The sequence below is a fragment of the Dendrobates tinctorius genome, unplaced genomic scaffold (genome assembly GCF_039654945.1).
Source record: "Dendrobates tinctorius isolate UK_male_01 unplaced genomic scaffold, ASM3965494v1 ptg000017l, whole genome shotgun sequence".
Lineage (NCBI taxonomy): Eukaryota > Metazoa > Chordata > Amphibia > Anura > Dendrobatidae > Dendrobates > Dendrobates tinctorius.
Genome location: NW_027361685.1, coordinates 17009984 through 17082072, shown reverse-complemented (window position 1 = coordinate 17082072; position 72089 = coordinate 17009984). Strand labels below are relative to the sequence as shown.

General features: G+C 46.0%; 2 protein-coding genes and 2 long non-coding RNA genes across 4 annotated transcripts; all 4 read right to left on the bottom strand.

Annotated features, from left to right (window-relative positions):
- Positions 1–23232: 23232 nt before the first annotated feature.
- LOC141082228 (uncharacterized) lies at positions 23233–24341 on the bottom strand. Its single transcript, XR_012230475.1, has 3 exons — positions 24246–24341; positions 23809–23885; positions 23233–23326 (listed from the first exon to the last, which is right to left on the bottom strand). It is a non-coding gene; the product is annotated as an uncharacterized lncRNA (long non-coding RNA).
- Positions 24342–24466: 125 nt separating this feature from the next.
- Positions 24467–30618, bottom strand: LOC141082462 (microtubule-associated serine/threonine-protein kinase 3-like). Its single transcript, XM_073566402.1, has 11 exons — positions 30432–30618; positions 29338–29546; positions 28803–28941; positions 28580–28712; positions 28226–28388; positions 27936–28106; positions 27587–27700; positions 27333–27445; positions 27148–27239; positions 25218–25291; positions 24467–24498 (listed from the first exon to the last, which is right to left on the bottom strand). Exons 1-11 carry the CDS (start codon positions 30476–30478, stop codon positions 24467–24469), a joined length of 1287 nt encoding a protein of 428 aa, XP_073422503.1. The 5' UTR covers positions 30479–30618.
- Positions 30619–32972: 2354 nt separating this feature from the next.
- On the bottom strand, positions 32973–35796 carry LOC141082227 (uncharacterized). Its single transcript, XR_012230474.1, has 3 exons — positions 34670–35796; positions 33325–33426; positions 32973–33066 (listed from the first exon to the last, which is right to left on the bottom strand). It is a non-coding gene; the product is annotated as an uncharacterized lncRNA (long non-coding RNA).
- A 1267-nt stretch (positions 35797–37063) lies between these two features.
- LOC141082461 (gastrula zinc finger protein XlCGF66.1-like) lies at positions 37064–61100 on the bottom strand. The gene is made up of 6 exons (XM_073566401.1): positions 60746–61100; positions 60440–60619; positions 60234–60357; positions 60053–60150; positions 59764–59854; positions 37064–37086 (listed from the first exon to the last, which is right to left on the bottom strand). Exons 1-6 carry the CDS (start codon positions 60821–60823, stop codon positions 37064–37066), a joined length of 594 nt encoding a protein of 197 aa, XP_073422502.1. The 5' UTR covers positions 60824–61100.
- Between the last annotated feature and the right edge of the window lie 10989 nt (positions 61101–72089).

Here is a 72089-nt window from a genome sequence, read left to right as displayed (position 1 = left end):
GCCATGTCACTTCTTGGCGGTACCCCTGGGGTCCTTACATCTTGGTATGAAGGCGGCCGCCACCTGGTATTCCGCACTTCTTTATTAATCCGCTGGCGGTCCAGCTTCAACTGTTCAATCTCTTGCAGGTACCCCACTCTATACTCCAAGAGCAATTGAAAGTTCCTCAGGCTTTCCATGGAGCCAACCACCATCATGGGAATCCTTCCCACTTCACCAGACACCTGGTCTTCATCATCAGGAGGGATCCTCACCCTCACCACACCGGAGACATTCACAAGGTCCTGCATCACCTTCCCGGACCTTCCAATGATTCTCCCAATCAGAGCTTTGGGTACCGGAACCACATCTTTCCTCAAACCCAACCGATCCATAGCCTCTCTTGCTATCTCTAGGCGTCGAGCAGCCTTCATATTACTCCGCCTAACCAATTGTTTGACACGTAGACACTGCAAATGCATCTCTTTCAGGACAGCTACTCGGTTTGATGTGTTTTCCCTAGCTGATACTATCACCAACTGCCGAGTCTCAGGTGCCCAGTGCACCTTACATGCTTTGACCGCCTCTTTGAAAGCCTCATGCACACCTTCCTCAGCACAGGCTTCTTGCATGTCTTCTGGTACATCAATTACAACCTTGAAGGTCGTGGACTTGCTCTCATCCTGGACAGATGGCTCTGGGTTCCCCACGGACACTTCCCTCAAGATATCTGTCATGACCGGATGACTGTCTTGTGCAGCTCTTGGCTCACCATCTTCCTGAAATTTACAGTCTTCAGGACCCTTTTCCAAGATGGGCTTTGTCAGTTCTGCCTTGCTATCAGTCAGGGACGGCAGCTGTACGTCTTCGCCCATCCACTTCTTCTCCCACAGAAGACCTTTTACTACTCCACTGAGTTCTTGCAGAACTTTATCTCGCTCCTCTGCCAGGTAGCGACGCTCATCCTCTCTCCTGAGAATCTCCTGTTGATGCTTCTCTTGGGCCTCTCTGAGCACCTCCATATCCTTCACTATAGCTTTGTTCATAGTTTGACACGCTGACAGGTGACCCCTGAGCTCAGAGACTTCCTTCTCCAGCTCATCCACTCTGTGCTCAGCTGTTTGTCTCAGGCCTCTTTCTTGTTTGACACATTCATCCACCTCCTCTCTGAGGGCCTTATTCAGTCCTTGCCACGTTACCATGTGGCCTTTGAGCTCAGAGACTTCTTTCTCTAGCCCTTCTATTCTGTGCTCCCTTTCTTTCTCAGAGCCACAGTCACCCCCAGAGATTAAGTCATCCCTCCAGTTACTCACTAACCGTGTGACTACTTCCGCCGTCTTACCCACCAGGTCAGCGTCAGTTTTGTCACGAGATGTCAGGTCCGTCCGTTGGGCTGACATACCCCTTTTCCCAGTCACTTCCACCTCTGACCTCTCCCCGTCAGGAACCATCACCGTCTTAATATCTGTTAGCCCAACTATAGGAACGTCTCCCTCCTCGTACCATAGGTCATCCAACATGACAAAGTCCCGGCCGCCCTCCAAGGTATACACCAAGTCTGGTGGTATCCCGCCACCTTGGCACTCACTGCCTCCAGGCCCCTCAAACACCACTCTGTCTAGCATATAGTTCACCGTGACCCCATGTTTACAGCGAACCTGGGCCATTTTCTCGGTCAGACAGAAAGTGAGAGGAGTTCCTATCAGAGTCACCTGACTCTTGGAGTCCAACCGTCCCGAGATTCCTTCCCGATGCAGCATCACTGTACACACTTGCGGCCCGTCATGCTCTGGAAAGTATATCCCACATTCTGGAAACGACATACACGTACACTGCAGTTTCCCAGACATACCCACTGAGTCACCCAGTGCTGTCACTTCTTCAAACTTGGCCCCTTTCTGGACCACCACCCCACTTTGGGTTGCCACCCCAATTTGGGTCACCGCCCCCTTTTGGAACTCCACCCCTTTTTGGGTCACCACTCCAACTCGGGTCACCGCCCCCTTTTGGGACTCTACCCCTTTTTGGGTCACCACCCCCTTTTGGGTCACCGCCCCCTTTTGGGTCACCGCCCCCTTTTGGGATTTCCCCATGTCCGTCCTGCAGAACCTCTTAGGCCACAGTTCACACAGTACAGTTTGTCTTTTAACGATACCACACAAGTCTTTGCTGGCACCACCACAGCTCCTGCTGTCACTGATCACCGGCACCTCCGGCTGCTGTTCACACACACACACAGCGGCTGGTGTCACTGCAGCTCCTGCTGCGCCATCTTCGTGGACCCGACGATCCACCGGAAGCCGCTTGTCACCTTCGTAACCCCGCCGGGTTACTGGAAGCCGCTTGTCACCCTCAAAGATAAAAAAGCCACAAAAGTGCACCCATAGGGCCTTACCAGTGCAGGTATAATGGGTTATGCAGCAATAATACAGGGTACTCACCCTTAATAGTTGTGTAAAGCCACAACTACTGTATCCACTTAGTCACATGCCATAAAGCTGCAGCAGGATGGCGTAGACAGACAGCGTCTGCTACCAATGCTCCCAGGGCAGATCCCTTAAAGAAAACACCAGGTCCCTGTGCTGCGAGACCTTCGTGACCCCACTGAGCCACAGCAAGCACCTTCAGGTTTTGCAGAGGAAAAAAAGAAAAAACACATGCACGAAAAACTCCAAAAAACTCGCGTATCCTGTCTGTGCGCTATTCAGGACGTACCGTCTCCGCCCGAGACCGTCCAACACACAGGGCACACCGGGTGCTATTCAGGGAGCAGACCCTCCTCCCAGGGTCTCCCAACACTCCGGCTTCACCAGGTCCAAGGTCATATCACGTGTTCCAGGGATCCGATTCCTCTCCCAGAACCTCCCAACACTGACCCTCCAGGACCTTGCTCACTGACCCAGGTCAGTACAACAACGAACACCTGTCGTTACCTGTGTCAGCCACACAGGTCCTCGGGTACCTCTTATCCGCAGAGGCACCCTAGCAATCACCAGTCTCTTTCACTGAGCTGCTGTCAGTATACGGCTTCCACAACCGTCAGCCCTCCTGGCTCAGCGTTGCCAGCACTGCAACATGTGCTGTTGGAACCGCAGCCCTTAGCAACAAAGTTTTTTTTTTTTTCTTTTTTTTTTGGCAGTCCTTTTCCGTTGCCCCCAGCAACAAGGCTACTATATTGCCCTTAGCAATTCTCCACCATATGTGAGGTAGCGCTGTCATGTAAGTAAGGGGTTCTCGCTTGCAGCGATCGAAAAACACATCCGGCACAGGATTTTCCAATAAATCATAGTGTATGAGGTTTATTCATCCTTCATAAACCTCCAGCAGCAATATACACAGCATTACAGGAGAGCGTCCATTATACAGGCTATTTAGCCCCAGGGTTATCTCACCCACGTCAGGGTTCCCATATGGCTGTTTCTCCAGGCCGCAGAAGTCCACTCACTCCTCAGGGACTCTCAGATACTGGCCGCCATTACACACACAGCCGCTCCACAGGCTGCTGTTAGTGAGGAGATCCTTCTCACGGGACCTTCCAAACTGGACCAATCAGGTCTCAGCATTCACTTCATGTGACCTAACCTGGCCACATTATATGGTCCATAGCCACGCCCACAGGGTCACATGACTATGACCTCACCACAGGTCCTTCACACAGACATATATACTTTACAATAGCATTCATAAACATACATATGTCTCTATCTCAAGGTCACCCACCTTGAGATACATAATGGCTCTTCAACCACTCACACTCTTGAGACATCCACACAGCGCCCCCTCGTGGACACAGTGGTCATTACACCACAATACCCACACCCAGGTAAGTGTCAGGCTGGTTTCACATTTGCGTTTTTTTTCGCGGTAATTTAGCGCTAAATAGCGCATGCGTTTTTTTTCCCTATACTTTGCATGGGATGCGCTTATGTGTGCATACACATGCGTTTGTACGCGTTTTACCGCGCATGCGTTTTTTTGCGGTATGCGCTCGGGCGCACAAAATGAAACTTGTTGCATTTTTTGTGCGTCCGATTTGCCTCAAAAAAACGCATGCGCGCAATGCGTTTTTTTACAGCAAGACACCCATTATAAGTCTATGGTGAGCATATGTGCGCATTGGCATGCTTATGTATGCGTTTTTTTGCACATGCGTTTTTTTTTTTACCATTAGTTTAGACAATGGAATTTAGGGGTTTGGGTAAAGTTAGGGTTAGTTAAGGGGGTTTAGGGTTAGGGTTAGGGTCAGGGTTAGGGTGAGGGTTAGGGTTAGGGTCAGGGTTAGGGTTAAGTATGGTTTGGTTAAGGGTTAGGGTCAGGGTTAGGGTTAGGGTCAGGGTTAGGGTTAAGTATGGTTTGGTTAAGGGTTAGGGTCAGGGTCAGGGTTAGGGTTAGGGTCAGGGTTAGGGTTAAGTATGGTTTGGTTAAGGGTTAGGGTCAGGGTTAGGGTTAGGGTTAGGGTTAGGGTCAGGGTTAGGGTCAGGGTTAGGGTTAAGTATGGTTTGGTTAAGGGTTAGGGTCAGGGTTAGGGTTAGGGTTAGGGTCAGGGTTAGGGTTAGGGTTAGGGTTAAGTATGGTTTGGTTAAGGGTTAGGGTCAGGGTTAGGGTTAGGGTCAGGGTTAGGGTCAGGGTTAGGGTTAAGTATGGTTTGGTTAAGGGTTAGGGTCAGGGTTAGGGTTAGGGTTAGGGTTAGGGTTAGGGTTAAGTATGGTTTGGTTAAGGGTTAGGGTCAGGGTTAGGGTTAAGTATGGTTTGGTTAAGGGTTAGGGTCAGGGTTAGGGTTAGGGTCAGGGTTAGGGTCAGGGTTAGGGTTAAGTATGGTTTGGTTAAGGGTTAGGGTCAGGGTTAGGGTTAGGGTCAGGGTTAGGGTTAAGTATGGTTTGGTTAAGGGTTAGGGTCAGGGTTAGGGTTAGGGTTAGGGTCAGGGTTAGGGTTAAGTATGGTTTGGTTAAGGGTTAGGGTCAGGGTTAGGGTTAGGGTTAGGGTTAGGGTCAGGGTTAGGGTTAGGGTTAGGGTCAGGGTTAGGGTTAAGTATGGTTTGGTTAAGGGTTAGGGTCAGGGTTAGGGTTAAGTATGGTTTGGTTAAGGGTTAGGGTTAGGGTCAGGGTTAGGGTTAGGGTCAGGGTTAGGGTTAGTAAAGTCATGGTTTGGGTTAGTGTGAGGGGCCACCTAATGTTGGTAAAAAACGCAAACGCGGTAAAAACGCACTAAAAACGCATACAAACGCATAAAAACGCTGCGTTTTTTTCATGCATGCTCATAAAAATGCTTGAAAAAAACGCAGCAGTTGTATGCTTTTGTATGCGTTTTTCAATGCGTTTTTTTGCGGGAAAAACGCGCTGCAAAAAAAAGCAAGTGTGAAACAGGCCTCACTGTCTTATATACCCACACCCAGGTAAGTGTTACCTGCCTTAAATACCCACACCCAGGTAAGTGTCACTGTCTTATATACCCACACCCAGGTAAGTGTTACTGTCTTATATACCCACACCCAGGTAAGTGTCACTCTCTTATATACCCACACCCAGGTAAGTGTTACTGTCTTATATACCCACACCCAGGTAAGTGTCACTGTCCTATATACCCACACCCAGGTAAGTGTTACTGTCTTATATACCCACACCCAGGTAACTGTTACTGTCTTATATACCCACACCCAGGTAAGTGTTACTGTCTTATATACCCACACCCAGGTAAGTGTTACCTGCCTTATATACCCACACCCAGGTAAGTGTTACTGTCTTATATACCCACACCCAGGTAAGTGTCACTGTCTTATATACCCACATCCAGGTAAGTCACTGTCTTATATTCCCACACCCAGGTAAGTGTTACTGTCTTATATACCCACACCCAGGTAAGTGTTACCTGCCTTAAATACCCACACCCAGGTAAGTGTCACTATCTTATATACCCACACCCAGGTAAGTGTTACTGTCTTTTATATCCACACCCAGGTAAGTGACACTGTCTTATATACCCACACCCAGGTAAGTGTCACTGTCTTATATACCCACACCCATGTAAGTGTTACTGTCTTATAAACCCACACCCAGGTAAGTGTTACTGTCTTATATACTCACACCCAGGTAAGTGTCACTGTCTTATATACCCACACCCAGGTAAGTGTCACTGTCTTATATACCCACACCCAGGTAAGTGTCACTGTCTTATATACCCACACCCAGGTAAGTGTTACCTGCCTTAAATACCCACACCCAGGTAAGTGTCACTGTCTTATATACCCACACCCAGGTAAGTGTTACTGTCTTATATACCCACACCCAGGTAAGTGTCACTGTCTTATATACCCACACCCAGGTAAGTGTTACTGTCTTATATACCCACACTCAGGTAAGTGTCACTGTCTTATATACCCACACCCAGGTAAGTGTCACTGTCTTATATACCCACACCCAGGTAAGTGTCACTGTCTTATATATCCACATCCAGGTAAGTGTTACTGTCCTATATACCCACAACCAGGTAAGTGTCACTGTCTTATATACCCACACCCAGGTAAGTGTCACTGTCTTATATGCCCACACCCAGGTGTTACTGTCTTATATGCCCACACCCAGGTAAGTGTTACCTGCCTTATATACCCACACCCAGGTAAGTGTTACTGTCTTATATACCCACAACCAGGTAAGTGTCACTGTCTTATATACCCACACCCAGGTAAGTGTTACCTGCCTTAAATACCCACACCCAGGTAAGTGTTACTGTCTTATATACCCACACCCAGGTAAGTGTCACTGTCTTATATACCCACACCCAGGTAAGTGGTACCTGTTTTATATACCCACACCCACCATGACATCGTTGTAACAGGTGCCAGGACATATCTAGCTTAGGAAATATATTTTTCATTCTAATATATGGTATTTTTCAGACTATAAAACACAACTAACCATAAGATGCATCCAAGGTTTAGACAGCAGAAAAAACAAAACTTTTTTCTACTAATCAAATGTTCCCTAATGGTGTAAAGTGGAGGGGTGAATATTAAAAATTTCCACGCACTAGGTTAGAATATGGAAGTAATAAATCTATTGTGAGTGCTTCTCTGCTGAAATTGTTTTATTCACATATAGTTTCACAGCACGAACATTAATGATCACTCTACAGTTCATATATATGCATACATACAACATCTCTGCTACATACAGTGGGGCAAAAAAGTATTTAGTCAGTCAGCAATAGTGCAAGTTCCACCACTTAAAAAGATGAGAGGCGTCTGTAATTTACATCATAGGTAGACCTCAACTATGGGAGACAAACTGAGAAAAAAAAATCCAGAAAATCACATTGTCTGTTTTTTTTTCATTTTATTTGCATATTATGGTGGAAAATAAGTATTTGGTCAGAAACAAGCAATCAAGATTTCTGGCTCTCACAGACCTGTAACTTCTTCTTTAAGAGTCTCCTCTTTCCTCCACTCATTACCTGTAGTAATGGCACCTGTTTAAACTTGTTATCAGTATAAAAAGTCACCTGTGCACACCCTCAAACAGTCTGACTCCAAACTCCAATATGGTGAAGACCAAAGAGCTGTCAAAGGACACCAGAAACAAAATTGTAGCCCTGCACCAGGCTGGGAAGACTGAATCTGCAATAGCCAACCAGCTTGGAGTGAAGAAATCAACTGTGGGAGCAATAATTAGAAAATGGAAGACATACAAGACCACTGATAATCTCCCTCGATCTGGTGCTCCACGCAAAATCCCACCCCGTGGGGTCAGAATGATCACAAGAACGGTGAGCAAAAATCCCAGAACCACGCGGGGGGACCTAGTGAATGAACTGCAAGAAGCTGGGACCAATGTAACAAGGCCTACCATAAGTAACACACTACGCCACCATGGACTCAGATCCTGCAGTGCCAGACGTGTCCCACTGCTTAAGCCTGTACATGTCCGGGCCCGTCTGAAGTTTGCTAGAGAGCATTTGGATGATCCAGAGGAGTTTTGGGAGAATGTCCTATGGTCTGATGAAACCAAACTGGAACTGTTTGGTAGAAACACAACTTGTCGTGTTTGGAGGAAAAAGAATACTGAGTTGCATCCATCAAACACCATACCTACTGTAAAGCATGGTGGTGGAAACATCATGCTTTGGGACTGTTTCTCTGCAAAGGGGCCAGGACGACTGATCCGGGTACATGAAAGAATGAATGGGGCCATGTATCGTGAGATTTTGAGTGAAAACCTCCTTCCATCAGCAAGGGCATTGAAGATGAAACGTGGCTGGGTCTTTCAACATGACAATGATCCAAAGCACACCGCCAGGGCAACGAAGGAGTGGCTTCGTAAGAAGCATTTCAAGGTCCTGGAGTGGCCTAGCCAGTCTCCAGATCTCAACCCTATAGAAAACCTTTGGAGGGAGTTGAAAGTCCGTGTTGCCAAGCGAAAAGCCAAAAACATCACTGCTCTAGAGGAGATCTGCATGGAGGAATGGGCCAACATACCAACAACAGTGTGTGGCAACCTTGTGAAGACTTACAGAAAACGTTTGACCTCTGTCATTGCCAACAAAGTATTGAGATGAAATTTTGTTTCTGACCAAATACTTATTTTCCACCATAATATGCAAATAAAATGAAAAAAAAACAGACAATGTGATTTTCTGGATTTTTTTTTCTCAGTTTGTCTCCCATAGTTGAGGTCTACCTATGATGTAAATTACAGACGCCTCTCATCTTTTTAAGTGGTGGAACTTGCACTATTGCTGACTGAATAAATACTTTTTTGCCCCACTGTATATTGGAGGAGTGGTACTGTCCAGTGTATATATATATATTGGAGGAGTGGTACTGTGCGGTGTATATACACTACCCTGTAAAAATTTAGTGTGACTTAGAAGTTTCCTTATTTTTGATAGAAAAGCACAGTTTTTTCCAATAAAGCTAACATGAAATGATGCAGAAATACTCTCTATACATTGATAATGTGGTAAATGTCTATTCTAGCTGCACATCTGGTGTGTAATACAATATCTTCATAGATGTATAGAGGCCCATTTCCAACAACCATCACTCCAGTGTTCTTATGGTACTTTGTGCAAGTATATTAGCACAGCTGAAAACAGTTTGGCTGCTTAGTGAAGCTAAAAACACAAAAATTGAGCTTGGTTTGAGTTGGTACACATGCAGCATATAAATGTATGTTCACATGGCCAAAAAGCATACAAAACCTACAAAAGACAAAATGAAAAAAACCCTGCTGTAATTAAATAAGTAAAAAGCAAAAGTGCATGTAAATCCTACAGAGTTCTTAGTAATACTGTATTTGATCTAACACAGCATGAAAGCCGTCCCACCATCGACAAGGTGACTCTGTGGTCGGGGCGGTCCTACAATGACTAATATTAACAACCTTATCATGTGTCAAAGTTGACGTCTGTGTGAATAAGGGCAGACAAGGACCGGGTGCCAACCACTGGACACCAGTCAGGGGAAGCCTTTAAATCCAATTTCCAGCTCAGGAGAGGGAGGCCACACCCCAGCTTGCACAGTCACCTTGTCGATGGTGGGACGGCTTTTATGCCATTAAACAAATACTGGATGAAAATTCACTGCGCTTATACTCTAAAAACCTGAAAACAGTGCGAAAATAATTGTACCGTGGTGATGCACTAATACTGGTCTCTCACCGCTAATGATGGATAGCGGTATGCTGGGCACTTACTTGTATGTAGTTGCTGAATAAAATACCTTGTTCAGTTACCCGACAATGGTCCAACATATAACACCAAGGAGTGCGCTCCCCCGTACCGCTGATTGCTGACGGCAGTTTAGTATGCAGGGAGTAAGGTGCAAGGGCGTAGAAAAGCAGAAGTTGGCGGCGGGCTCCGGCCGAAGCACTGCCGCTAGCAAACTGCAGGAAGCTGGGGGCGTTACGTAGCTGGCTGCTATGCTGGACGGATAGTGGCACGGGTCAGTGCTGAACGACGCGTTTCGAGCGACGCGGTCCCTCTTCTTCAAAGTGACAGGCATTGGCCCTAATCCGTCCTTATAACCCCCTGCCTCCCGGTTTGGATCCGCCCACACCATTCACGTAATGATACGCCTACTCTATGGAGGCAATTACAGGACCTCAAGGCTACAACATGAATGTCATGGAGAAAATAGGATTGAATATCGTGTGCATACCACATATTGGGAAGACTGAGCGGATATGAAAATAAAAAATAATCTAAAACTATATGTATACTTTATTACAATTGTGTTCAAAAGGGAAATAATTAAAAAATTGAGTATAAATGTAAGTATAAAATGAAACACCTAGTAAGCAATAAAATAGGTGTTTGTTAGGAGATATAAAAGGCAATATTGGAGAAGCTCTCTTTAAAAACGGGGATTTTATTAAGTAGTGACTAATAGTAGGGTAAATAGAGGACCCCTATGCATTCCCTGCACCAATTCTACCATTTTCACCAGATTAAAATTGAATTTGTCCTTAATTAGAAATATCTAATAGAGAATAGTGTCAAAGGCATAAAGTTCAATTTCATAGTTTAGGCCCTTGGGGGCCATACTGTCCAGAGGAAAAATCCTTCTGGATTCAATTCTAGACATCTGTTATAGAAAATCCCCACCTCTTGGACTGGGGCGAACTAGGCTTTTATGCCGTGTTAGATCAAATACAGTATTACTAAGAACTCTGCAGCATTTACACGCACTTTTGCTTTTTACTTCTTTAATTCCAGCAGGGTTTTTTTCATTTTGTCTTTTGTAGGTTTTGTATGATTAGTGAAGCGAGTAGTTAACAGTCTTTGTACATAACATTACAACTCTTGAATAAAAGTAAAGAGTTTTTTTAATCTTTTTATTATGATGTCCCATTTATTAGGAGTTGTCCGAGTTTCACTCTTGTGGTAAAACCTGCTGCTCCTGAAGAACTGTTATCCATCCGCAGCGTTGTCATCATTGCACCACGTCACTTGGGAGCCATGTTCCTGAAAGTAGAAAGTTTGAAACTTATTCCCATACAGGGGAAAAAAAGTCCAGTCGTCAGTAAAACATCTCATGCATCATATGAAGGATCCAGAGAGGGAAGGAAGCAGGTAGAAGTAGGACTGGTGCAGCCGCTCCGACAGGTTGTTCAGTTTGCGGAACATCCCTTCAATAGTCCTGGGAATAAAAAGGAAACAGTTTAGGTCCAGGATTGTTCAGCTCCCCCTAGTGGACAGTTGATGGAGTGCACTGTCATCGCTGCAGTACTAGAAGCGTCACGTTACTGACCCCCCATGCAGTACTAGAAGCGTCACATTACAGACCCCCCACCCCACCCTGTGCAGTACTAGAAGCGTGACGTTACTGACCCCCCCGTGTGCAGTACTAGAAACGTGACGTTACTGACCCCCCACCCCACCCTGTGCAGTAATAGAAGCGTGGCGTTACTGACCCCCCCGTGTGCAGTACTAGAAGCGTCATGTTACTGACCCCTCCGCGTGCAGTTCTAGAAGCGTGACGTTAGTGACCCGCCCCGCGTGCAGTACTAGAAGCGTGACGTTAGTGACCCGCCCCGCGTGCAGTACTAGAAGCGTGGCGTTAGTGACCCGCCCCGTGTGCAGTACTAGAAGCGTGGCGTTAGTGATATACTTTGCCCCCGCCAGCCGGTCTAACAACTCATCCACACGCGGCATGGGATACGCATCCGTCACCGTTTTCTCATTTAGCTTGCGATAGTCTACACAAAACCGGGTAGTCCCATCCTTCTTGGGCACTAACACTACGGGTTATGCCCAGGGACTATCTGACTCTTCAATGACCCCTAAACGCAACATCTCTTGTATCTCTTGTCGCATCCCTTCTCGTACAGACTCGGACGCTGAAGGGGGGTTGTCTCAGGGGGGTCTGATCCTGGGTCTCAACCTTGTGTTGTGCCAGGCGGGTGTACCCCGGTCTCTCTGAAAACATCCTCTGTCGCTGCCTCAACAATGCCTCTGCCTGCTGTCTCTCCCGGGGCCCTAGGTTTTCTCCCAAGTGTACCTGGACCCATGTTTTAGACTGAGTCTTCTCCCCTAAGACATCAGTCAAGGGGAGTCCTGCTAAATCCTCTGCTTTGGATGCAGAGATGGCCACTACCTCTTCAGGGCGCTCCCGGTAGGATTTCAGCATATTCACGTGGAATATGCGGATAACCCTGGGGTCGTCACAATCGGCGACATTGTAGGTGGTGTCGGCTATTTTCCCCACTACCTGGTAGGGCCCCTGCCATGCAGCTTTGAACTTGTTCTGCCTTGTTGGTTCTAACACCAGGACCTTCTGTCCTATCTCAAAGGTGCGTTCTCTGGCCCTCCGATCGTACCATACACGCTGGCGCTGTTGGGCCGCCTGCATGTTCCCACGTTCAGCCTGAGTCAGCTCCTTTAGGCGGTCCCGGAATTCCAGCACATAGGGAACGATAGGTATCCCTTCTATGGTTCCCTCCCCTTCCCAGTGTTCTCGCACTAAGTCTAGGGGTCCCCTTACCCGCCTCCTGTATAACAGTTCGAATGGGGAGAACCCCATAGATTCTTGGGGCACCCCCCGATAGGCAAACAGGAGGTGTGGCAAGAATTTCTCCCAGTCCCTGTAGGTCCTGGTAAAAGTCCCAATGAGTTGTTTTAATCTTCCGTTAAAACGTTCACACAACCCATTGGTTTGCGGGTGATACGGGGCGCTTCTAATGGACTTTACGCCGCACAGCTTCCATAGTTGGTTGGTCACCTCTGCTGTAAACTGGGTACCCTGGTCCGAGATAACCTCCCGGGGAAATCCAACCCGTGAGAAAACCTGGAGCAGGGCAGCCGCCACTGTCTCTGCCAGTATGTTAGGTAATGCAACCGCCTCTGGATACCGTGTGGCATAATCTACCACTGTCAATATATACTTTTTCCCTGACAGACTGGGTTTGGCTAACGGCCCTATCAGATTGACCGCTACTCAGCAAAAATGGCTCCTCCACAATGGGGAGGGGGTGTAGTGTGGCCTTGCAGTGATCTCCCCTTTTGCCAATGCGCTGGCAACTGTCACAGGTCTGGCAGTACTGACGAACATCATAGGTTACCCACGGCCACAAGAAGTTTTGTGTCAGACGATGCCTGGTGTGACTAACGCCGAGGTTCCCAGCCAAGGGTATGTCATGAGAGATTCGCAGTAGCTCCTGCCTATACTTCTTGGGAACTACCAGCTGTCGTTTTATAGTGGGGCTCGTCCCTGTGTGGCACTGCTCTGTAACCCGGTAGAGGAGTCCCTGATGCCATATAAACTGTTTCACTTCCAGTACTCCTCTCCCCTCCTGTGCCTTCCCACGATACCCCTGTAATGAGGGATCCTCAAGTACCTCCTTTTTAAACTCAGCTGGGGTGGCCCAAGAAATGTGTCTGGCTATGGGGATACGTGTAGGGCTGGGGTGTCTTACCTGGGCCTCCTCTGAGTGTGATTCCACCTCCGCAGCTTGAGCTTGTCTCTGGATGGTCACAGGATAGGTCTCAGCCAGAGGATGACTGAGAATGCAGACAACATGGGCCCCAAGTCATTTCCCAGTAAGACGACTGCAGGCAAATCCTTCATCAGGCCGACCTCAACAAGGCCATCCCCGACTCCCCAGTTCAGGTGAATCCTGGCAGTGGGCAGTTGATGTATGGCTCCCCCTGCTACACGGACGGCCACTGTCCGGTTTGTCTTCTCTTGGTCCCGGACGAAATGAGGCTTCACAAGGGTCAAAGTTGCTCCGGAATCTCTTGGTCCCTGCATACATTACCCATTAACCCACACCGTCTGTCGATGCTGTTGTCGATTATCTGCCTGGGCTGCCTGCACGGGGTCTACTTCATGCAGCACTTCCTCCAACTCTTCCATCCCCGGATTAGTCATAGCCCCCAATGCCGGGTTAGCTTCGCCCTGGTAGTTGTGTACAGTGGCCCGGTTGACAGTAGCCATTCCCGCCTTTGGACACTTGGTACGCTGAGTCCGATTGGGACATTGTCTTTGCAGGTGGCCCAGGGGGACTCTGGTAAGCCGGAGTTTTAGCTGGTCCCCGACGATCTTCTGTGGTTTAGGGGCCTCCAGACTCATGGGAGGGCCCCTAGTGACAGTCTTTGATCCTTTGAACTGAGACCTCCTGGCATCATGATGTTCATCAGCCAGATGAGCGGCCTCCTCAAGAGTCATTGGCTGTCTGTCCCGAAGCGATTCTTGTGTCTCTGAGTTCAGTCCAGTAAAGAATCACTCTAACAAGAAGAGCTGGAGGACGACCTCCTAAGGCCTCTTTCACACATCCGGTTTGTGCCGTCAGGCACAATCCGGCATGTGTGTAAAAAAACGGATCCGGTTTTTTTTACCGCCGGATGCGTTTTTTTGTCATTGAGAAGCACATGCGCCGGATCGCGCCGCATGTGCTTCCGTTTGTTCCGGTTTTTACTGGATCCGGCTGAATTCCTCTGTCCGGCGGCCGGACAGGACAGGTGCTGCAGCGTTTTTTTGTCCGGCGAAAAAAGCCGGACATGGACGTATGCGGCCCTTCCGGCTCTGCGGGACAATGTTTCTCAATGGTACATTCCGGCCGCCGGATCAGGCTTCTATCTGATCCGGCCACCGCATGCACGGTTTTACCCTGTGCGCATGCCCGTTCTCTCTCTCTTTCATACCCCGCTCTTTCTCTCTCTTTCATACCCCGTTCTCTCTCTCTTTCATTCCCCGTTCTCTCTCTCTCTTTCATACCCCGTTCTCTCTCTCTTTCATACCCCGTTCTCTCTCTCTTTCATACCCCGTTCTCTCTCTTTCATACCCTGTTCACTGGCTCGTGGATCCTTTTCTTCCCCGGCGACTCCGCAACATAGCCGTGTCAGGCGCCGTAAGATGCGCCGCATATACTTCCGGTCCCTCAGTTCACTGCTGGATCCGGCACTCCATCTTTTTGCCGCACGGAGCTGGAATGCCACCGACGGACATGTGAAAGTAGCCTTAGTGGTTGCTTGGCTCCCTTGTACCCACTGTAGCAGTGACCGCAGTAGTTTACAGACCCATTCAGCGTGGGTATCTGTTACCTGTTTTATAACTTTTGGCGGTATGCCTCTGTTGCCAGCACATACCGGGCCAAGATCACTTCTTTGACCCTTTCATAGTCCATACAGTTCTCATCAGGTACTGTGCGATAGGCGTCCGCTGCCTGGCCTGTCAGCTTGCTAGCCAGAACCTGAACCCAATCCTCCGGCTTCACTTGATGAAGGGCACACTGCCGCTCAAAGTCCTGTAGAAAGTCATCAATGTCTTCCTCTGCCTCCCCCAACTGTCGGAAGGCATTATACTGGATTTTTTTGTGGCTTACTGCTGACGGTACCTGGGCGGAGGCCAGAGCTCCCCCTGCTCACTGACTCTCCTCTCTCTGCTCTGCCATCTCCATCTTGGCTAGCTCTGTCTTGGCTAGCTCTACTTTGGTCCATTCTGCCATCTCCATCTTGGCTAGCTCCACTTTGGTCCGCTCTGCCATCTCCATCTTGGCTAGCTCTATCCTGGTCCGCTCTGCCATCTTTTCCTTCAGATCAGTACGCACATCAGCCATCACCTCTCGTACGATCTCTACTGCAGGGTTTGGGCCATAGAACACCAGTCTGTTCTTTACCTCCCTCTGGAATTCAGTCTCTTCCACGTTCACATTGGGGGGCGCTGCACTGTCGTGTTCCATGATGGCTGCTATCAAATCTGCTCTTGTTTTGTTGCTGGCGATTAACCCTCGAGCTTCCACCAGGTCTTTTAATGTATTCCTCTTTAACTTCTGGTATTTGTTTTCCATTCAGTCCTTTACTCCTATAGACGGGATATCATATTCCGCTGCTGCCACCAGTGTAAAGGGGTCTTCTGTGCTGTAATACCTCTTACATTACCACCCCGTTTCTCAGGAGGTCCACTCTGGTTTTCCTCACTGCCGAATAAAGGACGCTGGTTCGAATGGCTTTGTAACATGGGAACATATAAAAGATCACTGCTACTCCATGTATTTCCAGTGTGACACATTTTACTCATCGGTCTCAGAATATATATACATACAGAGGGCAGGACAATGAATGTGTGTCAGGCCAGTAGATAACAGGCTCCAATTAAGACGCCAGACGTACATTACAATAGCCGTGGGATTTACAAAGGTGGGGGGAGGTCAGAAGTGGCATATCTTGCTTACTTCTGCCCAGGGGGTGGCAGCAGGTCGGTTGCTGCATTAAGGGCATACATCTCCTATTCGGTGTGCTGGGGGGGTTCTGTAACAATGACTCTTTGTTATAAACTTCTGTGAAGCACTTAGGGGTTCAAAGTTCTCACCACACATCTAGATAAGTTCCTTGGAGGGTCTAGTTTCCAAAATGGTGTCACTTGTGGGGGGTTTCCACTGTTTAGGCACATCAAGGGCTCTGCAAACATGACATGAGGTATCGGTGTACTCATGAGAAATTGCCCAACAAATTTTAGGATCCATGTGAAAATGAAAAAATTGATGCTAAAAGAAAATGTCATGATCCCAGTGCAGGTTTTTGAGCTGCACACCAGGGGTTAATGTCTGGAGCTCTGTGCAGGTTTTGACCTGCACACTTGGGGTTAATGATTGTGGCCTCTTTCTGGTTCTGGGAGAGCTTCATAAACCCCTGGGTAGCTTCAATCCCTGCCAGTTATACTTTTGCCTTTGGCCGAGTGTACTGACCCCCGTGTGCCTGTTTGTTGCTATAGCTTGTTTATATGGTTCTGACCCGATTCTGTTTCCCGTTGTGAGTTTGCCTGTTGATTTTGTACTGAGTTATTATCTATGTGTATGACTCATTGCCTGTGACTTGACTACTCTCTGCTCGCCCCTCTTGTACCTTGCAACTATCTGTGTATGACTCATTGCCTGTGACCTGACTACTCTCTGCTCGCTCCTCTGGTACCTTGCAGCTATATCTGTGTGTGACTCATTGGCTACGTCCTGACTATTCTCACTGTCTATGCCCCTTGGTAACTTTGTCTCACAGTTACTCTGCTAGGAATTGTCTTGCAGCTCCTAGCTCTGTGGAGTTTAGGCCACGCCCCTAGCAGTCACGTGCTTCAGGTCCTGCGGGTGTGAAGTACACATCTACTCGGTTGCTGCCCGCTCCACAGGTATCTTTGAGCACTGTTCGCTTTACTCAGGACACGCGCACTGGCTCAGTGAGCAAGTTCAGTGCGGTGTCTCTGACATTATAACTGGCCTACAATTTTTTTTTCTCTCCTCACTTCTGCAGCATGGACCCAATGTGTGCTTTATCTGAGCAGGTGAAAAGCTTGACTCAGTCACTGCAGAAGCTTAGTTTGGAACACCAAGCTCTGGCCCAGTCCCAACGGCGGGTTGAGGACTCAGTTCAGGGGGTACTTTCCGCAGGCTTCCAGCAGGTGGGGAATAGAGATGTCATTTTAGTCCCACCTGAATCCCCGGTTAAATTGCCAGATATATTTTCTGGTAAAAAGGATGATTTCAGGGCATTTAAGGAGGGCTGTAAGCTTTTTTTTTCTTTGAGACCCCGCTCCTCTGGGGATGAGAAACAGAGGGTGGGAGTGGTGATGTCCCTGCTTAGGGGGTCCCCACAAGCCTGGGCATTCTCACTTTCCTCTTCTGCCCCTGAGAGAATGTCTGTGGATGCATTTTTTGAAGCCTTAGGGCTTATTTATGATGAGCCTGATAGAGTGCGGTTGGCTGAGGACAAAGTAATGAGTGTCTGTCAGGGGGAGCACTCGGCCGAATGGTTCTGTACTGAATTCAGACGTTGGGCAGCGGAGATTTCCTGGAGTGATGCCGCCCTTCGGGGGCTGTTCCACAGAGGCCTGTGTGAACGTCTGAAGGATGCTTTGGCACTCCATCCTCCGCCTGACTCCCTGGAGGATGCCATGGTCCAAGCGGTTCGCATGGATCGCAGGCTGCGGGCTAGAGGCATTATGCAACGGGAATCGCCCTTATTCTTCAGTGGAGATGAGACCCAGGCTCTTCCTATGGCTATGGAGGTGAGCACTGTCACCTGTGAGGGAAAGGAAAGAAGACGCCGCCGGGAAAAACAGTTGTGCTTCTATTATGGGAAATCTGGACATTGGAAGAAGGACTGCCCCTCCTGTCCGTCATCCTCCAAGATGGCGGGAAACGACTAGGTCTGGGTTGTAATTGAGGAGGCTACCCAGACCTTCAGGTACAATTTTCCTCATGTGCAAAGATGGTGCTGCAGGTGGAACTGGAACTTGGTTATGGTCCTGTTCAGACTACTGCTTTTATTGACTGCGGATCGGCTGTGAACCTGATTGATACCAAGGTTATGACACTTAATAAGATAGGGACAGTCAGGCTTCATGATCCTGTTAAACTTGTGGCAATTGACTCATCTCCTCTTACCCAAGATGGTATCTGTTGCAGGTCTGAACTTTTTTCTCTAAAAGTGGGTTCCACTCATGTGGAGAAACTAAGTTGTCTGGTGCTAGATAACTTGCCTGCAGAACTGGTACTGGGGATGCCTTGGCTTCAACGCCATAATCCTACCATTGATTGGGTTACAGGGGAAATCACTCAATGGGGATGCAATAATAAATGTGGTAACCGGGGACATCTTGTTAACGCTGTTAAATCCGTGTCTGTGTCGTCTGTCGATCTGGAAGGTATTCCGGAGTACCTGAAAGATTTCGAAGACGTTTTTTCCGAAAGTGAGGCTGAGGCGCTGCCACCACATAGACCCTATGATTGTGCCATTGATTTAGTACCCGGAGCCAAGTTACCTAAGGCTCGATTGTTCAATTTGTCTGGGCCAGAGCGCCAAGCCATGAAGGAGTACATAGCTGAGAGTCTCCGCAAAGGGCATATCAGGCCTTCTGTGTCACCTGTGGCAGCAGGGTTCTTCTTTGTGAAGAAAAAAGATGGTGGTTTGCGGCCGTGCCTCGACTTTCGGGAACTGAACAAGATAACGGTTAGGAACTCTTACCCGCTTCCCCTCATCCCAGACTTATGTAACCAGTTAGCTGGGGCCCAATGGTTCTCCAAGTTAGATCTGCGGGGGGCCTACAATCTGATAAGGGTTCGGGAAGGGGACGAGTGGAAAACGAAATTCCTCACATCAGAAGGACTCTTTGAGAACCTGGTAATGCCATTTGAGTTAACTAATGCACCCGCTATTTTCCAAAATTTCATCAACGTTGTGTTTTCTGATCTGATAGGCCGTTTTGTTATTATTTATTTGGATGATATTTTGGTGTATTCCCCGGACAGTCAATCTCACTTGCAACATCTAAAGACAGTTCTCCAGAGACTCAGGGAGAACCAATTGTTCGCCAAATTGGAAAAATGTTCATTTTTTGTACAGGAGCTGTCTTTTTTGGGGTTGATTGTGTCCTCTGAGGGGTTTCGTATGGATCCTAAGAAGGTGCTGGCGATCGCTGACTGGGTTCAGCCTCGAGATCTCAAGGGGCTCCAGCGCTTCTTAGGATTTGCGAACTATTATCGGAGATTCATTAAAGGTTTCTCACAAGTGGTGAAACCACTCACAGATCTTACCCAGAAGGGAGCTGATGTAAAAAATTGGTCTGTACTCGCTAAGGAATCCTTCTCAGCGATTAAGAAATGTTTCATGTCTGCCCCGGTGTTGGTGCAACCTGACCCGTCCAAACCATTCATTGTGGAGGTGGATGCTTCTGAAGTGGGGGTGGGGGCTGTGCTGTCCCAGGGTCCGGCCACCCTTACCAATCTCAAACCCTGTGCCTTCTTCTCCAAGAAGTTCTCTTCAGCTGAGAAAAACTATGATGTAGGCAATAGAGAACTTCTTGCGGTCAAGCTGGCGTTTGAGGAATGGAGGCACTTTTTGAAAGGGGCAGCTCACCCTATCACGGTTGTCACGGATCACAAAAATTTGGCATACCTTGAATCTGCTAAGAGGCTTACTCCTAGACAGGCCCGTTTGTCACTTTTTTTTTCACGATTTCAGTTCTCAATTTCTTTTCGACCGGGGTCCAAAAATGTTAAAGCGGATGCCCTGTCCAGAAGTTTTGATCCAGTATCTCCCCCTGAGCCGCCGTCCTCCATTCTTCCCCCAGGGGTGGTAGTGGCGGGGGTCTCAACTGAGTTAGAACAAGAAATCCTAAGGGCTCAAGCCCTAGCTCCGGCAACCAGGCCAAGCGATAAACTGTTTGTTCCAGATTCATTGCGGCCTAGACTTCTGCAGGAGTTTCATGATTCTAGGCTGAGTGCTCATCCAGGTATCAAGCCTTCATTAAGGTCCGATGTCAAGGAATTTGTTTCTGCTTGTGACATATGTGCCCGTTCCAAAAGCTCGCATAACCGACCGGCTGGGGAACTCATACCTTTACCGGTTCCTGATAGGCCATGGACTCATCTTTCCATGGATTTTATTACCGGCCTTCCACCTTCCAGGGGCAATACCGTGATCTGGGTGGTGGTGGATAGGTTTTCTAAACAGGCCCATTTCATTCCCTTGGCAGCATTACCTTCAGCAGAAACGTTGTCAAGATTGTTTGTGCAGCATGTGGTCCGATTGCATGGGGTACCCCTGAATGTTGTGTCTGACAGAGGTGTGCAGTTTGTGGCCAAATTTTGGAGGGCGTTCTGTATGAAATTGGGCATCTCACTCTCCTTCTCGTCGGCATATCACCCGGAGAGTAATGGTCAGACAGAACGCACCAATCAATCCCTGGAACAAATTCTCAGGTGTCTGACCTCTGCCAGACAGGAGGATTGGTGTGATGCGTTACCGTTGGCTGAATTTGCTTTTAACAACCGGGTGAGTCAGTCCACCAACATGTCCCCATTCCTGATTAACTATGGCTTTAATCCGCATTTTGGGGAGTTTTCTCGGGTGGATTCCGGTTGTCCAGGAGCAGAGGGGTCCGTTCAACGGTTAAAAAACCTCTGGGCTGAAGTCCGGCGTAATATCTCTCGAGCCCAGGGGAGATACAAATATTTTGCGGACAAAAAGAGAGCCTCGGGAGACATGTTTCAGGTGGGAGAGAAGGTTTGGCTCTCCACGCGTAACATCAACTTAAAGGTACCATCAGTTAAGTTGGGACCAAAGTTCATTGGTCCGTACGAGATTATGGAGATAGTCAACCCTGTGGCATATAGGTTGCGTCTCCCCGCCTCCTTAAAAATATCTAATGTGTTCCATAAGTCTCTGTTGAAACCAGCAGGATCTGTCAAAGAGAACTCGAGACTGTTGTTCCTCCAGTGCTGGTGGAGGGTCAATTGGAGTATGAGGTCGGACATATTGTGGACTCTCGGCGAGTGCGCCGCTCTTTGCAGTACCTGGTCCACTGGAAGGGATATGGACCAGAAGAGCGCTCATGGGTCCCTGCTCGCTCGGTACATACAGATCGCCTGGTTCAGGCGTTTCATGCCAAGTACCCGGGGAAGCCTGGGGGTCCAGAGGCCCCCCGTTGAGAGGGGGGTACTGTCATGATCCCAGTGCAGGTTTTTGAGCTGCACACCGGGGGTTAATGTCTGGAGCTCTGTGCAGGTTTTGACCTGCACACTTGGGGTTAATGATTGTGGCCTCTTTCTGGTTCTGGGAGAGCTTCATAAACCTCTGGGTAGCTTCAATCCCTGCCATTTATACTTTTGCCTTTGGCCGAGTGTACTGACCCCCGTGTGCCTGTTTGTTGCTATAGCTTGTTTATATGGTTCTGATCCGATTCTGTTTCCCGTTGTGAGTTTGCCTGTTGATTTTGTACTGCGTTATTATCTGTGTATGACTCATTGCCTGTGACTTGACTACTCTCTGCTCGCCCCTCTTGTACCTTGCAACTATCTGTGTATGACTCATTGCCTGTGACCTGACTACTCTCTGCTCGCCCCTCTGGTACCTTGCAGCTATATCTGTGTGTGACTCATTGGCTACGTCCTGACTATTCTCACTGTCTATGCCCATTGGTAACTTTGTCTCGCAGTTACTCTGCTAGGAATTGTCTTGCAGCTCCTAGCTCTGTGGAGTTTAGGCCACGCCCCTAGCAGTCACGTGCTTCAGGTCCTGCGGGTGTGAAGTACACATCTACTCGGTTGCTGCCCGCTCCACAGGTATCTTTGAGCACTGTTCGCTTTACTCAGGACACGCGCACTGGCTCAGTGAGCAAGTTCACTGCGGTGTCTCTGACAGAAAATTTTTGTGAAAAAAAAGTACTTTTCCATTTTTATGGATCAATTTGTGAAGCACCCGGGGGTTCAAAGTGCTCATATGCATCAGGATAAGTTCCTTGGGGGTCTAGTTTCCAAAATGGGGTCACTTGAGGGGGAGCTCCAATGTTTAGGTACACAGGGGCTCTCCAAACGCGACATGGCAACCGCTAAATATTCCAGCATATTTTCCATTCAAAAAGTCAAATAGCGCTCCTTCCCTTCCGAGCCCTGCCGTGCGCCCAAACAGTGGTTTATGACCACATATGAGGTATCGGTTTACTCAGGAGAAATTGCTCAACAAATTTTGCGAACCATTTTATCCTGTTGCCCATGTGAAAATGAAAAAATTGATGCTAAAAGAACATTTTTGTTGGAAAAATTAAAGTGTCCATTTTTCCTTCCACGTTGCTTTAGTTCCTGTGAAGCACCTGAAGGGTTAATAATCTTCTTGAATGTAGTTTAGAGCACCTTGAGGGGTGCAGTTTTTAGAATGGTGTCACTTTTGGGTATTTTCTGCCATAGAAACCCCTCAAAGGGAAATCAGAGGGACAGGTGGTCGCTAAAAAAAATGGTTTTGTAAATTTTGTTGTAAAGATGAGAAATCACTGTCAACTTTTCCATGGTTCCAATTTCACATGGTTGAGCGCACTTGGGATCTGCCCCCAAGGCCCTGCCCATGCCCAATGTTTGGTCCGTAGACCGCGGCTAGGAGTTAGTCCCGCTTTTGTGCCCAGCAGTGATGGTGGATCTGCTGGGCTTCAGGGCGCTGGATGCTTAGGTTTCCTGTCTTTCAGATGTTCTAGGGCAACAGTGACAACAAGCAAATACTCGAGCAGCCCTGGATAATCCACGCCAGCAGGATGATAAGATCCGGCGGAAGATGGAACCTATGAGAAGAGAAGTGAATATAATGTAAGTGATGGGACGCCATCGGACATGATCCTACTGTGCGGTCACTGTGGCCGGACGGCAGAGGAATATTATCACACAGAGGTCAGGGGTCATTGTCAGCCATCATACATGTGATAATCCCATCACTGACAGATGACATCTGCTCCACATGAGTGATTCTCACTGACATCACACAACATGGAGCCGATTCTCACACTTACCTCGTCTCTTTTTCCCCTTTTTTCCTTTTTCTGATTTTTCTTCTTTATTACTCAGATTTGTTGCAGATATTCTTTCTGTCTGAGCTGGAAAATCTGATCAGAAAGTAAAAAATAAAACCTCAGTAACGCCATATCCTAATGGGATCTGCTTTGTCTCCTGTATATAGTAGGATTGTTCTAGTCCTGTCTCCTATAGTCCTGATAATCTGGTATTATATCATAATAGGGCAGAATAAGTCCTATATAATGTACATAATCCCATCTGAGGGGCATTAGATGTGTCACTGATATAGAGCAGTAAGCGTCCTGTGTGCCGCCATGTGGTGCATCACTGATGAGCGATATTCTACTATAGGAGACAATGTCGCCTTATGATGATGTAGGTTATTGGATCCCACAACGCATCTCACAGAATCCATGAAAAAGCTCCTGTGCAAAATTAGTGAAATAGAGATGCAGTATGGGCCCATGGGCAACATAAATAACAAAGGAGACCTATTACAGAAAAACCATGTGGAGATATTGGAGCCTTGAAGTCAACATTCACATTGTTTTTGCTGTAGACATGGACATACCTGATAGTGGGGACGAGGATGGTAAGATGGTAATAGCGTCGTCGTCTCCATCAGATACGGGGACAGATCCTTTCTGCCTGTTAGGAAGAAAAAAACTCATAAATCACAAGTAAACACATTATAAAAGGGGTTGTCTATCAGAACACCAACTATAAGGCCTAATGGGAGATATGACTGCCATAGTAGGGAAGGTCTTCTGCTCAACGCTACCTTCTACTAAGAATGTGTGGCATGTAATACTACATCTCTCCTACAGTGTCGGCAGCACGAAAAATGCTCAACCGGCGGCAGATATGGGCTGTTATCACCAATGGTTTCTGAAGCCAAATGCACAATGACCGCTAACCATGGGATGGTGGGTGCTGCATGTGATATTCTGGTATTTATGTCCTATATTTGGTGATGAGCTCCCAGTAATGACCCCATAATCTACTTACTTTTCTGAAACGTTTGTGTTGGATTTTGGTGCACACTCTGGAGGGGACTCGGGATCCTCCTCATCCTCTGAGTCCAGATGTTTCTTTATCTCAGAATGATCTACAAGACATAGGTAATGAAGTGTTATTAGAGGTTGTCAGTATAACGTAGCCACCATTTATACATGAAACATGGAAAACATAAAAACCATGTGGAGATATTTGAGCCTTGAAGTCAACATTCACATTGTTGGTGCTGTAGACATAGACATACCTGAAAGTTGGGACAAGGATGGCAAGAGAAAAGCAGAATCGTCACTATCAAATATGAGGACAGATTCTTTCTGCCTGTATGGAAGAAGAAAAACAAGTAAATCACAAGTAAACGCATTATAAAAGGGGTTGTCTCACTATAAGAACACCGACTATAAGGCCTAATAGGACATATGACTGCCATAGTGGGGAAGGTCTTCTGCTCAAAACTAACTTTTATAGAGCAGAGCAGAAAACAAGTACCATGAATATCTGGCATATTATATGACATCTCTCCTATAGTGTTGGGGGGCAGCACTAAAAATGCATAACCATCCACAATTATGGGCTGTTATCACCAGAAGTTACTAATGCCAAATGCACAATGACCGCTAACCAAGGGATGGTGGATGCTGCATGTGATATTATGGTATTTATGGCCTATATTTGGTGATGAGCTCCCAGTAATGACCCCATAATCTACTTACTTTTCTGAAACGTTTGTGCTGGATTTTGGTGCACACTCTGGAGGGGACTCGGGATCCTCCTCATCCTCTAAGTCCAGATGTTTCTTTATCTCAGAATGATCTACAAGACATAGGTAATGAAGTGTTATTAGAGGTTGTCAGTATAACATAGTCACCATTTATACATGAAACATGGAAAACATAAAAACCATGTGGAGATATTTGAGCCTTGAAGTCAACATTCACATTGTTGGTGCTGTAGACATAGACATACCTGATAGTTGGGACAAGGATGGCAAGAGAAAAGCAGAATCGTCACTATCAAATATGAGGACAGATTCTTTCTGCCTGTATGGAAGAAGAAAAACAAGTAAATCACAAGTAAACGCATTATAAAAGGGGTTGTCTCACTATAAGAACACCGACTATAAGGCCTAATAGGACATATGACTGCCATAGTGGGGAAGGTCTTCTGCTCAAAATTAACTTTTATAGAGCAGAGCAGAAAACAACTACCATGAATATCTGGCATATTATATGCCATCTCTCCTATAGTGTTGGGGGGCAGCACTAAAAATGCATAACCATCCACAATTATGGGCTGTTATCACCAGAAGTTACTAATGCCAAATGCACAATGACCGCTAACCAAGGGATGGTGGATGCTGCATGTGATATTATGGTATTTATGGCCTATATTTGGTGATGAGCTCCCAGTAATGACCCCATAATCTACTTACTTTTCTGAAACGTTTGTGCTGGATTTTGGTGCACACTCTGGAGGGGACTCGGGATCCTCCTCATCCTCTAAGTCCGGATGTTTCTTTATCTCAGAATGATCTACAAGACATAGGTAATGAAGTGTTATTAGAGGTTGTCAGTATAACATAGTCACCATTTATACATGAAACATGGAAAACATAAAAACCATGTGGAGATATTTGAGCCTTGAAGTCAACATTCACATTGTTGGTGCTGTAGACATGGACATACCTGATAGATGGGACAAGGATGGCAAGAGAAAAGCAGAATCATCACTATCAAATATGAGGACAGATTCTTTCTGCCTGTATGGAAGAAGAAAAACAAGTAAATCACAAGTAAACGCATTATAAAAGGGGTTGTCTCACTATAAGAACACCGACTATAAGGCCAAATGGGACATATGACTGCCATAGTGGGGAAGGTCTTCTGCTCAAAACTAACTTTTATGGAGTGGAGCAGAAAACAAGTACCAAGAATATCTGGCTTATTATTTGACATCTCTCCTACAGTGTTGGGGGCAGCACTAAAAATGCATAACCATCCACAATTATGGGCTGTTATCAGAAGAAGTTACTAAGACCAAATGCACAATGACCGCTAATCATGGGATGGTGGATGCTGCATGTGATATTATGGTATTTATATCCTATATTTGGTGATGAGCTCCCAGTAATGACCCCATAAGCTACTTACTTTTCTGAGACATTTGTGCTAGATTTTGGTGCACACTCTGGAGGGGACTCGGGATCCTCCTCATCCTCTGAGTCCAGATGTTTCTTCATCTCAGAATGATCTAGAAGACATAGGTAATGAAGTGTTATTAGAGGTTGTCAGTATAACATGGTCACCATTTATACATGAAACATGGAAAACTTAAGAGACCTATTACAGAAAAACCATGTGGAAATATTGGAGCCTTGAAGTCAACATTCCCATTGTAGGTGCTGTAGACATGGACATACCTGACAGTTGGAACAAGAATGGCAAGAAACAAATAGCGTTGTCGCTATCAGATAAGGGAACAGATTCTTTCTGCCTGTTTGGAAGAAGAAAAACATGTAAATCACAAGTAAACGCATTATAAAAGGGGTTGTCTCACTATAAGAACACCGACAATAAGGCCTAATAGGACATATGACTGCCATAGCGGGGAAGGTCTTCTGCTCAAAACTAACTTTTATCGAGTGGAGTGGAAAACAACTACCATGAATATTTGGCATATAATAATACATCTCTCCTTCAGAGTGGGCAGTTCTAAAAATGCATGACTGGCCTCGATCATAGGCTGTTATCACCAGCAATTACTAAGGCCAAAAGCACATTGACTGCTAACCATGGGATGGTGGATGTTGCATTTGATATTATGATATTTATGTCCCATATTTGGTGTGCACATAATCAGCCTAGAGATCCCAGTAATAGCCCCATAATCTACTCACATTTCTGAGATATTTGTGCTGTATTCTAGGGTACAATCTGGAGAAGACTTGGGATTCTCATTAATCTTCATTCTGTTAGCGGTGGTAAGGAGCTACATGCGGAAGCAATAAGATATGAAATAATTGTATGTCTACCTTCATAGGTCTTTTTATACATATTTTTGATTTATTAATCACATAGTTACTTTAAAAAGCCTTTCAGAAGATGATGTAAAATTTTTAAAGTCAAGGCTCTCATTGTCCTCACTTGTGGCCTTCTCATCCTCTGAGACCAGATGTTTCTTCATATCCCAAAGGTCTGCAAGACATAGGTAATGAAGTGTTATTAGAGATTGTCAGTATAATAGAGTCACCATTTATTAATGGGAACCAATTGTCACAAAATAAGGAAGACGAGACAAACAGACACTTAGTCTAGATGATGGCTCCTTCTACTTACTGGTAAATAAGCTGGTGTCCACAAGCTGAGGAACGTACACTAGCTTTTGACTTAGAAGGGAATCAAAGTCTAAGTCAACAAGAAATGGATGACCCCTGATCTCAAAAGCTCCTCCTGGATAAAGGAAAACAAAAGTGATTCGGACATTGTCAGAGACAGCTTCATATCTGAACAGTTTATCTTAATTAGAACTAATTACACAACTGAGCAGACATGTAGGAAATAGAATGAAAATCTTAGTAGGGAGAACTATAAATGATGAAGCTGATAGAGAAGTAATGATCCTCATGGACATGAGTGATACGTCATCGGTGTAACAAGTGAACATTGATATTATTGTATCTGTTACCTGTCCCAAGTCTATCCACAGGATTTGCTCTGAGCAGCTGACTGATGAGGTCCTGCAGAAGGCTATCCACAGGATTTATACTGAGCAGCTGAGTGATGAGGTCCTGCAGCTGAGTGATGGGGTCCTGATCATCGGATAGAGTAGCTTGATAAGTATCCCAAATTATATCTCCTGTTATATAGAAAGTTACAGAAAATAAATCCTCTGTATTGGACTATAAGGTAAAGCAAAGGAAATAACTAAAGCCATGTAGCCAGGCAAAGCAATGATGGGATTATTCTACTTATCACCGACAATATTTTTATTCAGCCCAGTTTGGAAATCCCCATCAAATGGTGTATAGCCGTGGACAAATTCATATAATATGATGCCCATTGACCACCAGTCAATAGGTCTTCCGTAGCCTTTCTTCAGGATGACCTCAGGGGCTGTGTACCACGGGGTGCCGCACACCTGGAAACCAACAGAAGATAGAGATGAGAATCGATGAAACGATTATTATGACAAGTTCTTGACATAATAACAGAATTAGAGAAGATAAAATATCAGTGGAAAAGCTGTCTAAAAATGAAGAATGTGGGGAAGAGAAAATAGAGTTATGAGATTTGTACAGAACAAGCTAAGTTCCTGTGTGTAATGCTGACCTCCTCATCCTGGAACTCTCTGGAGATGTCCTCTGCTGATTGCTTGTAGATGTTGGTGTGTGGTATCATGACACCAACTTTTGAAAGTCCAAAGTCGCTAATTTTAATATGTCCAGCAGATGTTATCAGGAAGCTGTGAAAGAGAAGATGATTTTAGCTTTATTGTCCGTGAGATGATAAGGGATAACTTCCCCCCTTTGTTATACTACAGGTATGCACTTACTTCTCCGGCTTCAGGTCTCTGTGCACCACACCGTAACTATGCAGGTATTCCACACCAAGGACCGCTTCTGCAAAGTACAAGCGGGCCAACGGGACAGGGAAATGACCCATCATGTTTAGAAGGGTCCGACAGTCTCCACCTATAGAAGAAAGGAAATATGACCGGTGAGGGGTTTATATAGCAGAACACCATGATCTATAAAGAGAAGTGAGCAGAAACATTGGGGCAGGAGAAAATATATAAGCACAGAATGTACAGAATATTAGTCTGAGGTCATGATGAAATTGTTGTCCAAGTAACTAATGACATAAAGTGATGTCACATCTCGTCTACAGCTGGAGATATTGACGTGCTCAGTGCGGACCGACAGGGAGATCCCACACATCAATGACTTTCCGGGCACCATGGTAAGAGATAACCTATAGTAAATGCTCTGTGGGGATGTAACCGTCCATGGGGATAAGTCTTAATGATGTGAGAGGTGATAAGATGTCAGCAGACATGGGCTGAATATAACACAAGGTGTGGGTCCTACCTCCTACATACTCCATGACCATACACAGGTCAGATCTCGTAGGGAAAGAGCAGAGCATGGAGGCCACAAAGGGACAATCTGCGAATGTTAGGATGTCCCGCTCCAGAAAGGCCATGTCCACTCTAATAGGAGTTTTCAGGCTCCTCTTGGTCACTTTCTTCATGGCAAAGGTCTGTTGTGATTCTTTGTGGCGCACTAGGTAGACGGCCCTGAAGAGAAGGAGAATCCATGGTTTATAATAAAGCCTTATTAACAGTCTATATACACAAGTCATTCCATGATCTTTTATACTAATGTTTAATACCAGCTAGAAATCCACATCTAGAACCCATGAAATAACACTCCATAGATGATGGGAGGTCTGCACCACGCCACGTCTGCCCTCACCAGGTCACATTGTAGATGAGAGAATCTACTGAAATTCATCTTGGGCAGATTCCCTATAACCCACCAATAGATAGGATTCAGTAAAAATAAAAATTGGATAAAATTGAAAATGCTCCAATAGTCGTAAGAAGTTGGTTTTTGGCTTTCTCCACAGCCCGAGGCAGAATAAATGGAGGGGCAGGAAGAGGTTAAAATTTAATTAAACACATTAGACCCACTTGTCCTCGTCCCTGCCCATCCATCATTGCAGTGCTCCGTCCTCTGTGCCGGTCTTTGGCTGTTCTTCCTTCTGCTGCTGGGGCCGGTGATCGGACTCACATGGTTATGGTGGAGGGTGGGGGTGCAGATGTCATTACCGTCAGTATCGTGTCACCCCTCACGTGACCGTGTGCAACCAATTACTCTTATCAGCTCCATAATGGGGCCCCAAAAAACCTAAGATCGATGCGGAGGACAGGGAAACTGGTGTAGGCGGAAGCAGAGGAGGTCTAGGACCGGGGAGTGTCGTCTATTATATCATCCCTTTCCTTACAGACTGATTGGTTACAGAACAGTTCGCTCAGCTGTATATAACTGAGCTGAATAGTGACCTGGAGATGTGGACTCCAATCGTTTCCCTATGACAACACTGACTGGCAGAGCACAGAGGCCGAAGCATTGTCATAGGGAACCCTGAGAAATGGGGATTATGGGAACAGAAATCTCACCCAAAACCTCCTCTGCCGATCAGTTTAGATGTTTCATAGTCGCTCATACGCGGTTCTCCTGCCGGGATCAATGATTTTATCAAGTCCTAAAAAAGAATAAGAAATAATACTAAGATCTAGAAGCTGCAGGAAAACATCTCAGGATGAATCTGTCAGCAGCATAAACCTGGTGACAGATTCCATTTACTATAAATACTATTCTCTAACACCATAGAGTCATCTACGCTTAGAACAGAGCCGTCCCATGGTTATATGGGGATAATACTGGACGGGTCACTCACACCCCATGATCTGGTGATACACCCCTATGGCTCTATAATACTTACACCGGCAGATTCTTGGATCTCCGGGATCCCACAGATTCCACTGTTGGGATTCGCCAGCGCTGATGGTACTAAAATAGTGATAAAGTGATGAAGAAATAAAATATATTAGTCGATATCATTCCTACATACATAATACTGCAACATAAGGGAGAAATAACAAGACGTCTGTAAACGGGAATAATACGGACGTATGGTGCATCCATAGATTAATGTAAGGTAAGTGGTGGCGGACCCCCAATCATCACATGAATGAGGACCCCCACCCTCGCTGCACACTCCTATATGTAACATGTGCTGACAGGTCCCATTCCATGGAGTAGAGAGTGATCTGCCATTATTCCCTGCTGTGTAATATCTGGATATAATAGGGGAACGTCCTACACCGTCATCCCACCACTCCTATATGTAACATGTGCTGACAGGTCCATTACATGGAGTAGAGAGTGATCTGCCATTATTCCCTGCTGTGTAATATCTGGATATAATAGGGGGAACGTCCTACACCGTCATCCCACCACTCCTATATGTAACATGTGCTGACAGGTCCCATTACATGGAGTAGAGAGTTATCTGCCATTATTCCCTGCTGTGTAATATCTGGATATAATAGGGGAACGTCCTACACCGTCATCCCACCACTCCTATATGTAACATGTGCTGACAGGTCCCATTACATGGAGTAGGGAGTGATCTGTCATTATTCCCTGCTGTGTAATATCTGTATATAATAGGGGAACGTCCTACACCGTCATCCCACCACTCCTATATGTAACATGTGCTGACAGGTTCCATTACATGGAGTAGAGAGTGATCTGCCATTATTCCCTGCTGTGTAATATCTGGATATAATAGGGGAACGTCCTACACCGTCATCCCACCACTCCTATATGTAACATGTGCTGACAGGTCCATTACATGGAGTAGGGAGTGATCTGTCATTATTCCCTGCTGTGTAATATCTGTATATAATAGGGGAACGTCCTACACCGTCATCCCACCACTCCTATATGTAACATGTGCTGACAGGTCCCATTCCATGGAGTAGAGAGTGATCTGCCATTATTCCCTGCTGTGTAATATCTGTATATAATAGGGGAACGTCCTACACCGTCATCCCACCACTCCTATATGTAACATGTGCTGACAGGTCCCATTACATGGAGTAGAGAGTTATCTGCCATTATTCCCTGCTGTGTAATATCTGGATATAATAGGGGAACGTCCTACACCGTCATCCCACCACTCCTATATGTAACATGTGCTGACAGGTCCCATTACATGGAGTAGGGAGTGATCTGTCATTATTCCCTGCTGTGTAATATCTGTATATAATAGGGGAACGTCCTACACCGTCATCCCACCACTCCTATATGTAACATGTGCTGACAGGTTCCATTACATGGAGTAGAGAGTGATCTGCCATTATTCCCTGCTGTGTAATATCTGGATATAATAGGGGAACGTCCTACACCGTCATCCCACCACTCCTATATGTAACATGTGCTGACAGGTCCCATTCCATGGAGTAGAGAGTGATCTGCCATTATTCCTTGCTGTGTAATATCTGTATATAATAGGGGAACGTCCTACACCATCATCCCACCACTCCTATATGTAATATGTGCTGACAGGTTCCATTACATGGAGTAGAGAGTGATCTGCCATTATTCCCTGCTGTGTAATATCTGGATATAATAGGGGGAGCGTCCTACACCGTCATCCCACCACTCCTATATGTAACATGTGCTGACAGGTCCCATTACATGGAGTAGAGAGTGATCTGCCATTATTCCCTGCGGTGTAATATCTGGATATAATAGGGGGAACGTCCTACACCGTCATCCCACCACTCCTATATGTAATATGTGCTGACAGGTCCCATTACATGGAGTAGAGAGTGATCTGCCATTATTCCCTGCTGTGTAATATCTGTATATAATAGGGGAACGTCCTACACCGTCATCCCACCACTCCTATATGTAACATGTGCTGACAGGTCCCATTACATGGAGTAGAGAGTGATCTGCCATTATTCCCTGCTGTGTAATATCTGTATATAATAGGGGAACGTCCTACACCGTCATCCCATCACTCCTATATGTAACATGTGCTGACAGGTCCCATTCCATGCAGTAGAGAGTGATCTGCCATTATTCCCTGCTGTGTAATATCTGGAGATTCCTTGTAGGAGGTTATGTGATCGGTTCACCTGTGATCAGATCGCTGCTCAGCTTCGGCTGACTCCTATTAGAGTCAGGGGTTTCCGTGGTCACAGTCGCCCCATATTCGTCGTCGCCTTCTGGTGTTTCCTGATAGATATAATACAGTTAATTAATATGTGGAAGATTTCACTAAATCACCAAATACATGAATCAGGAAGGAGTAAACCAACATTTACTGATGCACCAACTGTAACTCTACAAATCACGCGCCATCATGAGAACTTTTCTTAGAAACGTCTCTCACTTATGTGGATTATGTGACACCAGATCTTCTGATATCTGATTGGTGATCTGGAGAAGATCAGAAAACAAGGACGTGTGATAGAGAAGATGATGGCTCCTTACCGGGCGTTCCGGCGAGCAGGCCGGACCTTCTAATACATGCAGGACTTCTTCGGCCAGTTCCTTAACAAAAGCCAAATCTCCATATTGAGATCTATTTTCAGCCTATAAAGAAGAAAAGACACAAAAAGAAAAATTCAGAGATAAGAAAGGAAACAATGGAGGCGGCCATTGTATGTGTCCTCTGCTCCTCTCTGCAGATACAACGACTCCATATCTAGGGACTCGTTGTGTTTTATATGGAAGGAAAGAAGCTTCTCTCCCACCATTATTATCTATGACTATGGAGAAGATTTGTGCCGAGTGTCCGCCACTTACCTGCTGTAGTAATGTTCTGATGTTGTGACGTAAATCCGTCAGATACTCTGATGTTAGTTTATCTTCATTGTTTTTGGTCAGGCAGTCATTGACTAGCTCCACCACCAGCCGGTGAGTGAAGCAGAGGACGCCATCGGGTGGTAGAAGCTCAGTGTTAGGGAGATTGTTGGTAAGAGTCTCCAACAGAGCATCTACCTGAAAATCGCTCAGACATAATCCAGACATAGTGAAAAATTGCAAACGCTCTCAGTCACTATAGAACCATAAATGGCACCGGTGACCCTGTGAACATTCTATAAGTAGGGACTGAGCTGTGATGTCACAATGGCCAAGAATCACCTGTGATGTCATAATGGGCTAGCATCACCAGTGATGTCATAATGGGCTAGCATCACCAGTGATGTCATAATGGGCTAGCATCACCAGTGATATCATAATGGGCTAGCATCACCAGTGATGTCATAATGGGCTAGCATCACCAGTGATGTCACAATGGGCTAGCATCACCAGTGATGTCACAATGGGCTAGCATCACCAGTGATGTCATAATGGGCTAGCATCGCCAGTGATGTCACAATGGGCTAGCATCACTCTGATGGTCCGTATGGCATGTGACTGTTTTCTGGCTCTGTCTGGTTTTTTCCCGTGCTGAATACAAGTATTTGCTGTGCTTTTACATGCATTTTTTAATTCACTTGAATAAGTAAAATTTGCTGCAAAACTCCTGAAACACTTGACAAACCACTGATTTAAAAAAACGCTGAGATTTCAGAATCCTTGTTTTCTAGGTCAGTACTATAAAATGAGTCTACATATTAGTCCATAAGAAATTGACCAGGTCACACTCCGTACATTAGATTCCTAAACAAGAGCCCCGATCATGGAAAAAAGGAGAGTCTCTATACAGGAGCCTCTCACATCATTAGAAGATCATCAAAAGGGAATTGATTTCAGTTCTTCAATACAAAAAGTGAGAGTCACCTATTCTATAGAGTCATTACACACAGACATCTCCATCTGTGATACTCACACTGACAGACTCATGGATCTCCGGGGGCTACGATTTTCCATTATCAGGATTTGCCAGCACATTTGTTCCTAAAATCTGAATAAAAAAATCTGAATAAATATAATATATTAGATTGTACCAATCCTAAATATGTAATGCAATGATATCATTAGGAAATGACAAATCTCCATGTTACACTGGGCAACACATTTTTTCCAAAGTTTTGCTTCCTTGAAAATGTGACGTGATTATAATAAACCCATTAGAGCCCAGCAGAAATATAATTTCAGATCGTCTGCATCACTTTACTGAACTTGAAAGGATTCAAAGGCGGGCTACTAAAATGATAAATGGGGTTGGTTCACTACAATACCCAGAAAGGTTATCAAAATTAGGTCTATTTACTCTAGAAAAGAGAAGACTTAGGGGAGACTTAATATATATGTACAAGTATATCAGAGGGCAATACAGCGATCTCTCCAATGAACTGTTTGTACCAAGGACTGTGACAAGAACAAGGGGGCATTCTCTTCGTTTGGAGGAAAGACAATTTCTGCACCAGCATAGAAGAGGGTTCTTCACGGTAAGAGCAGTGAGGCTCTGGAATTCTCTTCCTGAGGAAGTGGTGATGGCCAACTCACTGAATGAATTTAAGAAAGGAATGGATGCTTTTTTTGTGAGTAACAGTATAGAAGGTTACGAATAACAGAATATTATAGGTAGATGGTTGACCCAGCTTAGGGGAAGGAATTTTTTTCCCTATGGAGAAAATTGGCTTCTACTCTGTGAGTTTTTTGCCTTCCCCTGGATCAACAATGCAGAACAGCTGCACTAAAAATAGGCTGAACTAGATGGACATAATGTCTTCCTTCAGCCTTCAAAACTATGTTACTATGTTACTTAGAAACGTTGTGAAACATGAGATGACGTTTTACGGATTATGAAGCATTAGGTCATTTGTAGTCACCGTCTGGTGCGTCCCGTACTAGTGTCCGGCAATAGTCAGCCAGCATTGATGGAGTCCAGGACACTTGATAACGCTTTTTCATAGTAGCAATATCTTTGGGAAACCATTCGCCATGGTCATTACTAATGGCACCAAGATTTACAGGGAAGAATTCCAAATGTGAATGCAAGAAATGAATGTTCAATGACATGTTGCACTTCATCGCTTTGTAAGTTTCCAGAAGGTTGATGACAGTTTGATGTAATTTGGGGTTGGGTTGTTGCGAAAAAAATTCTGGGAATCATCCTTGAATGATTTCCAAGCAATTTTCTCATTCCCCGCCAGCAGCTCCTTGAATTGCTTGTCATTCATGATGTGTCAGATTTGTGGACCAACAAAAATGCCTTCCTTAATCTCAGCGTCGGTTATTCTTGGGAACATTTGAATATTGAATTATTGATTAGTATTGGTATTGGACGGTGAACATTACCATTGTGTAACAAGACAGCCTGGAGTCTTTACACTGATGAGTCAATTAGGAGACACCACTGTCTTAACTCATGCGAGCAATCCAAAGCTGCAAACAACCCACCAATGTCGGTGCAAAAGCTCAGGTTGTCAACCAGTTCTAAAAACTGTGTTATGACATCTTAGCGGCTTCGAAAGACAGAAACTTTTGTAGCGGGTGACAGCAAATGCCATCCTTGAAGTCTTGAAGCCAGTAACTGCATTTGGTTTTGGCAAACATAAGTTCTGGAACAAGTCATTAAGTTCTGGCTGTGATATAAGATGAGGCTCACCAGACATACATGGCTCAATGTCTGAATCAGCATTGTTCCCCATCGCTGACCCATGGACAGCAACATCTTCATTGGATGCCTCCACTAGGCTCCTTGTCTCTAGAGGCTTTGCTACTGGACGAGGGTCATCATGTGGCACTGGTCTCATAACTGAAGGCAGATTAGGATATTCCATGGACTTCTTGTTCTTTTGTAGGAAAACCTGGGACATTGGTTAGACAGATGTAACAGTCACGTGATCCTTCTGTTCCTGGCACTGACTTATGAGAACCTCTCATCCAACCTGTAAGATCAACAGATGTGAGGAGCCCAGGATTTGTCTTGATCAAGCTCATAGGCTTTCATGATGAGAGCTGTCATGGTGCATCTTTGAGGCTTCAACATGTAAGAGGAAATCCCCTGTGACGTCACATAACCTCACCGTATCATATGAATGATGCCGTCAGCAATGTTTCTAGTCTCACTGCACATCAGGCATGCGCATTAACCTGTTACCATGTTTATTGTGGGCTAATGAAAGGGCAGGAATACAGTCACCAAATACTGCTATACATAGCAGCCAATAAGACCTATATTGCATAAATAAGAATGATTAAATATGAATTCTGAAGCGGAACCTGTATAAAGTGCTATGTGCAAGTTAAAGTGACAGTGTACCTATTTATCAATTCAATAAAAACATGAAAAAGGAACTAGATGAGAGATAAACCCGATAATGTCTAGATATAATAAGTAAATGTGAATTAATAGCTGCCCCTAAAAGTGCTAATCAGTAGTGACAGAGTTCCGTTTCAATCCTAATGCACTGAGTCTACAAGTGGAAAACATTTTTTATTATTATGATCAAATATAGTGACTAATAAGATCATAATGTGCGGGTAAAGGGAACGCTACCCCACAACAAGCAAATGCTTCATAGTTCATTCCCACATTTGAAAAGTAAGTCCAAGAAGAAAATTGTATTGCAAATACCAACTATAGATTGTCATCTCGGCAGCACAAGGTTGTGGATGGAGGATCCTATCCACCAAAAGGATCATTTTCTGATGCGATCATTGATATAATGATGCCATATATGATGTAATATATCACCAAGGGATTCAGGAATCATCAGGGGTTAGAAACAAATAACATTTAATGGAAATAAACACACAAATTAAAATCTAAATAAGAGACAACATATTTAGAAATATGGGACAAAACTCAAATGTTCATTTAAACCTGATGGTGTCATGGTATCAAGGACTAAATCAATATCGTCTTTGAAGACAATGGAGTCTACGAGACAAGGGTGAGAGGGTGATGAAGGCTAAATTTATGTATAGCCGAAACGCGTTGTATGTCTAACAATAAACTGGATATTCCTTGAAATATTCGGAGTAATTAATGAATCAGCTGGAAGCGCTCCTTGACAAACTGGAAATCCTTTTCTGCATGGTTTCAAGGACTGCAATCCACCTAAATTCCCTATGAAGCACTGTAATCCACCGACATTCTCTTTGATGGACTGTGATTCACTTACATTCCCTATGAAGGACTGTAATCCACCTACATTCCCTTTGAAGGACTGTAATCCACCTACATTCCCTATGAAGGACTGTAATCCACCTATATTCCATATGAAGGACTGTAATTCACCTATGTACCCTATGAAGGACTGTAGTCCACCTACATTACCTTTGATGGACTGTGATTCACTTACATTCCCTTTGAAGGACTGTAATCCACCTACATTCCCTATGAAGGACTGTAATCCACCTATATTCTCTATGAAGGACTGTAATCCACCTATATTCCATATGAAGGACTGTAATCCACCTACGTACCCTATGAAGGACTGTAGTCCACCTACATTACCTTTGAATGACTGTATTCCACCTACATTCCTTTGGAAGGACTGTAACTCGCCTACATTGCATTCCCTTTGAAGGACTCTAATCCACCTACATTCCCTTTGAAGGACTGTAATCCACCTACATTCCCTTTGAAGGACTGTAATCCACCTATATTCCCTTTGAAGGACTGAAATCCACCTATATTCCCTTTGAATTACTGCAATCCACCTACATTCCCTTTGAAGGACTGTAATCCACCTACATTCCCTATGAAGGACTGTAATCCACCTATATTCCATATGAAGGACTGTAATTCACCTACGTACCCTATGAAGGACTGTAGTCCACCTACATTACCTTTGATGGACTGTGATTCACTTACATTCCCTTTGAAGGACTGTAATCCACCTACATTCCCTATGAAGGACTGTAATCCACCTATATTCTCTATGAAGGACTGTAATCCACCTATATTCCATATGAAGGACTGTAATCCACCTACGTACCCTATGAAGGACTGTAGTCCACCTACATTACCTTTGAATGACTGTATTCCACCTACATTCCTTTGGAAGGACTGTAACTCGCCTACATTGCATTCCCTTTGAAGGACTCTAATCCACCTACATTCCCTTTGAAGGACTGTAATCCACCTACATTCCCTCTGAAGGACTGTAATCCACCTACGTTCCCTTTGAAGGACTGTATTCCACCTACGTTCTGTTGGAAGGACTGTAATCCACCTGCAGTACATTCCCTTTAAAGGACTGTAATCCATGTACATTACCTTGGAAGGACTGTAATCTACCTACAGTACATTTCCTTTGAAGGACTGTAATCCATCTACATTCCCTTTGAAGGACTGTAATCCATCTACATTCCCTTTGAAGGACTGCAATCCACCTACATTCTATTTGAAGGACTGAAATCCACCTACATTCCCTATGAAGGACTTTGAAGGACTGTAATCCATCCACAATCCTTTTGAAGAAACGTAATCCACCTACATTCCCTTTGAAGGACTGTAATCCACCTATATTCCCTTTGAAGGAATGTAAACCACCTATATTCCCTTTGAAGGACTGTAATCCACCTACATTCCCTTTGATGGACTGTAAACCACCTATATTCCCTTTGAAGGTCTGTAATCCACCTACATTCCCTTTGAAGGACTGTAATCCACCTACATTCCCTTTGAAGGACTGTAATGCACCTATATTCCCTTTGAAGGACTGCAATCCACCTACATTCCCTTTGAAGGACTGAAATCCACCTACATTCCCTATGAAGGACTGTAAACCACCTATATTCCCTTTGAAGGACTGTAATCCACCTACATTCCCTTTGAAGGACTGTAATCCACCTATATTCCCTTTGAAGGACTGTAAACCACCTATATTCCCTTTGAAGGACTGTAATCCACCTACATTCCCTTTGAAGGACAGTAATCCACCTACATTCCCATTGAAGGACTGAAATCCATCTACATTCCCTATGAAGGACTGTAATCCACCTACGTTCCCTTTGAAGGACTGTAATCCACCTATATTCCCTTTGAAGGACAGTAATCCACCTATATTCCCTTTGAAGGACAGTAATCCACCTACATTCCCTTTGAAGGACTGAAATCCACCTACATTCCCTATGAAGGACTGTAATCCACCTACGTTCCCTATGAAGGACTGTAATCCACCTACATTCCCTATGAAGGACTTTGAAGGACTGTAATCCACCTACATTCCCTTTGTATGACTGTAATCCACCTACATTCCCTTTAAAGGACTGTAATCCACCTACGTTCTTTTTGAAGGACTATAATCCCCCTGCATTCCCTTTGAAGCAATGGGATGAAATTGAATGGGAGGAGACACAGATTAGATATTAGAAAAAACTTTTTGACAGTTAGAGTGATCAATGAGTGGAACAGACTGCCACGAGAGGTGGTGAGTTCTCTTTCAATAAAAGTCTTCAAACCGCGGCTGGACAGACATCTGTCTGGGATGATTTAGCGAATCCTGCTTTGAGCAGGGGGTTGGACCAGATGGCCCAGGAGATCCCTTCCAACTCTACGATTCTATGATTCTTTGATAGCCTGTAATCCACCTACATTCCCTATGATGGACTGTAATCCACCTATATTCCCTCTGAAGGACTGTAATCCACCTATATTCCCTTTGAAGGACTGAAATCCACCTACATTCCCTATGAAGGACTGTAATCCACCTACATTCCCTTTGAAGGACTGAAATCCACCTATATTCCCTTTGAAGGACTGAAATACACCTACATTCCCTATGAAGGACTTTGAAGGACTGTAATCCATCCACAATCCTTTTGAAGGACTGTAATCCACCTACATTCCCTTTGAAGGACTGTAATCCACCTACATTCCCTTTGTAAGACTGTAATCCACCTACATTCCCTTTAAAGGACTGTAATCCACCTACATTCCCTTTGAAGCAATGGGATGAAACTGAATGGGAGGAGACACAGATTAGATATAAAAAACTTTTTGACAGTTAGAGTGATCAATGAGTGGAACAGACTGCCACGAGAGGTGGTGAGTTCTCCTTCAATAGAAGTCTTCAAACAGAGGCTGGACAGACATCTGTCTGGGATGATTTAGCGAATCCTGCTTTGAGCAGGGGGTTGGACCAGATGGCTCAGGAAATCCCTTCCAACTCTACGATTCTATGAAAGACTGTAATCCACCTACGTTCCCTTTGAAGGACTGTAAGCCACCTACATTCCCTTTGAAGGACTGTAATCCCCCTACATTCCCTTTGAAGGTCTGTAATCCCCCTACATTTCCTTTGAAGGACTGTAATCCACCTACATTCCCTTTGCGCCAACTGGTGACTGATATCTCCACCCCTTATTCTGGTATAAACTCTGTCAATACCCTTGACCTTCATTGTACATTTATGGTACAATTTGAAGTGCATGAGGATTGTTTAGAGTACCTGTATCCTCGGCATTTTGCGTGGACATGATGTCCCTCACATGTTCTCGAGTCCTGACACGCAGTTCGTGAGATGTGAATCCAATATAGACCATCTTACATGATATACTACGTGCGTTGTGTGACATGTGATATAATCTTTTATCTGTAACCCCTTCTCATGTACAGCACTGTGGAATCAATGGTGCTATATAAATAATAATAATATTAATATTTTGTACTCTCTAAGGCCATCTGATGGTGTAAAGGATGAGGCGCGCAGTACGTTCTTACAGGCGTCGCAGTCACAGCAAGGGTTACCTACACATTTTTTACTCCCCGCCTTAAAAAGTTCATGGGATTTCGGCACACAATGGATATTAACTAGAAAATCTTTCAGGGTTTTATTTCTTCTAGCTGTCATCAGGGCTGCCATCAGGGCATTACTGCCCTGACTGGCGTATGGGGCCCGGTGGGCAGAGGGTGCCCACATCGGGCCCCGTCTCATCTGTTCACCGGGCCTTACCGGCAGGCTAAACCAGGCCCGCACGTCAATAGTTCACAGTCGCCAGCCAATTGGAGTCTGGCAGCTGACGTCAGCCGCAGCGCGCATGGTGAGTGCCTGCTTCAGCTGCGTGGAGGGGGCTTTGCCGCAGGAGTGCGGGCAGGTAAGAAGGACTTTTTATTTTTTAATTGAAAGCGGCAATCTGGGGGGGCCCAGGGCAGACTGTGAGACACGGGGGCAGAATGTGAGACATGGGGGCAGAATGCAAGACATGGGGGCAGAATGTGAGACACGGGGGCAGAATGCAAGACATGGGGGCAGAATGCAAGACATGGAAGCAGAATGGACATGGGGCAGAATGTGAGACATGGGGGCAGAATGCAAGACATGGGGCAGAATGTGAGACATGGGGGCAGAATGCAAGACATGGGGCAGAGTGTGAGACATGGGGCAGAATGCGAGATACAGGGGCAGAATGGACATGGGGCAGAATGTGAGACGCGGGACAGAATTCGAGACAAGAGGGCAGTATGTGAGACATGGGGGCAGAATGCAAGACATGGGGGCAGAATGTGAGACATGGGGGCAGATTATGACAGTGAGACACAGGAGGGGGGCAGAATGGATACGGGGCAGAATGTGACATTGAGACAAAGGAGGGGCAGAATGGACATGGGGAAGAATGTGACAGTGAGACACAGGAGGGGGCAGAATGTGAGACATGGGGGCAGAATGTGAGACATGGGGGCAGAATGTGACAGTGAGACACAGGAGGGGGCAGAATGTGACAGTGAGACAAAGGAGGAGGCAGAATGGACGCGGGGGAAGAATGTGACTGTGAGACACAGGATGGGGCAGAATGGATACGGGGCAGAATGTGACAGTGAGACAAAGTAGGGGGCAGAATGTGAGGCACAGGGGCAGAATGTGACAGTAAGACACAGGAGGGGGCAGAATGTGACTGAGACACAGGAGGGGGCAGAATGGACATGGGGCAGAATGTGACAGTGAGACACAGGAGGGGGCAGAATATGAGGCACAGGGGCAGAATGTGACAGTAAGACACAGGAGGGGGTAGAATGTGACAGTGAGACACAGGAGGGGGCAGAATGGACAAGGGGGCAGAATGTGACAGTGAGACACAGGAGGGGGCAGAATGTGAGGCATGAGGCAGAATGTGACATTGAGACACAGGAATCCAGAAGAATCCAGGATATCTATAAGCAGAAAGATAGTGAGGAAACACTTAGCTAACCTAAATGAATTCAAGTCTCCAGGTCCAGATGAATTACACCCCAGAGTACTGAAGGGGATAGCAGAAGAAATTTTTGAACCCCTCTCCATAATCTTTGAAAATTCTTGGAGAACAGGAGAAGTGCCAGAAGACTGGAGAAGAGCAAATGTTGCTCCTATCTTCAAAAAGGGGAAGAAGGTGGACCCAGGCAACTATAGGCCGGTGAGTCTGACTTCTATACCAGGAAAGATCTTTGAACAAATTATTAAACATGTATGTCAGTACCTGGATAAGAATGTGGTGATTAAACAGAGTCAGCATGGGTTTGTAACTAATAAGTCATGTCAGACTAACTTAATTTCCTTCTATGACGGAATCACTGATTGGGTGGATCAAGGAAATGCTGTAGATATAGTATATCTTGACTTCAGCAAAGCATTTGACAAAGTCTCTCATACAATCCTTATTGAAAAAATGACTAAGTATGGAATGGACAAGGCAACTGTTAGGTGGATTCATAACTGGCTTAGTGATCGGACCCAAAGAGTGGTCGTAAATGGCTGCACATCCAGTTGGAAGAATGTCTCAAGTGGGGTACCACAGGGCTCTGTCCTGGGCCCTGTATTGTTCAACATCTTTATCAACCATTTAGATGAAGGAATTGAGGGTAAACTGATTCAATTTGCTGATGACACAAAGCTAGGAGGGATAGCTAACACTAGAGAAGAGAGAGGATTCAAAAAGATATAAATAAACTGGAGAAGTGGGCAGCAACTAACAGAATGGTTTTTAACAGGGAGAAATGCAAAGTACTACATCTGGGCAATAAAAATGAAAAAAGCATATACAGAATGGGAGGAATAGCGCTAAGTGACAGCACATGTGAAAAAGACTTGGGTATACTAATAGATCACAGACTGAATATGAGTCAACAGTGTGATGCAGCAGCAAAAAAGGCAAATGCAATTCTAGGATGTATTAACAGAAGCATACAGTCTAGATCACGTGAAGTCATTATTTCCCTCTACTCCTCTTTGGTCAGACCTCATCTGGAATATTGTGTCCAGTTTTGGGCACCACATTTTAAAAAAAAGACATCAACAAACTGGAGCAAGTTCAGAAAAGAGCGACCAGAATGGTGACCGGTCTGCAAACCCTGTCTTATGAGGAAAGGTTGCAGGATTTGGGAATGTTTAGTTTGCAAAAGAGAAGACTGAGAGGAGACTTAATAGCTGTCTATAAATATCTAAAGGGCTGTCACACTGTAGAAGGATCAACTTTATTCTCATTTGCACAAGGAAAGACTAGAAGCAATGGGATGAAACTGAATGGGAGGAGACGCAGATTAGATATTAGAAAAAACTTTTTAACAGTTAGAGTGATCAATGAGTGGAACAGGCTGCCACGAGAAGTGGTGAGTTCTCCTTCAATGGAAGTCTTCAAACAGAGGCTGGACAGACATCTGACTGGGATGATTTAGCGAATCCTGCTTTGAGCAGGGGGTTGGACCAGATGGCCCAGGAGGTCCCTTCCAACTCTCCGATTCTATGATTCTAGGAGGGGGCAGAATGTGAGACACAGAAAGGGGCAGGATGCGAGACACATGGCATGAAGGGAGACACATGGTGCAAGATCATGGGGCAGGATGGATACAATGTAGACAGATGGGACAGAATGGGGAGATCATATGGGGGTAGAATGGATACTCATGAGGGCAGGATGAGGGAAAATATCGCTGGAGCCAGGAATGAGACACACGGGGGACAGGATGGGGGATATTATTACCATAGGGCCTAATTAAGGGATATTATTACTGCAGTGATGTATTTTATTTTTTTGAGGACACTGTTTTAAATGGGGGAAGGTCCTGTTACTGTGCAGAGCGACACTATGTTGCCTTTTTTTTCTTGATCTGGTGTAGTGTAAAAGTTGGGAAAAAAATTAAGTAATGTGTTCTGCAAGTGGAGCTCTAGATAACTGTGTTATTTCCTGCAGAGACAAGTCCTGGCTGGAAGACATGATGGCGGTCTGTGCTGGATGAAAGACTTAACCTAGAGACATCACTGGTGAGTCAGTGTGTTACCTGTACACTGACACTATACACTATATACAGAGTGCCTTTGTACAATGTCACCAGTGATCACTGTATTATCTGTGCATTGACACTATACACTATATACAGAGTTCCTGTGAACAATGTCACCAGTGATCACTGTATTACCTGTACACTGGCACTATATACAGAGGTCCTGTGCATAAGGTCACCGGTGATCACTGTATTACCTGTACACTGGCACTATATAAAAAGCTCCTGTGTGTAATGTTACTGGTGATCACTGTATTACCTGTACACAGACACTGCATACTAAGTACAGATCTCCTGTGCATAATGACACTTATGGTGATAGTATTTTTTTTTATTAATGATCAATATTGTAGTATTAAGTCAACATGTGGTGGTAATATGTGGTTTGGGCATGGTGCGGTGGTAGTTGTCCCTTGTATGTGCTATTATTCTGTCACTGTGGTGGTAATATGTGGTCTGGTCATGGTGTGGCTGTATTTGTTCCTTGTATGTGGTATTATAGGTCACTGTGTGATGGTAATATGTAGTCTGGACATGGTGTGGTGGTATTTGTCAGTTTGGATATGATATTATTGGTCATTTTAAAAACTGAAAAATAAATATACCAAAATTGTATTTGAATATTTTAACAAATATTTAATAGGTTAGAGTACAGTAGGGCCAGGCCAAAAGAGTCCACCTTGTTGTGGTGGTAAATTTAAAAAAATCTTTTAGCCAAAACAAGAGCTGCTGGCTGTGTGATCTGGAGATGGGAACTGTTAATGTGTGATTGGTGAGAAGTCGAGTTTTTCCAAGAGAGAGCAGTGGGACTGTGGACAGTTTGAGGGGTGGAGCCTGGGTGGAGTCTCAAGGGGGCCCCGAAAATTTTGCCTGTATGGGGCCCCGAAATTCCTAGTGGCAGCCCTGGCTGTCATTAATGGCGATTGAGAGATGTTTGGATAATGTGGCCTTAGTCCTGAGCACTGGCCAGTGTTTCTGAAAAATCCTGCTCCTAGCATCCCATTGATGATTGTACATGGATATATACCGTATCTACTTATCACCACATATCTTTTTGTGGGATGAGTAGATTATTCCTAGTGCTCTCCTTGGCTCTTACATAGCCTTTTTTGATTTTTCTATGATCCATGCTGCCTGCGGACTGGGCAGCATGAGTAAGAGGACTGGTTCCCTTTAAGAAGGGGTCTGGCAGCAGCATCGGGGTGTATTAGAAGGGGTAGAAATCTTAGGGCTTTATGTGGCAATTATAAGAAACTCAAAACTGTAAAGCTATTTTGTGAGCCTACATCAATGGCATTTTAGCATCATGGGTCATTATTATAAATATGACCAGATTGGTGAAAGGTTAGATGCAATTGTTGCACAACAAACCTTCCAAGAACACTCGACAGAAAGCTCTATGGTGGGTTTAATCACTATTGCTGAAAAATCTTACAATTAGTGGATGCAAAACTTAAAGGTTATAGATTATTTTCTTGCTAAATGCAAAGTGAAGCAACTTTTTAAACTGTTTTTCATTAGAAATATTCTACCATTTTGCTTCTGTCTGTAAGCCCTTCATCTGGCTGACTGATCTGCAACAATTATAGTCCGTCAGAAATCCTACTCAGCACTGATGGCTTTCTCTGCTGTCAGCCTCCTTTCTCTCATTGGTAGAGAAAGCAGCATAGAAGGGGTTGTACATAGAGATGGCCGAATCCGAACGCTAAAGTTCGGGATCCATACCAGACATCTAGAGTGTGGGCATGGACCCCGAACAAGGACTTCTCAAGGAAGTCCATGTTACTGTTTGGGTCTGGGAGTGCAGCCAGTCAACAAGCTTTTTCTGTCTGAGCACTTCCAGCCCCATCACAGCACCATATGAAAAAAAGACAAGGGGTCCTCACTGTTTTTGATAACCGGCATTATGTTCTCGTTAGTGTAGGGATAGGACGCATCTGGAATGAGGGACAGATTGTAACTGCGCACTCTACAAACACAAAGCTGTGTGTACTCTGTAAGCCATATCTGTGCTAGTACTGTGCTATAAGTTGCTGTGTGTACTCTGTAAGCCATATCTGTGCTAGTACTGTGCTATAAGTTGCTGTGTGTACTCTGTAAGTCATATCTGTGTTAGTACTGTGCTAAAAGCTGCTGTGTGTACTCTGTAAGCCATATCTGTGCTAGTACTGTGCTATAAGTTGCTGTGTGTACTCTGCAAGTCATATCTGTGCTAGTACTGTGCTAAAAGCTGCTGTGTGTACTCTGTAAGCCATATCTGTGCTAATACTGTGCTAAAAGCCATTGTGTGTACTCTATAAGTCATATCTGTGCTAGTACTGTGCTATAAGACGCTGTGTTTTCTATTAGTCTGAGAAATACATATTGGCATCAGTTGTCTCTTTGCTATTAGTAGAAAAAAGTGGAATTGCAAATTTTTGCAATTTCACCACACATGGAATGGTGTCATTCAAAAGTATAACTCGTCCCCACCAAAAAAAAGCCATACTTATATGAATGCGGTACACTATTATCTTTTGAACAATTACAAGCTAAGTGCAATGTCCCGAGGTCACAATTCTTCCGATATTTGCAAATAAGATCAGCCTTTCAATCGCACATGAGACATGTCAGTATGAATAATGCTATTTCGTCTCTACCCTTGATAGGCATTCTCAAATCACAGGGTCCCCAGGGTCTCATCTCCTCTCTGTACACACACATGCTATCGGTGGGGATGGAATCTGCCGTATGCTTGGTTAGGGGGAAATGGGAAAGGCTCATCCCTGATACTCAGGGAGAGGAGTGGGAGGAAATTCTGGAGTCACCAACTAAGGAGTCTCCGTCAATTAACAATAGAATGATACAACTTTATATCATAAACCAATCATGTTTGAATCCGACTCGACTTTTTAAGATGGGCCGTTTCCAATCTTCGGAGTGTCTGAGATGCCATGCATCCGATGCAGATTTTGTGCACATGATTTGGCAATGTCCGATTATAGTACACTACTGGAAAGAGGTGACGTTATTATTAACCTCCCTGGCACAGATTCCTGTTCCCCTTGAGCCATTGGTTTGTCTGTTTGGGGTGTGGGATGATGAGACATGGGGACACTATACGGGGATTTTCTTACGGGAGACATTGTTCATGGCACGGAAGGTGTTGGCACTGCGGTGGATGGGGGGTTCGGATTCCTCCCTTAGGGCCTGGAAAGAATTGGTGAACTCGATTATCCCATATGAGCGTACGCTTTACCAAAACAGAGGGTGCCCGGGTAAATTTGAGAAGATATGGGAGAGGTGGAACTCCTCTCACCTCAGGTTGTAGGACGGAGATATCGCATGATAAAGAGCTAAACATATAGACATAGGCTGCAAATAGTTGTTTTGTAGTAGTAGTAATGTTTTAGAAGTAGGCAGGCTTTATTATTTGAATAATAATACAGACTAATGTAAGGCAATTGACAGTATGTTTTATTCAATGCACAGTTGGTGTACACACGCTGTTTGACATTGATGCTCTGTGATATGTATGTGTGTTACATGATATTGTCATTGCTGTCAGTTTGCATACTGTATACCCTGCCTTTGGTTCAATAAACGAATTTAAAAGAAAAAAAGCCATACTGATGGAAAAATAAAAAAGTTGTGGAACAAAGGCAAAATCGGAAAATTGTCCAGGGGTGACGGGGTTAAGATAAAACGAGGGAGGGTGGATTTAAATTATAGCCTGACTCCGGTTTTCTGCCTAATTTGATACCCAAAATGGCAATTTTAATATCAAGGAGTGTTTACTTTGTAATATACAACGCCTGGATAAAATCTTCATACCCTCAAAACATTTTTTACATTACACCCACAAACATAAATGTTTCTTTAATGGGATTTTCAGTGATAAATCAACACAGTAGCAAGTTTGTGACATGTAAAAGGAAATGATACATGGTTTTCTAAATATCATAAAATATATACAGTGGGGAAAAAAAGTATTTAGTCAGTCAGCAATAGTGCAAGTTCCACCACTTAAAAAGATGAGAGGCGTCTGTAATTTACATCATAGGTAGACCTCAACTATGGGAGACAAACTGAGAAAAAAAAATCCAGAAAATCACATTGTCTGTTTTTTTTTCATTTTATTTGCATATTATGGTGGAAAATAAGTATTTGGTCAGAAACAAGCAATCAAGATTTCTGGCTCTCACAGACCTGTAACTTCTTCTTTAAGAGTCTCCTCTTTCCTCCACTCATTACCTGTAGTAATGGCACCTGTTTAAACTTGTTATCAGTATAAAAAGACACCTGTGCACACCCTCAAACAGTCTGACTCCAAACTCCACTATGGTGAAGACCAAAGAGCTGTCAAAGGACACCAGAAACAAAATTGTAGCCCTGCACCAGGCTGGGAAGACTGAATCTCCAATAGCCAACCAGCTTGGAGTGAAGAAATCAACTGTGGGAGCAATAATTAGAAAATGGAAGACATACAAGACCACTGATAATCTCCCTCGATCTGGTGCTCCACGCAAAATCCCACCCCGTGGGGTCAGAATGATCACAAGAACGGTGAGCAAAAATCCCAGAACCACGCGGGGGGACCTAGTGAATGAACTGCAGAGAGCTGGGACCAATGTAACAAGGCCTACCATAAGTAACACACTACGCCACCATGGACTCAGATCCTGCAGTGCCAGACGTGTCCCACTGCTTAAGCCTGTACATGTCCGGGCCCGTCTGAAGTTTGCTAGAGAGCATTTGGATGATCCAGAGGAGTTTTGGGAGAATGTCCTATGGTCTGATGAAACCAAACTGGAACTGTTTGGTAGAAACACAACTTGTCGTGTTTGGAGGAAAAAGAATACTGAGTTGCATCCATCAAAACACCATACCTACTGTAAAGCATGGTGGTGGAAACATCATGCTTTGGGGCTGTTTCTCTGCAAAGGGGCCAGGACGACTGATCCGGGTACATGAAAGAATGAATGGGGCCATGTATCGTGAGATTTTGAGTGCAAACCTCCTTCCATCAGCAAGGGCATTGAAGATGAAACGTGGCTGGGTCTTTCAACATGACAATGATCCAAAGCACACCGCCAGGGCAACGAAGGAGTGGCTTCGTAAGAAGCATTTCAAGGTCCTGGAGTGGCCTAGCCAGTCTCCAGATCTCAACCCTATAGAAAACCTTTGGAGGGAGTTGAAAGTCCGTGTTGCCAAGCGAAAAGCCAAAAACATCACTGCTCTAGAGGAGATCTGCATGGAGGAATGGGCCAACATACCAACAACAGTGTGTGGCAACCTTGTGAAGACTTACAGAAAACGTTTGACCTCTGTCATTGCCAACAAAGGATATATCACAAAGTATTGAGATGAAATTTTGTTTCTGACCAAATACTTATTTTCCACCATAATATGCAAATAAAATGAAAAAAAAACAGACAATGTGATTTTCTGGATTTTTTTTTCTCAGTTTGTCTCCCATAGTTGAGGTCTACCTATGATGTAAATTACAGACGCCTCTCATCTTTTTAAGTGGTGGAACTTGCACTATTGCTGACTGACTAAATACTTTTTTTCCCCACTGTATATGAATGAAATTTTACCACTAACATGAAGTACAATATGTCACGAGAAAACAATGTCAGAATCACCGGGATCCATGGAAGCGTTTCAGAGTTATGACCTCATAAAGGTACGGTGGTCAGAATTGTAAAAATTGGCCCTGTCATTAACGTGCAAACCACCCTTGGGGGTGAAGGGGTTAATATCGATTTGTTGTAATACGAGTTTTTTATCCACTTTTTGTAAAAATGTGTATTTTGGTTTTCTGTGTAGCGTGACTTTAATTCTGATTTCGCTTTCTCCAACTGTTCAGTCAGATGATCATACTCCTGCTCATTTTTCTCTGCTACCAATTGTAATAAATTGAGAGAACATTGGTGAAGGAGATCAGTCCATTTCTTTTGGAAAATAGGATCATCTTGAAATTGTGAAATTTCCTTGAAGATACGTAAACCTCTCGGGACTCTCTTGCATTCAGTGTATGATTTCAATGATTTTACAGTCCAGAATGATCAGATTTCTCAGCTAATGATTGTATTTTAAATTCAAGTGATCTTGTGCTGATAATATGCAGCTCTTCCTTACGATTGCATCCTCTCGTCCTGCTAAAAGTCCCTGTTCAACCGCACTCATATCAGAAAGCTCCATATTTTCGTCTGTGTCCATTGTATGGATAAAAAGTGAGTGAAATAAACTCTGTGCTCAGTTCAATTACACAAGTTGAATGATCCCAGCAAAGAGCAAACAGATGAACGGCGTACTAGGGCACAAATCACCACATTACCAGACCGAGCTCTTTATCTGAAGTATTGCGGCATATGATTCAGTCAAAAAACGGAGGTGCTTGCATGAAAGAACATGAATATTTCAATGTGAAGCGAAAAAAGAAGAAATATGCAGCACTCACCGATATAGCTGAAAAACTGTGTGTCTTTATTTCACATAAATTCCATCAAATGTGTGGACATGCAGGACGTGGAGGAATGCTAGGTGCTAGGGGAGGGAGGTGCCGGACAACGGCCGTTTCGCGATTACTCGCTTCTACGGGTCCAGGTGAGGGGATTAGCTAAAGGTCATTCCCTTTATAGGATCACAGACCTTACTAATTAACATACAAAACAAGTTGTGAAACTAACATTTACAGAAAAATATATAGTTATACAATATACAGAGTGCAAGATACTAGTAAAGAATAAATCTTTCCATATCGATTTACAAGATAATCTATATTTTTACAATATCATAGGAAGATTATAATCTAAATAACTTTACATACAATTTTTTATATAACATTTTTTATAAAAATACTGATAGATCGATCCGGTCGTTTAGTCCTTTGGGACTATCAGTATTTTTATAAAAAATGTTATATAAAAAATTGTATGTAAAGTTATTTAGATTATTATCTTCCTATGATATTGTAAAAATATAGATTATCTTGTAAATCGATATGGAAAGATTTATTCTTTACTAGTATCTTGCACTCTGTATATTGTATAGCAATATATTTTTTTGTAAATGTTTGTTTCACAACTTGCTATGTATGTTAATTAGTAAGGTCTGTGATCCTATATAGGGAATGACCTTTAGCTAATCCCCTCACCTGGACCCGTAGAAGTGAGTAATCACGAAACGGCCGTTGTCCGGCACCTCCCTCCCCTAGGAAACTAGGGTTTGTAGATGTCTGTCAATCCAAACACTTAAACTTTCGTTAAGTGATCCTATACTCGATATAATTGGACGAAATGGAGGGGGAAAAATTTGTTTGTGCATTTTCGGGAGACCGTAAAACACCAGAGTGACAGGAAAATCTTTATTCAAAAAGTTTTTTTTTTTTTTATTAATTACCCCTAAATTTTCTCCCTCCATTACAAAAGATTCCAATACATTTTTACAAACACTAGTAGGGTAACTTGTTACTTTCCTATAAGTATCAACATCATTAAGAATGTCCATAACCAAATTGCTATACAAATTGCTATTTAATCACCCTATATACTGACATGTGGGGTATATGTTTTTTCTATTAGTCATCTTCTGACTGACCTTCAGGGGGTGAATAATGAGTATGGTTTTATATTTTGAGTTAATAAAGTTTAGTTTTATCCTTTTGTCAGCAAACATGAGGAATGACAAGAGACAACCCTTTTAAGAAAATCCAATTTTGGTTAAAACTACTCCAACATTATAAACATAAAAAAGACTTCTCCCCTATGTGATGACTCTGATGTTTATTAACAGTTGATTTCAAGGTAAAATATTTCCCACATTAAAAAAATGAAAAAGTCTTCTCCTCTGTGTGACTGCTCTGATGGTGATCAAGAAGCGCTTTCCGGTTAAAATATTTCCCACATTTTGAACAAGAAAAAAGCTTCTCCCCTGTGTGGGATCTCTGGTGCCTATCAAGATTTCTTTTCCATTTAAAACATTTCCCACATTTTGAACATGAAAAAGGCTTCTCCCTTGTGTGGGTTCTTTGGTGGCTATCAAGAACTGATTTCCGGTTAAAACATTTCCCACATTCTGAACAGGAAAAAGGTTTCTCCCCAGTGTGGGTTCTCTGGTGTCTATCGCGAACTGATTTCCGGGTAAAACATTTCCCACATTCTGAACAGGAAAAAGGCTTCTCCCCTGTGTGAACTCTCTGATGGTTAACAAAATGTGATTTATGTGCAAAACATTTCCGACATTCTGGACATGAAAAAGATTTCTCTGTGTGAGTTCTCTGGTGGCTATCAAGAACCGATTTCCGGTTAAAACATTTCCCACATTCTGAACAGGAAAAAGGCTTCTCCCCTGTGTGAGTTCTCTGGTGCTTAACAAGAAACGATTTCCATTTGAAACATTTCCCACATTCTGAACAGGAAAAAGGCTTCTCCCCTGTGTGGGTTCTCTGGTGCTTAACCAGAATCAATTTCCGGTTAAAACATTTCCCACATTCTGAACAGGAAAAAGGCTTCTCCCCTGTGTGAGTTCTCTGGTGGGTAACAAAATTTGATTTCTGTGCAAAACATTTATCACATTCTGAACATAAAAAAGGTTTTGTTCCTGTGTGAATTCTCTGGTGAATAACAAGGTCTGATTTCTGTTTAAAACATTTCCCACATTTTAAACATGAAAAAGGCTTCAAGATTTCACCTGTGTGAGTTCTTTGGTGTTTAGCAAGATTTCCTTTCTGGATAAAACCTTTCCCGCATTCTGAACACGAAAAAGGCTTCTCCCCTGTGTGAGTTCTCTGGTGGTTAACAAAATGTGATTTTTGTACAAAACATTTCTCACATTCTGGACATGAAAAAGATTTCTCCTCTGTATGAGTTCTCTGGTGGCTATCAAGAACTGATTTCCGGTTAAAACATTTCCCACATTCTGAACAGGAAAAAGGCTTTTCCCCTGTGTGAGTTCTCTGGTGCCTAACAAGAAACAATTTCCATTTAAAACATTTCCCACATTCTGAACAGGAAAAAGGCTTCTCCCCCGAGTGAGTTCTTTGGTGTATAACAAGATTACATTTCTGGATAAAATATTTCCCGCATTCTGAACATGAAAATGACTTCTTTGCTTTAGGAGCAGTTTGTTTTTTATTGCCTCTTTTGTGACTTTGATTTTCCTTAGTAGTCGGTAATGAATCAGAAGAATCAGAAGATGGGACCTGTTTCATAGGATCAGATGAGAGATCTTTGCTGTGAATGGATGATGATATATCTGGAGTAATAGCAATCACTTCAGTTGTATCTTGTAGGATCTCAAGATCATCAGATTTAAAATTTGAAGATGTCAGCTGTCCCTCTGATCTCCTGGTACAGTCATCTGCTAAGATAAAAAATAATTATTATTTTTTAATAAAATATCCTTGAGTTTTATATTTTTGAACATTTCTATTTAAACTGTCCATAAAAATGGCAAGCTATGTAAAAAAAACTTTACTTGTTTACCAAGACAAAGACTGTTCACAGTCTAATAGAAAACCTTGTTGGATGAACCAGTAGTGTGCGGTGTTCAACTGTTTGTTCATTCTGCCTCCCAAATATCAAATAAAAAGAAACCAATCAATGTTATGTAGGCGAAAATAATACCAATTCTCATCTCACAAAAAACAAGTCCCCACTCAGGTCCATCATCTGTCAATGGAAAAACAGAGGTTCCCACACTATTAGTGGCTCAAAGGCTGTTGAAAAGCAACAAGGTTTCCATAAACCAATCCAGCAAAATCCGCTCTCCCTTCGGAGTCTTGCAGTGTGCGCCAACAACATTTAGGATCCCTGTATTTACCAATATTATAGTGAGAGGAACCCACTTAATTTGCGGTGTCTCCTGGAGCACAATCTGGGCACTATGTGCTGGGTAAGAAAATGGCAAATGTGTAATTTTCACTCTCCAACATCCACTAAGTGTTAATTTCCGGAAAGTGGCTGTGGAGTCACAATATTCAGTCCTCCTAAGGATTATAACCCTCAGTGAATTAATTTATAAAATGGAATCACTTTATGAGGATTTTTACTATTCTGGTTTTCTGTCATTTAGTTATATTAGGGCTTCTGCATATGGTGTGTCCAGCTGGAGTAATCTGCTCCCTACTTCAGCCAAGTACCACACCCTACTAAAGCGCAAAGCACATGGCTGGAATCTGCCAGATACAGCGCTGTTCTCCTCTGGTTCATTCCTCTGTGCTCAGCTTGCGGCTTGTGTATTTGTTCCCTGCTGTGACCGTGGCCCGTTTACTGACTACTCTTGTGTCTTCTGATTCTGTGTTCTGTCCTTCTGGTTCTGACCCAGCTACCTGACTATTCTTCTTGCCATCTGACACCACAGAAGCACCTGATAAGAGATAGATGCTACTGCGCAGGCGCCGCCATCGCCGGTGACATTTTGCTGGATGTAATTTTTTTTCTAAGCCTCACAATAGCCACAATATTATAGGCATTATCACCAATAATATCAATGCTATTATATGCATTATGTAATAATGGGGGGCAGGTCAGTGAGGGGTCAGCGACCTGTCATTAGCCAATACAAATGAATATATAATCAGAGCACCACATAAAGCCCCGCCCACAGCCCCGCCCCAGAGCACGAGAATCTCATTAACTGAAAACTACAAATACAGATTAAACAACAACCACAAGACGGATTTCATCACCAGGTATCATTGTAATCAGTATAACGGCACTGACCTGACAGTGTCTGTAGGTTACTGTGCACAATCCTGCTGACAGGTTCCCTTTAAATTTAGCCCTTTGGCATTTGGAAGAGGCGATGGAGAGATTTTTGTTAAGACTATCAGGGAGTTACAGACTTACATAAGTGAGACAGGCCGATCCCACCACAAACTATCATACAGAATGAAGATGTAGAAAAAGACAGAGTAAAAACTTATTTTACATCCCCAACAACAATGTACAGTAAATATGAGGGGAGAACACTAAACCAGAGTTGCATTCATTTCTGGTGAACTATTTGAGCTACTGTGAGTCCTGACCAAAAGAGTAGAGAAACTTTTAGTTCTCATTTGAGGAAACATTGTGCAGTAATCTGAATTCTTTAGGATGGAAAACATAATGGAATTTGTGACGTGGAGTGAATCCATGACACCAGGGCTGGAGCCAACACATCTCCTGCAGGCGGGAATAAATGTATATTACAGCCATCAGCCACACAGCTTAGAGATCTATCAGGGCACAGGTGGAATGTTTGTCCTGGAGATTATCACAATCCTCCTGGAAGTTAGTTGGTTTTAATACAAATGTAAAAGTCAGGATAAAGGGAAACTCTGCTGCTATTGGACAGAAATTCACACTTGGCCTCACGGCACATTTACTGTTGTCGCTCATAAAAGGGAAGTTTGGCCAGAAAGACTGGACCTGGTCTTGTAGGGAGTGTGGGGAAGGTGAGTTGACGGACAGACTTGACTGAAGGAAGAAGGGACGGTTTGTGCACTCTAGACGGATATTGGTAATGACAGAAGGGAAACAGCTGGGGAAGATAGAAAAGGAGTGCAATACCTAGATTTGACCACAAGATGGCAGGGGGAGCGTAGTTCAGGACTTGACAGCAGCTTAGGGCTTTAGAAACTACTTAGTCATGGGGCGGGGAGATAGGAACCCAGGAGGGAAATTCCCGAGGAAGGGGATAAGTAGGACAGGACAGGGTTCTAGGCTAGGCTAGTCCCGGGAGTAGCTCAGGAGGAGAAGACACAGTACAGAGGACTGACGATGGTGTAGAGCTCGACCAGGGGACTGAAAGGAAGAGACAGTCAGGAGGGTGGCCCTGACACAAAGAACCGCAGGACAGACGAGGCCCCAGGGGTACAGATTGGACGACAACTTTGGACTGGTGAAGCGGTGGCGGTGCATAGGCCTAGGGCAGCCCCAGCGAAAGATCCGCGAGGAACATCACTACGACAGAAGGAAGGTGAAGGTACCCGGGTCTGAATACAGAGAGCTGTAAAGGAGCTGCGGTGTATGGCTACATTCGTCAGGAGGACGGCCAATAAACTCAGACCTATTGCAGCTGCCGCGATCTCGGACGCCTGGAGTGGCAGTGGCGTCAAGAGGTCAAATCTCATCGGGAGACCTGCCCCTGGGAGCCACTGACAGCACCCCAGACATCGGTTGGAGAAGAGGAGCGACTGTGGGCCCTGCTGGAGCAGCCGCTGAGGACATCGCCTGGGAGCCTCCCCGTGGGACCGACAAGCCTGGAGGCTAACCCTGCTGTATGGCGGGGTGAAGATCGGAGGTTGCGGGGTGGCCTGCCGGAGGCTGTGGCAATGGGGTGAGAGAGGGCTTTGCGGCCTCTGCTGGGCTGAGTGACGCCTCTGCCCATGTCCCCGAGCCACCCTGCCCGGCGGCGCCATGTCTTGTGTCGCCAGTGCGGAACCCACCTGTGGCCGTCCCTGCCACGTTCCACCGAGAGTCGGCGGCCTATCCACCGAAGCCTGCCACCACTCCGGCTCCGTCTGCGACTCCAGTTGCGGCCTGCCCCGCGGCCGCGTCCACTTCACTCCTGAAGCTGGCTGCGGCCCACTTGTTGGGCTCTGTAGCCTATCCACCGGGACCCACGGCTGCCCCTGCCCACCGTCCGGCCCCAGCAGCTGCTGGGCCGCCGGAATCTGTGGCCGCCTCTTCCCCCGCTCTCGACCCCGGCCGCATCCCTCCCACCGAACTCCGTGGCCTACTACGGACCCTCCGTATGGGTAGCAGAAGTCATAGAGAAGAAGGCCCGAGAGTGGGAGATCTGGAGCCTGCTCCACGAAAAAGGAGAGGCAGGCATGGTGGCTTTCCGATCCACCAGTGGCTCGTGTATACCAACCTGGAGAAGGGATACGGGTTCATTCGAGACCTCGCAACCGGCCAAAAGGTATATCTTAATGTGACTTCCATCCGTCACGGCCGGGCTTTGCGGGAGGGGGACTTGTGTCATACTATAAAGAATACTGTCCCCGCGGCTATTATGCGGTAGCCGTGATCGTCGAACCCGAAGGCCACGCGGCCCCGTAAAAAAAGGAACCCCCAAAGACACTCCCAGCATCCCGGGAGCTCCACAGCTGTGAAGCCCCCTACTATCGGCATAACACCGGCTATCAGGAGATGGCCCGGACTACCGGGATTTCGATGCACCGTTGTGCAGGCCTAGAGGACAGTTTCGTGTTCCAGAGAAGGAAAATGTTTTTATGTTTTGCTGTTTATTGTTTTCTCCTGACCAAGCGGGGATGCAGGGAAGAAAGTGCTAATGTTAAAGGAAGGGGGAGTATTCCTGTTCTGTTTTAAAATGTGTTGAAAGAAAAAAAAGGAAAAAAAGAAAAGTTGTTACTCATACTGTTATTAAAGTAGAGGTAATGGTATGCTAACAAGTTGATTTAATGTGTAGTATGTATAAAAAAGTGTAACAGGTCCCGGGTACAGGGTAGGATAAAAACGCCGACCATGACTCTTTTTAATTTGATGGACAAAGAGACGGAAGATATTGAGCCAGACAGTGGTCCGTCAGTGGGTCCCCGACACCACAGACACCCTAAAAGGATGGGCGGGCGCTAGCGATGGCCTGGTAGGCGAAAGGCCTCAGTCATGGTGTTCCGGACAGTAGAGCGTAACAGAAACGGAGAGCAGTGGGAGGTACATGCCGTAGAGTAGTCCGGGTGGACCTCGCCAACCTGAAAGAAGCTGTCACGTGCCGTGCGCGCCGGCGGGTAGCAGTAGGCTGCTCGGAGCATGGTGCTCCCGGTTTGGTTCAGCGCCCCCCCACGTGTGGCCGGTTTGGCCCAACAACCAGTCCGACAACAGACGGTGGACAAGCTTCAGGACAACGTAGGTAAGGAGTATGATTGTCGGGGATGACAATACACAAAGGAAGGGAGAGTGTGGGAAGGTGACTTGAAGGATAGACTTGACTGAAGGAAGAAGGGACGGTTTGTGCACTATAGATGGATATTGGCAATGACAGAAGGGAAACAGCTGGGGAAGATAGAAAAGGAGTGCAATACCTAGATTTGACCACAAGATGGCAGGGGGAGCGTAGTTCAGGACTTGACAGCAGCTTAGGGCTTTAGAAAATACTTAGTCATGGGGGCGGGGAGATAGAAACCCAGGAGGGAAATTCCTGAGGAAGGGGATAAATAGGACAGGACAGGGTTCCAGGCTAGGCTAGTCCCGGGAGGAGCTCAGGAGGAGAAGACTCAGTACGGAGGACTGACGACGGTGGAGAGCTCGACCAGGGGACTGACAGGAAGAGACAGTCAGGGGGTGGACCTGACACAAAGAACCGCAGGACAGACGACGACCTTGGACTGGTGAAGCGTTGGCGGTAGATAGGCCTAGGGCAGCCCCAGCAAAAGATCCGCAAGGAACGTCACTACAACAGAAGGAAGGTGAAGGTACCTGGGCCTGAATACGGAGAGCTGTAAAGGAGCTGCGGTGTATGGCTACGGTCGTCAGGAGGATGGCCAATAAACTCGGACCTGTTGCAACCAAAATCTGCCTCCGTCTGGTGTCTGTGTCGTCTGGTCAGCGTCTCCTAATCTCAGAGGGTAGGTGGATCTTCTAGGTGACAAGTTCTATAGAAAAGGGCTTTCAATGCCCAAAGTCATTTGAACAGTTTTTTGGTGGAGGAGAATGTTGTGGTCTAGAGGCAAAATGGTGATCATGGTAATACGGCTGGACTACACCACCGATAAAGCAGCCACAGCCGGTGACTGAGAGGAATCTGTGACTTCTCTGCATTCAGTGGTTACTACTCACCTGGGTAGTCATATGTGGGAATCTCCTCTTTACACCGCTCATCACCCCTTACATATGTCTCTGTAGTATTAATATGGGTCAGATCTTCACCCTGAAACAAATATTGTAAAAGTCACAGACAGATGGAGAAGTCCCATCTATGATCAGCTCTAATCCTGCCATCTCCACCGTTCTCATTACACAAGTATAAAACATATAATACTGGTGGATAAAACAAGACTGAGCACAAGACCTTCTCAGCCGTCTACACATCATAGGGGAGATCTCCTGACACCTTGTCTCCATCTACCTGATGATCCTGAGAAACATTGGGATCTTCTTGGTTACAGTCCTGTGGAAGAAGAGGACGGGGACATCTCTCTGGTGTTGTCCTCTTACTGGATAGATCTGGAGGAAACACATACAGGGACTGAATTCATTCTCTACATACAGATAATTATAGGCCGTGTGTATTTAGTCCTGTCTATTACCTGGAGATGTGAGGGGCTGGGGAACCTCCATTATGACGTTCTTGTACAGATCTCTGTGTCCTTCTAAATACTCCCACTCCTCCATGGAGAAATAGACAGCGACATCCTGACAACTTATAGGAACCTGACACATACAATGATACCGTCATCCCCCGATCCCTTCATAGTGTTACTGTATAATGTCCCAGCATTCCCAGCAGTGTCACCTCTCCAGTCAGCAGCTCAATCGTCTTGTAGATGAGGCCTAAGATCTTCTGGTCATTGATGTCCTCATGGATCAGGGGGTGAGGTGGAGGCCTCGTGATTGGGCTCAGGGGTCTTCCCCATCCTTCAGACACAGGGTCCTGACAGCGATCACTAGAGGTCTTCTTCACCACTGTGTAATCCTGGTAATGGAGAGACACATTAATAAATCTCACTACAGACATTCCCAGAGTCCTCACCTCTCCAGTTCTGTCCATCTGTTATTCCCATAGATAATGATGTAATGTGACGTCATCAGAATCTCTCACCTCTCCAGTGAGACGGAAGAGGATCTCTAGGGTGAGGTGTAACATCCTCTCCGCCATCTTGTCTCTGTCCATATCCATCCTTGATGGGGAAATCAGGAAAATTCTCTTCTGTAGAAGATCTTCACTGAGAGGATCCGATATTGTAGAGACCTGAATGAGAAGAAGAAGATCCAATGTAACATCATAAGAATCCTGTGTAATAATACACTTACTGGAGATAATAAGGGAAACATATGAGGAGATTTATTATCTTACAGGGTTTAGTTTTCTCCCCTGACATCTACTAATAAAACCTATATATTTAGGCCACAGACAACAAGCAGTTTCCTCCTCGGAGTCGGCAGCTGAACACGTTCCTCATAGACTCATCTTCCATAACGCTAATTCTCGTCTCATTACCAACACTGGAATCGGCATTAGCAATACTGCAGGAGATATTCATTACACGCGACATGAGAAATAACTCCTTCATGATGAGGACGACATCTTCATCTTCTACTGCGGCTCTAGAGACAGATGTGGCCAGAGTCGGTCACTGACTCCATCCCCACCGGCCGTCTATATGAAGGTTTCCCGTCTTCCCCGCACTGGAATCTTCTCTCCCGTTAGATCTCAGCTCTGAGTCACACACAGAAGTTTGAGGCTTTTCTGGAAGAACAGGACAGGAGAGATCTGAGGCCGATGTCTCCATGTACAGGGTTTCCCCTCGGGATAAGAGGCTTTTCTATCCCTTTCCCCCAATTAGAGGAGACACCTGTGGATATCGGGGTCTTTACCGGCTGCAGTCCTGGGGGGATTTACTCGGTAACGTGGACGTTGGACAAACGTCACCATCAATTCCCATCAGAGTGAAGGAACATCGCTCCTCTATTCAGCTCTATGGATCCAGGATGAAATCCACTGCGGCCCCTGCAAGAAAAGAGCGAAGTCTGGTGAGACCCCCGAGGCCGGAGATTTCTACAGCTGCTCTGTGCGCACAGGACCTGTGATGAGGTCACAGGAGGGGAGGAGTCAGGGGGTCACATGATCAGGGGCCTCAGTGGGTGCAGGACTCTGCTGTGCTGGTTGTCATGGTGCTGGATGAGGGGAAGTTTCTGTGTGGGGTCAGGAGGGGTTTACAGGGTGGATGTAGCAGAACTGTGTGTGTACGAGGTGTGCGGAGCGGAGCCGTGTGTGTACGAGGTGTGCGGAGCGGAGCCCTGTGTGTACGAGGTGTACGGAGCGGAGCCGTGTGTGTACGAGGTGTACGGAGCGGAGCCGTGTGTGTACGAGGTGTACGGAGAGGAGCCGTGTGTGTGCGAGGTGTACGGAGCGGAGCCGTGTGTGTACGAGGTGTACGGAGCGGAGCCGTGTGTGTACGAGGTGTACGGAGCGGAGCCGTGTGTGTACGAGGTGTACGGAGAGGAGCCGTGTGTGTGCGAGGTGTACGGAGCGGAGCCGTGTGTGTACGAGGTGTACGGAGCGGAGCCGTGTGTGTACGAGGTGTACGGAGAGGAGCCGTGTGTGTGCGAGGTGTACGGAGCGGAGCCCTGTGTGTACGAGGTGTACGGAGCGGAGCCGCGTGTGTACGAGGTGTACGGAGAGGAGCCGTGTGTGTACGAGGTGTACGGAGAGGAGCCGTGTGTGTGCGAGGTGTACGGAGCGGAGCCCTGTGTGTACGAGGTGTACGGAGCGGAGGCGTGTGTGTGTACGAGGTGTACGGAGCGGAGCCGTGTGTGTACGAGGTGTACGGAGCGGAGCCGTGTGTGTACGAGGTGTACAGAGAGGAGCCGTGTGTGTGCGAGGTGTACGGAGAGGAGCCATGTGTGTGCGAGGTGTACGGAGCGGATCCGTGTGTGTACGAGGTGTACGGAGCGGAGCCGTGTGTGTACAAAGTGTACGGAGCGGATCCGTGTGTGTACGAGGTGTACGGAGCGGATCCGTGTGTGTACGAGGTGTACGGAGCGGAGCCGTGTGTGTACGAGGTGTACAGAGCGGAGCCGTGTGTGTACGAGGTGTACGGAGCGGAGCCGTGTGTACGAGGTGTACGGAGCGGAGCCGTGTGTGTACGAGGTGTACGGAGCGGAGCCGTGTGTGTACGAGGTGTACGGAGCGGAGCCGTGTGTACGAGGTGTACGGAGCGGAGCCGTGTGTGTACGAGGTGTACGGAGCGGAGCCGTGTGTGTACGAGGTGCACGGAGCGGAGCCGTGTGTGTACGAGGTGTACGGAGCGGAGCCGTGTGTGTGCGAGGTGTACGGAGCGGAGCCGTGTGTGTACGAGGTGTACGGAGCGGAGCCGTATGTGTACAAGGTGTACGGAGCGGAGCCGTGTGTGTACAAAGTGTACGGAGCGGATCCGTGTGTGTACGAGGTGTACGGAGCGGAGCCGTGTGTGTACGAGGTGTACGGAGCGGAGCCGTGTGTGTACGAGGTGTACGGAGCGGAGCCGTGTGTACGAGGTGTACGGAGCGGAGCCGTGTGTGTACGAGGTGTACGGAGCGGAGCCGTGTGTGTACGAGGTGCACGGAGCGGAGCCGTGTGTGTACGAGGTGTACGGAGCGGATCTGTGTGTGTATGAGGTGTACGGAGCGGAACCGTGTGTACGAGGTGTACGGAGCGGAGCCGTGTGTGTACGAGGTGTACGGAGCGGAGCCGCGAGTGTACGAGGTGTACGGAGCGGAGCCGTGTGTGTACGAGGTGTACGGAGCAGAGCCCTGTGTGTACGAGGTGTACGGAGCGGAGCCGTGTGTGTACGAGGTGCACGGAGCGGAGCCGTGTGTGTACGAGGTGTACGGAGCGGAGCCGTGTGTGTACGAGGTGTACGGAGAGGAGCCGTGTGTGTACATGGTGTACAGAGCGGAGCCGTGCGTGTACGAGGTGTACGGAGCAGAGCCCTGTGTGTACGAGGTGTACGGAGCGGAGCCGTGTGTGTACGAGGTGCACGGAGCGGAGCCGTGTGTGTACGAGGTGTACGGAGCGGAGCCGTGTGTGTACGAGGTGTACGGAGAGGAGCCGTGTGTGTACGAGGTGTACGGAGCGGAGCCGTGTGTGTGCGAGGTGTACGGAGCGGAGCCGTGTGTGTACGAGGTGTACGGAGCGGAGCCGCGAGTGTACGAGGTGTAAGTAGCGGAGCCGTGTGTGTACGAGGTGTACGGAGCGGAGCCGTGTGTGTACGAGGTGTACGGAGCGGAGCCGTGTGTGTACGAGGTGTACGGAGCGGAGCCGTGTGTGTACGAGGTGTACGGAGCGGAGCCGTGTGTGTACGAGGTGTACGGAGCGGAGCCGTGTGTGTACGAGGTGTACGGAGCGGAGCCGTGTGTACGAGGTGTACGGAGCGGAGCGGTGTGTACAAGGTGTACGGAGCGGAGCCGTGTGTGTACAAGGTGTACGGAGCCGTGTGTGTACGAGGTGTACGGAGAGGAGCCGTGTGTGTGCGAGGTGTACGGAGCGGAGCCGTGTGTGTACGAGGTGTACGGAGCGGAGCCGTGTGTGTACGAGGTGTACGGAGAGGAGCCGTGTGTGTGCGAGGTGTACGGAGCGGAGCCGTGTGTATACGAGGTGTACGGAGCGGAGCCCTGTGTGTACGAGGTGTACGGAGTGGAGCCGCGTGTGTACGAGGTGTACGGAGCGGAGCCGAGTGTGTACATGGTGTACAGAGCGGAGCCGTGCGTGTACGAGGTGTACGGAGCAGAGCCCTGTGTGTACGAGGTGTACGGAGCAGAGCCGTGTGTGTACGAGGTGTACGGAGCAGAGCCCTGTGTGTACGAGGTGTACGGAGCGGAGCCGTGTGTGTACGAGGTGTACGGAGCCGATCTGTGTGTGTACGAGGTGCACGGAGCGGAGCCGCGTGTGTGTATGAGGTGTACGGAGCGGAGCCATGTGTGTACAAGGTGTACGGAGCGGAGCCGTGTGTGTATGAGGTGTACGGAGCGGAGCCGTGTGTGTACGAGGTGTACGGAGCGGAGCCGTGTGTGTACGAGGTGTACGGAGCGGAACCGTGTGTGTACGAGGTGTACGGAGCGGAGCCGCGTGTGTAGGAGGTGTACGGAGCGAAGCCCTGTTTGTACGGAGGTGTACGGAGCGGAGCCGTGTGTGTACGAGGTGTATGGAGCGGAGCCCTGTGTGTACGAGGTGTACAGAGCGGAGCCGTGTTTGTGTGGACCCCTCTGTGTACTCTGTATACCCCCATCTTCAGTCACAGACCCCTCTGTGTACGCTGTATACCCCTAGCTTCGGTCTCAGACCCCACAGTGTACGCTGTATACACCCATATACGCCCAGCTACGGTCGCAGACCCTTCATTGTGCCCTGTATACACCCGTATACCCCCATCTTCGGGCACAGACCCCTGTGTACGCTGTATACACCCATATACCCCCAGCTTCGGTCGCAGACGCCTCTGTGTACACTGTATACACCCGTATACCCCCAGATTCAGTCGCAGACCCCTGTGCACACTGTATACACCCATATACCCCCAGCTTCAGTCGCAAACCCCTGTGTATAATGTATACACCTGTATACCCCAAGCTTCAGTCACAGACCCCGCGTCTCTCACACTATATACACCTGTATACCCCCAGCTTCAGTCTCAGAACCCTGTGTGTATGCTGTATACACCTGTATACCCCCAGCTTTGGTTGCAGACCCCTCTGTGTACGCTGTGTACACCCGTATATCCCCAGCTTCGGTCACAGACCCCTCTGTGTACGCTGTGTACACCCGTATATCCCCAGCTTCGGTCGCAGACCCCTGTGTACACTGTATACACCCGTATACCCCTAGCTTCAGTCACAGACCCTGCGTCTCTCACACTGTATACACCTGTATACCCCCAGCTTCAGTCTCAGAACCCTGTGTGTATGCTGTATACACCCGTATTCCCCCAGCTTCGGTCACAGACCCTTCTGTGTATGCTGTATACACCCATATACCCCCAGCTTCGGTCGCAGACCACTCTGTGTACGCTGTACACACCCATATACCCCCAGCTTCGGTCACAGCCTCCTGTGTTCACTGTATATCCCCGTATATCCACAGTTTTAGTCGCAGACCCCTGTGTACACTGTATACACCCGTATAACCCCAGGTTTGGTCGCAGACCCCTGTGTACACTGTATACACCCGTATATCCCCAGCTTCGGTAACAGACCCCTGTGTACACTGTATACACCTGTATACCCCCAGCTTCGGTCGCAAATCCCTGTGTACTCTGTATACACCTGTATACCCCCAGCTTTGGTCGCAGACCCCTCTGTGTATACTGTATACACCCGTATACCCCCCGCTTCGGTCACAGACCCCTCTGTGTATACTGTATACACCTGTATACCCCCAGCTTTGGTCGCAGACCCCTCTGTGTATACTGTATACACCCGTATACCCCCAGCTTTGGTCGCAGACCCCTCTGTGTATACTGTATACACCTGTATACCCCCAGCTTTGGTCGCAGACCCCTCTGTGTATACTGTATACACCCGTATACCCCCAGCTTTGGTCACAGACCCTGCATCTCTCACACTGTAGAACTGACGCCGGACACACACGGTAAAACTGCGGTCGTCGGTCTCTCATCTCTCGCACTTATGCTGATAAAATAAGATGGAGTCAGAAGAACCCTCCTACAAAACGTAAGAACAAAGTCATTACTACAGGACTGTGTGAGAAAGGGATTTATTCTACAAGAAACGCTGGGGCCACAAATGAGAATAACATAATGTCGCTCATCTTCTCTTTCACCATAGATATTGGCAGTGAGGGCGACTTCCACTTTGCCACAATGTGGATTTTAGTGGCCATACATAAGTAGTTTACTAGCTTCTGGAAACTTTCTGGAAGCTGGGAATGTCTGGTTCCCAGTAAAAGGGTAAAAGGTTCCAGATCAACCGGTCCACCATACATCTGTGCTATCAGACGCTTCACCTTCTCCCAAAGCCCAGAAACCACCGTACAAGACCACCAAATATGTCTCATGTCACCAGATATTCCACAGCCCCTAAAACAGTCTCCCTAGATTTTAGTAAAAATGCTGTGAATTTTTTCCGGTACATAATAGACTCTGTGCAATAGTTTTAAGGAGGTCTCCACAAGGGAAGTCTGGTGACTACCTCATGATAGGGTGTCACAGCTACGATACCATTCATCAATTGACTGTTCAAACCCCAAATCCTCCTCCCACTGTAACATATACTTCAATTTTTTATCATCTTTTGGAGAATTTATAGCATAGTAGATCAATGAGATCGTTCCCCTGCCCAAAGGGTCATTTAGACATTTATTTTCAAAACTGGTTGCCCTGAGAGTAGTACCGCTCGGGAGGATCTGCTTTACAAAGTGGAAGATCTGGTTCAGGCGCATTACCTTCCTAGCTGGAGGTTCAAATTTTTTAACAAATTCCTGTCTGTCAAGTAAGATATTAAATGGGGAACACAAATGTTTAAGTACATGAATACCTTTCAGCTTCCACCAAGAAAAAAATTGTGGCTCAAAGCCTGGAGGGAACATGGGGTTTTGTAATATAGCTGTCAGGGGAGAAGGGCTTGATTGTAAGTTATATTTAAACCGGACTTTCCTCCAAAGAAGCAACGAGTGGACTGTAAAAGGAGCCACATTCATTAACCCCCGTGGAAGTCGGTCTGTGGTCCACATTAGGCCTGATAAAGAGAATGGTTTGGAGAGAAATGATTCCAGAATAACCCATCTCGGACTATTGGGATATGAACACGCACTTATTAATGGAGCAATCTGTGCCGACTTGTAATAAAGTGTAAAATTAGGGAGGGATAAACCCCCTTCTTTTCTGTGACGGAACATAAGTTTTTGCACAATTCTGGGTTGTTTTTCAAGCCAAAGAAACTTAGACTTCACAGAGTGTAAATGAGTGAACGTTCTGGCTGGTACCATAATTGGGAGGGACCTAAATAGATATAAGAAGCGAGGCAGTGACACCATTTTTAATGCATGTGTTCTGCCGAGCCAGGATAACTTTGAGGAAGCCCATCTATCCAGGTCCCTCTGGAAGTTTTGGATCAGTGGAGAGTAATTCCACCGAAACAGAGGTGACCTGTTGGCTGTTAAGTTGATACCCAGATATGTTAGATAATGTTCTTTGTATACAAACCCAAAATGGGAGGCTATATTAGTTTGCTCTGTCATAGGAAAATTTACAAATAATGCTTCGGATTTATCAATGTTAATCTTTAACCCTGAGATCTTCTCAAATTCTTGAAGGAGGGAAAACAAGTGAGGGAGTGTAGTGTGGGGACTTATTAATGTTAGCAGGAGATCATCCGCAAAGAGGCTGACTTTATATTGGTCTCCCATATTCTCAGGGCCCAGGATATTCTGATCTCTCCTTATTGCTTCCACAATGGGTTCCATTACAAGTGCAAAAAGATCCGGAGATAGAGGACAGCCCTGCCTGGTACCCTCTGAATATTAATTGGAGGGGGATGTGGTGACGGGAGTTTTACATAAGCGATAGGGCTATCATATAACAATTGGAGGCACTTTATAAGTTTAGGGGAGAATCCGACTTCCAATAGAACCGTAAAGAGATATGTCCAGGACGCCGAATCGAAAGCCCTCTCAGTATCTAATGCAAGCAGGAGAAGTCGCTTTCGCTGTAGGTTAGTTGTATGAATAATATTTAACCCTCTCCTAATATTATCTGGGGCCTGTCGCGCTGGTATAAAACCAACCTGATCCCGATGGATGAGGTGAGGGAGGATTTTATTGATCCTGTTAGTCACAATGGATGTAAAGATTTTGAAGTCAATGTATAAGAGGGATATAGGTCTATAATTTGTGGTGAGATGATCTTTCTTAGGATTAGGGATTATGGTTACATGCGCCACGTAGAGCTCAGGGGGCAGCTGTGAGCCATTTAGTAGTGAATTACAGAGGTTTTTATATGTGGTGTCAGCACATCGCTGCATTTTTTATAATATATTGCTGTAAGACCATCCGGTCCCGGGGCCTTTCCTCTTTTTAGTTTTTTGAGTGTTGAAACTATTTCCTCCTCAGAGATGTGTAAATGGAGTTGTTGTGCCGCGGACTCAGTCAGGTTAGGTAGATGTAGTGTGTGAAGGAATGACTCCAGTAGTGAGGGGGGGGTGATTGTGGGGCGAATACAAACTCTGGGGGTATTCATTATAAGTGCTATACATGACATCGGGGTGGGCTGAGATCTGACCCTTAGGGTCTTTTATAGAGGAGATTATATGCAGTGACTCTCTCATTCTGAGCTTACGAGCGGCATCTTATTAGGCTTATTGGCATGGTGATAAAACGCGGCTTTACTCCAAGTTAGCGCCTCTCCGTTCTGGTGGTGAGAATGGCGTCTAATTGTCATTTCATATCTTGTATTTGTGTAGATAAGTATAGGGGTGAAGAGCGCTGATTGGCCAATTCTAACTCCTGCAGTTTCTCCTCCAGTCTGGGCTGTAATTCAGACCTTTCTTCTTCCTGTCGGCCGATAACTTAATCACAGAACCGGGAATAGATTTTCTGTGCGCGAGTCACATTGCTCCAAGTGAGGCCTCCTCCGCTGTGTGAGTTTAGGGGAAATTTGTTATATCTTCTCTTATAGCGGTTACATTAGAGATTTGGGCATTTTAGCTCCTGGTGTGGAGTCGATAGCACAATCATATGCCGCCATATAGTAGACGGCCGGTAACTGGGGAGAATTCCCTCATGTGTGGGATCTATTTCCCTCCAGAGAAATCACACGTTACATTCCACACACAACACTGTGTAGAGAAGGCGGCGCGGGGTAATTGTGCCAGTAGTGAGGGGCGAATAATGGCGGGAATGTCACTGACTGAGGAGAAGGCTCCATGGAGGTCTGCACTCCGGAGATCATGTGACCCCTGACTCCTCCCCTCCTGTGACCTCATCACAGGTCCTGTGCACAGAGCAGCCATATATGTGGAGTGCGGCTCTACAGGTTAGTGATGGGCAGTCCGGCTCTTCTGGCTCCTTTCCGCAGTTTTTTCCCTCCTGTCCCTTCACTATAAAGCCTGGGCCTCATTATACAGCTGTACAGGGGTCTAGTGAAGGCTTTTTAGACCTTTCCTCAGACTGTAGCTCCTGGGCACAGGCCCTCACTCCTGACCCTTCACTATAAAGCCTGGCCTCATTATACAGCTGTACAGGGGTCTAGTGAAGGCTTTTTAGCCCTTTCCTCAGTCTGTAGCTCCTGGGAACAGGCTCTCACTCCTGTCCCTTCACTATAAAGCCTGGCCTCATTATACAGCTGTACAGGGGTCTAGTGAAGGCTTTTTAGCCCTTTCCTCAGACTGTAGCTCCTGGGATCAGGCCCTCACTCCTGTCCCTTCACTATAAAGCCTGGGCCTCATTATTCAGCTGTGCAGGGGTCTAGTGAAGGCTTTTTAGCCCTTTCCTCAGTCTGTAGCTCCTGGGATCAGGCCCCCACTCCTGTCCCTTCACTATAAAGCCTGGGCCTCATTATTCCGCTGTGCAGGGGTCTAGTGAAGGCTTTTTAGCCCTTTCCTCAGTCTGTAGCTCCTGGGATCAGGCCCTCACACCTGTCCCTTCACTATAAAGCCTGGGCCTCATTATTCAGCTGTGCAGGGGTCTAGTGAAGGCTTTTTAGCCCTTTCCTCAGACTGTAGCTCCTGGGATCAGGCCCTCACTCCTGTCCCTTCACTATAAAGCCTGGGCCTCATTATACAGCTGTAGAGGGGTCTAGTGAAGGCTTTTTAGCCCTTTCCTCAGACTGCAGCTCCTGGGAACAGACCCTCACTCCTGTCCCATCACTATAAAGCCTGGGCCTCATTATACAGCTGTACAGGGGTCTAGTGAAGGCTTTTTAGTCCTTTCCTCAGACTGTAGCTCCTGGGAACAGGCCCTCACTCCTGTCCCATCACTATAAAGCCTGGGCCTCATTATACAGCTGTACAGGGGTCTAGTGAAGGCTTTTTAGCCCTTTCCTCAGACTGTAGCTCCTGGGCACAGGCCCTCACTCCTGACCCTTCACTATAAAGCCTGGCCTCATTATACAGCTGTACAGGGGTCTAGTGAAGGCTTTTTAGCCCTTTCCTCAGTCTGTAGCTCCTGGGATCAGGCCCTCACTCCTGTCCCTTCACTATAAAGCCTGGGCCTCATTATTCAGCTGTGCAGGGGTCTAGTGAAGGCTTTTTAGCCCTTTCCTCAGTCTGTAGCTCCTGGGATCAGGCCCCCACTCCTGTCCCTTCACTATAAAGCCTGGGCCTCATTATTCAGCTGTGCAGGGGTCTAGTGAAGGCTTTTTAGCCCTTTCCTCAGTCTGTAGCTCCTGGGATCAGGCCCTCACTCCTGTCCCTTCACTATAAAGCCTGGGCCTCATTATTCAGCTGTGCAGGGGTCTAGTGAAGGCTTTTTAGCCCTTTCCTCAGACTGTAGCTCCTGGGATCAGGCCCTCACTCCTGTCCCTTCACTATAAAGCCTGGGCCTCATTATACAGCTGTAGAGGGGTCTAGTGAAGGCTTTTTAGCCCTTTCCTCAGACTGCAGCTCCTGGGAACAGACCCTCACTCCTGTCCCATCACTATAAAGCCTGGGCCTCATTATACAGCTGTACAGGGGTCTAGTGAAGGCTTTTTAGTCCTTTCCTCAGACTGTAGCTCCTGGGAACAGGCCCTCACTCCTGTCCCATCACTATAAAGCCTGGGCCTCATTATACAGCTGTAGAGGGGTCTAGTGAAGGCTTTTTAGCCCTTTCCTCAGACTGTAGCTCCTGGGAACAGGCCCTCCTGTCCCATCACTATAAAGCCTGGGCCTCATTATACAGCTGTACAGGGGTCTAGTGAAGGCTTTTTAGCCCTTTCCTCAGACTGTAGCTCCTGGGCACAGGCCCTCACTCCTGTCCCTTCACTATAAAGCCTGGACCTCATTAAACAGCTGTACAGGGGTCTAGTGAAGGCTTTTTAGCCCTTTCCTCAGACTGTAACTCCTGGGCACAGGCCCTCACTCCTGTCCCTTCACTATAAAGCCTGGACCTCATTATACAGTTGTACAGGGGTCTATTGAAGGCTTTTTAGCCCTTTCCTCAGTCTGTAGCTCCTGGGAACAGGCCCTCACTCCTGTCCCTTCACTATAAAGCCTGGGCCTCATTATACAGCTGTGCAGGGGTCTAGTGAAGGCTTTTTAGCCCTTTCCTCAGTCTGTAGCTCCTGGGATCAGGCCCTCACTCCTGTCCCTTCACTATAAAGCCTGGACCTCATTATACAGCTGTACAGGGGTCTAGTGAAGGCTTTTAGCCCTTTCCTCAGACTGTAGCTCCTGGGAACAGGCCCTCACTCCTGTCCCTTCACTATAAAGCCTGGGCCTCATTATACAGCTGTACAGGGGTCTAGTGAAGGCTT

Bases quoted from the DNA above. Each gene is read 5' to 3' on its own strand.
- LOC141082461 (XM_073566401.1), bottom strand. From the start codon at position 60,823: ATGGATATGGACAGAGACAAGATGGCGGAGAGGATGTTACACCTCACC. The intron at 59,855-60,052 runs GTAGATGGAGAC...TATTTGTTTCAG, and splicing joins ATGTTTCTCAGGATCATCAG to GGTGAAGATCTGACCCATAT. The intron at 37,087-59,763 runs GTGAGTAGTAAC...TCTCTCATCTAG, and splicing joins TCCCACATATGACTACCCAG to TTCCTTTTTCATGTTTTTAT.
- LOC141082462 (XM_073566402.1), bottom strand. From the start codon at position 30,478: ATGAGCGACTATGAAACATCTAAACTGATCGGCAGAGGAGGTTTTGG. The intron at 29,547-30,431 runs GTGAGATTTCTG...CCTTCTCTTCAG, and splicing joins ATCGGCAGAGGAGGTTTTGG to GGCCGTCTACCTAGTGCGCC. The intron at 27,240-27,332 runs GTAACTATGTGA...TTCCGCATGTAG, and splicing joins CTTCTGAAAGGCTTTTTAAA to CTCCTTACCACCGCTAACAG.